The sequence below is a fragment of the Salvelinus fontinalis genome, chromosome 10, assembly GCF_029448725.1.
Source record: "Salvelinus fontinalis isolate EN_2023a chromosome 10, ASM2944872v1, whole genome shotgun sequence".
In the NCBI taxonomy this organism is placed as follows: Eukaryota; Metazoa; Chordata; class Actinopteri; order Salmoniformes; family Salmonidae; genus Salvelinus; species Salvelinus fontinalis.
The window spans coordinates 49,259,487-49,331,575 of record NC_074674.1 but is presented as its reverse complement, the minus strand read 5'-3'; the positions used below and the strand labels follow the sequence as shown (position 1 = coordinate 49,331,575).

Below are 72,089 nucleotides of genomic sequence, written 5' to 3'. Positions count from 1 at the left end.
TGAACCTTTTGATGACATCAGGCCCTGTAAGAATATAGCTGAACAGCCCTGCTGTAGGGAATCATTGAACCATCTGAATTGCTGTGAAATATTTTTTCTAAAACAAAAACTCTATTTTTTAAGGCTTTTTGAAAGTAGGTGAATGAAACTGAAAGTAAAATAGTCTGATGTGACAATGTTAAATCCACTTCAATCCTTGTAGATTAAGGGGAGGAACCAGGTTAATACAGAAGGATTTTTAAGCCTTGAGACAATTGAGACATGGATTGTGTGTGTGTGTGTGTGTGTGTGTGTGTGTGTGTGTGTGTGTGTGTGTGTGTGTGTGTGTGTGTGTGTGTGTGTGTGTGTGTGTGTGTGTGTGTGTGTGTGTGTGTGTGTGTGTGTGTGTGTGTGTGTGTGTGTGTGTGTGTGTGTGCCGTTCAGAGGGTGAACTGGCAACACAACAGATTTAAGTCCCTTTGAACGGGGTATGGTAGTAGGTGCCAGGCACACTAGTTTGTGTCAAGAACTGCAACTCTGGGTTTTTCACACTCTACAATTTATAAATGTACGTTTAGTGTTCGTTTCCTTACATTTTGCATCATTCTATTGCATTGTTAGTTGACCTTTCTTTCCTCTGTCACGTTCGTATGGTTGTTCATGAGGATCACTAGCAGTAGTGGTTCATATTAGGCTAACCTATTACAAGTTGGGCAATAATTTGGGACAGGTAGCCTATTTGAATCACTATGGAACTCAGACCATATGTAGCAGTTTAAACCCGGAGCCCGGAGCCTGGAGCCTGGAGCCTGGTGCCTGGAGCCTGGTGCCTGGTGCCTGGTGCCTGGAGCCTGGAGCCTGGTGCCTGGAGCCTGGTGCCTGGTGCCTGGAGCCTGGAGCCTGGTGCCTGGTGCCTGGTGCCTGGAGCCTGGTGCCTGGTGCCTGGAGCCTGGTGCCTGGAGCCTGGAGCCTGGTGCCTGGTGCCTGGAGCCTGGTGCCTGGAGCCTGGATTGTTGTCATCACAGCTCCATGATTAGGGAGGATTATCAGGGTAGATTCATAGGACTACTGGTCAACCACTATTGAACACTATTCTCACCTTACAATACTTCATGGATTGAACAATTTAATATTTTTTATTTTTTATTTAACCTTTATTTAACTAGGCAAGTCAGTTAAGAACACATTCTTATTTTCAATGACGGCCTGGTAACAGTTGGTTAACTGTCTGGTTCAGGGGCAGAACTAAAGATGTTTACCTTGTCAGCTCTGGGATTTGATCTTGCAACTTCCAGTTACTAGTCCAACTCTAACCACTAGGCTACCTGCTCTAACCACTAGGCTACCTGTCTCTAACCACTAGGCTACCTGTCTCTAACCACTAGGCTACGCTTCTCTAACCACTAGGCTACCTGCTCTAACCACTAGGCTACCTGTCTCTAACCACTAGGCTACCTGCTCTAACCACTAGGCTACCTGTCTCTAACCACTAGGCTACCTGCTCTAACCACTAGGCTACCAGCTCTAACCACTAGGCTACCTGCTCTAACCACTAGGCTACCTGCTCTAACCACTAGGCTACCTGCTCTAACCACTAGGCTACCTGTCTCTAACCACTAGGCTACCTGCTCTAACCACTAGGCTACCTGCTCTAACCACTAGGCTACCTGCTCTAACCACTAGGCTACCTGCTCTAACCACTAGGCTACCTGCTCTAACCACTAGGCTACCTGCTCTAACCACTAGGCTACCTGCTCTAACCACTAGGCTACCTGTCTCTAACCACTAGGCTACCTGCTCTAACCACTAGGCTACCTGCTCTAACCACTAGGCTACCTGCTCTAACCACTAGGCTACCTGCTCTAACCACTAGGCTACCTGCTCTAACCACTAGGCTACCTGCTCTAACCACTAGGCTACCTGTCTCTAACCACTAGGCTACCTGCTCTAACCACTAGGCTACCTGTTCTAACCACTAGGCTACCTGTTCTAACCACTAGGCTACCTGCTCTAACCACTAGGCTACCTGTCTCTAACCACTAGGCTACCTGTCTCTAACCACTAGGCTACGCTGCTCTAACCACTAGGCTACGTGCTCTAACCACTAGGCTACCTGCTCTAACCACTAGGCTACGCTTCTCTAACCACTAGGCTACCTGCTCTAACTACTAGGCTACCTGTCTCTAACCACTAGGCTACCTGCTCTAACCACTAGGCTACCTGTCTCTAACCACTAGGCTACCTGCTCTAACCACTAGGCTACCTGTCTCTAACCACTAGGCTACCTGTCTCTAACCACTAGGCTACCTGTCTCTAACCACTAGGCTACCTGCTCTAACCACTAGGCTACCTGTCTCTAACCACTAGGCTACCTGCTCTAACCACTAGGCTACCTGTCTCTAACCACTAGGCTACCTGCCACCACTAGGCTACCTGCTCTAACCACTAGGCTACCTGTTCTAACCACTAGGCTACCTGCTCTAACCACTAGGCTACCTGTCTCTAACCACTAGGCTACGCTGCTCTAACCACTAGGCTACCTGCTCTAACCACTAGGCTACCTGCTCTAACCACTAGGCTACCTGTCTCTAACCACTAGGCTACGCTGCTCTAACCACTAGGCTACGCTTCTCTAACCACTAGGCTACCTGCTCTAACCACTAGGCTACCTGTCTCTAACCACTAGGCTACCTGCTCTAACCACTAGGCTACCTGCTCTAACCACTAGGCTACCTGTCTCTAACCACTAGGCTACCTGCTCTAACCACTAGGCTACCTGTCTCTAACCACTAGGCTACCTGCTCTAACCACTAGGCTACCTGCTCTAACCACTAGGCTACGCTTCTCTAACCACTAGGCTACCTGTCTCTAACCACTAGGCTACCTGTCTCTAACCACTAGGCTACCTGTCTCTAACCACTAGGCTACCTGTCTCTAACCACTAGGCTACCTGTCTCTAACCACTAGGCTACCTGTCTCTAACCACTAGGCTACCTGCCACCACTAGGCTACCTGTCTCTAACCACTAGGCTACCTGTCTCTAACCACTAGGCTACCTGTCTCTAACCACTAGGCTACCTGTCTCTAACCACTAGGCTACCTGTCTCTAACCACTAGGCTACCTGCCACCACTAGGCTACCTGTCTCTAACCACTAGGCTACCTGTCTCTAACCACTAGGCTACCTGTCTCTAACCACTAGGCTACCTGTCTCTAACCACTAGGCTACCTGCTCTAACCACTAGGCTACCTGTCTCTAACCACTAGGCAACCTGCTCTAACCACTAGGCTACCTGCTCTAACCACTAGGCTACCTGTCTCTAACCACTAGGCTACCTGCTCTAACCACTAGGCTACCTGCTCTAACCACTAGGCTACCTGCTCTAACCACTAGGCTACCTGCTCTAACCACTAGGCTACCTGTCTCTAACCACTAGACTACCTGTCTCTAACCACTAGGCTACCTGCCACCACTAGGCTACCTGCTCTAACCACTTGGCTACCTGCTTTAACCACTAGGCTACCTGCTTTAACCACTAGGCTACCTGTCTCTAACCACTAGGCTACCTGTCTCTAACCACTAGGCTACCTGTCTCTAACCACTAGGCTACCTGCTCTAACCACTAGGCTACCTGTCTCTAACCACTAGGCTACCTGCCACCACTAGGCTACCTGCTCTAACCACTAGGCTACCTGTCTCTAACCACTAGGCTACCTGTCTCTAACCACTAGGCTACCTGTCTCTAACCACTAAGCTACCTGCCTCTAACCACTAGGCTACCTGCTCTAACCACTAGGCTACCTGCTCTAACCACTAGGCTACCTGCTCTAACCACTAGGCTACCTGTCTCTAACCACTAGGCTACCTGTCTCTAACCACTAGGCTACCTGTCTCTAACCACTAGGCTACCTGCTCAAAACCACTAGGCTACCTGCTCTAACCACTAGGCTACCTGCTCTAACCACTAGGCTACCTGCTCTAACCACTAGGCTACCTGTCTCTAACCACTAGGCTACCTGCTCTAACCACTAGGCTACCTGCTCTAACCACTAGGCTACCTGTCTCTAACCACTAGGCTACCTGTCTCTAAACACTAGGCTACCTGCTCTAACCACTAGGCTACCTGTCTCTAACCACTAGGCTACCTGTCTCTAACCACTAGGCTACCTGTCTCTAACCACTAGGCTACCTGTCTCTAACCACTAGGCTACCTGTCTCTAACCACTAGGCTACCTGTCTCTAACCACTAGGCTACCTGCTCTAACCACTAGGCTACCTGCTCTAACCACTAGGCTACCTGTCTCTAACCACTAGGCTACCTGTCTCTAACCACTAGGCTACCTGCCACCACTATGGCAACTTTCACAATAAAATCAAACCATTGCATTTTTTATTCACATATATTTCGTGCATAAAGGCTCTCCAACGCTGTTAATATATTTATTATTTGTAAAAACATTCCTATCCCTAAATAATAAACAAGATCAGAGTATATTTTGCATGTATTTCAGTGATCCCTAATATTCTGAACCGTTCTCTCCATGTATTAGAGTCTGTAGAGAATTAAAGGTACACCAAATTTAAAGGGACAGCTTTAGATAAAAGCACTGAAAACCCCTATTCAATGAAAACTCCACGAGTAAATCTGTTGGCCAGCAAGTGGTAGGGATTTCAAGGGAACCATGCGCACAAAGCTCGTTACGCAACTGCAACAAGGTTAGTCTGAATACCAACTACTGAGAAGTGCGAATTGAAGGGGTGTGTTCTGAATCGAGCCTATCATGCCTAGATTGTTGTTGTCATGTTGTGGTCAGGCAGCAAGGGAAGAACGGGACAAGATCTGAACAGGAGGAGGATGAGACAGGACCAGGCTTTGGTGTCTCAGGCACAGCTGGGGTCAAGGTTCATGACCTGACAGTGACCCCTCAGGGGAGGGCAGCATAACAGGGCCATGCACACACACAGTCAGTAGCTGTTTCAGTCAGTAGGTGTTACAGTCAGTAGCTGTTTCAGTCAGTAGGTGTTACAGTCAGTGGCTGTTACAGTCAGTAGGTGTTACAGTCAGTAGGTGTTTCAGTCAGTAGCTGTTACAGTCAGTGGCTGTTACAGTCAGTAGGTGTTACAGTCAGTAGCTGTTTCAGTCAGTAGGTGTTACAGTCAGTGGCTGTTACAGTCAGTAGGTGTTACAGTCAGTAGCTGTCAATAGATGTCACTGTCCGTAGCTGTTACAGTCCGTAGGAGTTACAGTCAGTGGCTGTTACAGTCAGTAGGAGTTACAGTCAGTGGCTGTTACAGTCAGTAGGTGTTACAGTCAGTGGCTGTTACAGTCAGTAGGTGTTACAGTCAGTGGCTGTTACAGTCAGTAGGTGTTACAGTCAGTAGCTGTCAATAGATGTCACTGTCCGTAGCTGTTACAGTCCGTAGCTGTCAATAGATGTCACTGTCCGTAGCTGTTACAGTCAGTAGCTGTTACAGTCAGTAGGTGTTACAGTCAGTAGCTGTTACAGTCAGTAGGTGTTACAGTCAGTAGCTGTTACAGTCAGTAGCTGTTACAGTCAGTAGGTGTTACAGTCAGTAGGTGTTACAGTCAGTAGCTGTTACAGTCAGTAGCTGTTTCAGTCAGTAGGTGTTACAGTCAGTAGCTGTTACAGTCAGTAGCTGTTACAGTCAGTAGCTGTTACAGTCAGTAGCTGTTACAGTCAGTAGGTGTTACAGTCAGTAGCTGTTTCAGTCAGTAGCTGTTACAGTCAGTAGCTGTTACAGTCAGTAGCTGTTACAGTCAGTAGGTGTTACAGTCAGTAGCTGTTACAGTCAGTAGCTGTTTCAGTCAGTAGGTGTTACAGTCAGTAGCTGTTTCAGTCAGTAGCTGTTACAGTCAGTAGCTGTTACAGTCAGTAGGTGTTACAGTCAGTAGGTGTTACAGTCAGTAGCTGTTACAGTCAGTAGGTGTTACAGTCAGTAGGTGTTACAGTCAGTAGCTGTTACAGTCAGTAGGTGTTACAGCCAGTAGGTGTTACAGTCAGTAGGTGTTACAGTCAGTAGGTGTTACAGTCAGTAGCTGTTACAGTCAGTAGGTGTTACAGTCAGTAGGTGTTACAGTCAGTAGGTGTTACAGTCAGTAGGTGTTACAGTCAGTAGCTGTTACAGTCAGTAGGTGTTACAGTCAGTAGGTGTTACAGTCAGTAGGTGTTACAGTCAGTAGCTGTTACAGTCAGTAGCTGTTACAGTCAGTAGGTGTTACAGTCAGTAGGTGTTACAGTCAGTAGCTGTTTCAGTCAGTAGCTGTTTCAGTCAGTAGGTGTTACAGTCAGTGGCTGTTACAGTCAGTAGGTGTTACAGTCAGTAGCTGTTACAGTCAGTGGCTGTTTCAGTCAGTAGCTGTTACAGTCAGTAGGTGTTACAGTCAGTGGCTGTTACAGTCAGTGGCTGTTACAGTCAGTAGGTGTTACAGTCAGTGGCTGTTACAGTCAGTAGGTGTTACAGTCAGTAGCTGTCAATAGATGTCACTGTCCGTAGCTGTTACAGTCCGTAGGAGTTACAGTCAGTGGCTGTTACAGTCAGTAGGAGTTACAGTCAGTAGCTGTTTCAGTCAGTAGCTGTTTCAGTCAGTAGGTGTTTCAGTCAGTAGGTGTTACAGTCAGTAGGTGTTTCAGTCAGTAGGTGTTACAGTCAGTAGCTGTTACAGTCAGTAGCTGTTTCAGTCAGTAGCTGTTTCAGTCAGTAGGTGTTTCAGTCAGTAGGTGTTACAGTCAGTAGCTGTTTCAGTCAGTAGGTGTTACAGTCAGTAGCTGTTACAGTCAGTAGGTGTTACAGTCAGTAGCTGTTACAGTCAGTAGGTGTTACAGTCAGTAGGTGTTACAGTCAGTAGCTGTTACAGTCAGTAGGTGTTACAGTCAGTAGGTGTTACAGTCAGTAGGTGTTACAGTCAGTAGCTGTTACAGTCAGTAGGTGTTTCAGTCAGTAGGTGTTACAGTCAGTAGGTGTTACAGTCAGTAGCTGTTACAGTCAGTAGCTGTTACAGTCAGTAGCTGTTTCAGTCAGTAGGTGTTACAGTCAGTAGCTGTTTCAGTCAGTAGGTGTTACAGTCAGTAGCTGTTACAGTCAGTAGCTGTTTCAGTCAGTAGGTGTTACAGTCAGTAGGTGTTACAGTCAGTAGCTGTTACAGTCAGTAGGTGTTACAGTCAGTAGGTGTTACAGTCAGTAGGTGTTACAGTCAGTAGGTGTTACAGTCAGTAGGTGTTACAGTCAGTAGGTGTTACAGTCAGTAGGTGTTACAGTCAGTAGGTGTTACAGTCAGTAGGTGTTACAGTCAGTAGGTGTTACAGTCCGTAGGTGTTACAGTCAGTAGGTGTTACAGTCAGTAGCTATTACAGTCAGTAGGTGTTACAGTCAGTAGGTGTTACAGTCAGTAGGTGTTACAGTCAGTAGCTGTTACAGTCAGTAGGTGTTACAGTCAGTAGGTGTTACAGTCAGTAGGTGTTACAGTCAGTAGGTGTTACAGTCAGTAGGTGTTACAGTCAGTAGCTGTTACAGTCAGTAGCTGTTTCAGTCAGTAGCTGTTTCAGTCAGTAGGTGTTACAGTCAGTAGCTGTTTCAGTCAGTAGGTGTTACAGTCAGTAGGTGTTACAGTCAGTAGGTGTTACAGTCAGTAGCTGTTTCAGTCAGTAGGTGTTACAGTCAGTAGGTGTTACAGTCAGTAGGTGTTTCAGTCAGTAGCTGTTTCAGTCAGTAGCTGTTTCAGTCAGTAGGTGTTACAGTCAGTAGCTGTTTCAGTCAGTAGCTGTTTCAGTCAGTAGCTGTTACAGTCAGTAGCTGTTTCAGTCAGTAGGTGTTACAGTCAGTAGCTGTTTCAGTCAGTAGCTGTTTCAGTCAGTAGGTGTTACAGTCAGTAGCTGTTTCAGTCAGTAGGTGTTACAGTCAGTAGCTGTTTCAGTCAGTAGGTGTTACAGTCAGTAGCTGTTACAGTCAGTAGCTGTTTCAGTCAGTAGGTGTTACAGTCAGTAGCTGTTTCAGTCAGTAGGTGTTACAGTCAGTAGCTGTTTCAGTCAGTAGGTGTTACAGTCAGTAGCTGTTTCAGTCAGTAGGTGTTACAGTCAGTAGCTGTTTCAGTCAGTAGGTGTTACAGTCAGTAGCTGTTTCAGTCAGTAGCTGTTTCAGTCAGTAGGTGTTACAGTCAGTAGCTGTTTCAGTCAGTAGGTGTTACAGTCAGTAGCTGTTTCAGTCAGTAGGTGTTACAGTCAGTAGCTGTTACAGTCAGTAGCTGTTTCAGTCAGTAGGTGTTACAGTCAGTAGGTGTTACAGTCAGTAGGTGTTTCAGTCAGTAGCTGTTTCAGTCAGTAGCTGTTTCAGTCAGTAGGTGTTACAGTCAGTAGCTGTTTCAGTCAGTAGCTGTTTCAGTCAGTAGCTGTTACAGTCAGTAGCTGTTTCAGTCAGTAGGTGTTACAGTCAGTAGCTGTTTCAGTCAGTAGCTGTTTCAGTCAGTAGGTGTTACAGTCAGTAGCTGTTTCAGTCAGTAGGTGTTACAGTCAGTAGCTGTTTCAGTCAGTAGGTGTTACAGTCAGTAGCTGTTACAGTCAGTAGCTGTTTCAGTCAGTAGGTGTTACAGTCAGTAGCTGTTTCAGTCAGTAGGTGTTACAGTCAGTAGCTGTTTCAGTCAGTAGGTGTTACAGTCAGTAGCTGTTTCAGTCAGTAGGTGTTACAGTCAGTAGCTGTTTCAGTCAGTAGGTGTTACAGTCAGTAGCTGTTTCAGTCAGTAGCTGTTTCAGTCAGTAGGTGTTACAGTCAGTAGCTGTTTCAGTCAGTAGGTGTTACAGTCAGTAGCTGTTTCAGTCAGTAGGTGTTACAGTCAGTAGCTGTTACAGTCAGTAGCTGTTTCAGTCAGTAGGTGTTACAGTCAGTAGGTGTTACAGTCAGTAGGTGTTACAGTCAGTAGCTGTTTCAGTCAGTAGGTGTTACAGTCAGTAGCTGTTTCAGTCAGTAGCTGTTTCAGTCAGTAGGTGTTACAGTCAGTAGCTGTTACAGTCAGTAGCTGTTACAGTCAGTAGCTGTTTCAGTCAGTAGGTGTTACAGTCAGTAGCTGTTTCAGTCAGTAGCTGTTTCAGTCAGTAGGTGTTACAGTCAGTAGCTGTTTCAGTCAGTAGGTGTTACAGTCAGTAGCTGTTTCAGTCAGTAGCTGTTTCAGTCAGTAGGTGTTACAGTCAGTAGCTGTTTCAGTCAGTAGGTGTTACAGTCAGTAGCTGTTTCAGTCAGTAGGTGTTACAGTCAGTAGGTGTTTCAGTCAGTAGGTGTTACAGTCAGTAGCTGTTTCAGTCAGTAGGTGTTACAGTCAGTAGGTGTTACAGTCAGTAGGTGTTACAGTCAGTAGGTGTTACAGTCAGTAGCTGTTACAGTCAGTAGCTGTTTCAGTCAGTAGGTGTTACAGTCAGTAGCTGTTTCAGTCAGTAGGTGTTACAGTCAGTAGCTGTTACAGTCAGTAGGTGTTACAGTCAGTAGCTGTTACAGTCAGTAGCTGTTTCAGTCAGTAGGTGTTACAGTCAGTAGCTGTTTCAGTCAGTAGGTGTTACAGTCAGTGGCTGTTACAGTCAGTAGGTGTTACAGTCAGTAGCTGTTTCAGTCAGTAGGTGTTACAGTCAGTAGCTGTTTCAGTCAGTAGGTGTTACAGTCAGTAGCTGTTACAGTCAGTAGCTATTACAGTCAGTAGGTGTTACAGTCAGTAGCTGTTACAGTCAGTAGCTATTACAGTCAGTAGCTGTTACAGTCAGTAGCTGTTTCAGTCAGTAGGTGTTACAGTCAGTAGGTGTTACAGTCAGTAGCTATTACAGTCAGTAGCTGTTTCAGTCAGTAGGTGTTACAGTCAGTAGGTGTTACAGTCAGTAGCTGTTACAGTCAGTAGGTGTTACAGTCAGTAGCTGTTACAGTCAGTAGGTGTTACAGTCAGTAGGTGTTACAGTCAGTAGGTGTTACAGTCAGTAGCTGTTTCAGTCAGTAGGTGTTTCAGTCAGTAGGTGTTACAGTCAGTAGCTGTTACAGTCAGTAGGTGTTACAGTCAGTAGCTGTTACAGTCAGTAGGTGTTACAGTCAGTAGGTGTTACAGTCCGTAGCTATTACAGTCAGTAGCTGTTTCAGTCAGTAGGTGTTACAGTCAGTAGGTGTTACAGTCAGTAGCTGTTTCAGTCAGTAGGTGTTTCAGTCAGTAGGTGTTTCAGTCAGTAGGTGTTACAGTCAGTAGGTGTTACAGTCAGTAGCTGTTTCAGTCAGTAGGTGTTACAGTCAGTAGCTGTTACAGTCAGTAGCTGTTTCAGTCAGTAGGTGTTACAGTCAGTAGCTGTTACAGTCAGTAGCTGTTACAGTCAGTAGCTGTTTCAGTCAGTAGGTGTTACAGTCCGTAGGTGTTACAGTCAGTAGCTGTTTCAGTCAGTAGGTGTTTCAGTCAGTAGGTGTTTCAGTCAGTAGGTGTTACAGTCAGTAGGTGTTACAGTCAGTAGCTGTTTCAGTCAGTAGGTGTTACAGTCAGTAGCTGTTACAGTCAGTAGCTGTTTCAGTCAGTAGGTGTTACAGTCAGTAGCTGTTACAGTCAGTAGCTGTTACAGTCAGTAGCTGTTACAGTCAGTAGGTGTTACAGTCAGTAGCTGTTTCAGTCAGTAGGTGTTACAGTCAGTAGCTGTTTCAGTCAGTAGGTGTTACAGTCAGTAGCTGTTACAGTCAGTAGGTGTTACAGTCAGTAGGTGTTACAGTCAGTAGCTGTTACAGTCAGTAGGTGTTACAGTCAGTAGGTGTTACAGTCAGTAGGTGTTACAGTCAGTAGGTGTTACAGTCAGTAGGTGTTACAGTCAGTAGGTGTTACAGTCAGTAGGTGTTACAGTCAGTAGGTGTTACAGTCAGTAGGTGTTACAGTCAGTAGGTGTTACAGTCAGTAGGTGTTACAGTCAGTAGGTGTTACAGTCAGTAGGTGTTACAGTCAGTAGCTATTACAGTCAGTAGGTGTTACAGTCAGTAGGTGTTACAGTCAGTAGGTGTTACAGTCAGTAGCTGTTACAGTCAGTAGGTGTTACAGTCAGTAGGTGTTACAGTCAGTAGGTGTTACAGTCAGTAGGTGTTACAGTCAGTAGGTGTTACAGTCAGTAGCTGTTACAGTCAGTAGCTGTTTCAGTCAGTAGCTGTTTCAGTCAGTAGGTGTTACAGTCAGTAGCTGTTTCAGTCAGTAGGTGTTACAGTCAGTAGGTGTTACAGTCAGTAGGTGTTACAGTCAGTAGCTGTTTCAGTCAGTAGGTGTTACAGTCAGTAGGTGTTACAGTCAGTAGGTGTTTCAGTCAGTAGCTGTTTCAGTCAGTAGCTGTTTCAGTCAGTAGGTGTTACAGTCAGTAGCTGTTTCAGTCAGTAGCTGTTTCAGTCAGTAGCTGTTACAGTCAGTAGCTGTTTCAGTCAGTAGGTGTTACAGTCAGTAGCTGTTTCAGTCAGTAGCTGTTTCAGTCAGTAGGTGTTACAGTCAGTAGCTGTTTCAGTCAGTAGGTGTTACAGTCAGTAGCTGTTTCAGTCAGTAGGTGTTACAGTCAGTAGCTGTTACAGTCAGTAGCTGTTTCAGTCAGTAGGTGTTACAGTCAGTAGCTGTTTCAGTCAGTAGGTGTTACAGTCAGTAGCTGTTTCAGTCAGTAGGTGTTACAGTCAGTAGCTGTTTCAGTCAGTAGGTGTTACAGTCAGTAGCTGTTTCAGTCAGTAGGTGTTACAGTCAGTAGCTGTTTCAGTCAGTAGCTGTTTCAGTCAGTAGGTGTTACAGTCAGTAGCTGTTTCAGTCAGTAGGTGTTACAGTCAGTAGCTGTTTCAGTCAGTAGGTGTTACAGTCAGTAGCTGTTACAGTCAGTAGCTGTTTCAGTCAGTAGGTGTTACAGTCAGTAGGTGTTACAGTCAGTAGGTGTTTCAGTCAGTAGCTGTTTCAGTCAGTAGCTGTTTCAGTCAGTAGGTGTTACAGTCAGTAGCTGTTTCAGTCAGTAGCTGTTTCAGTCAGTAGCTGTTACAGTCAGTAGCTGTTTCAGTCAGTAGGTGTTACAGTCAGTAGCTGTTTCAGTCAGTAGCTGTTTCAGTCAGTAGGTGTTACAGTCAGTAGCTGTTTCAGTCAGTAGGTGTTACAGTCAGTAGCTGTTTCAGTCAGTAGGTGTTACAGTCAGTAGCTGTTACAGTCAGTAGCTGTTTCAGTCAGTAGGTGTTACAGTCAGTAGCTGTTTCAGTCAGTAGGTGTTACAGTCAGTAGCTGTTTCAGTCAGTAGGTGTTACAGTCAGTAGCTGTTTCAGTCAGTAGGTGTTACAGTCAGTAGCTGTTTCAGTCAGTAGGTGTTACAGTCAGTAGCTGTTTCAGTCAGTAGCTGTTTCAGTCAGTAGGTGTTACAGTCAGTAGCTGTTTCAGTCAGTAGGTGTTACAGTCAGTAGCTGTTTCAGTCAGTAGGTGTTACAGTCAGTAGCTGTTACAGTCAGTAGCTGTTTCAGTCAGTAGGTGTTACAGTCAGTAGGTGTTACAGTCAGTAGGTGTTACAGTCAGTAGCTGTTTCAGTCAGTAGGTGTTACAGTCAGTAGCTGTTTCAGTCAGTAGCTGTTTCAGTCAGTAGGTGTTACAGTCAGTAGCTGTTACAGTCAGTAGCTGTTACAGTCAGTAGCTGTTTCAGTCAGTAGGTGTTACAGTCAGTAGCTGTTTCAGTCAGTAGCTGTTTCAGTCAGTAGGTGTTACAGTCAGTAGCTGTTTCAGTCAGTAGGTGTTACAGTCAGTAGCTGTTTCAGTCAGTAGCTGTTTCAGTCAGTAGGTGTTACAGTCAGTAGCTGTTTCAGTCAGTAGGTGTTACAGTCAGTAGCTGTTTCAGTCAGTAGGTGTTACAGTCAGTAGGTGTTTCAGTCAGTAGGTGTTACAGTCAGTAGCTGTTTCAGTCAGTAGGTGTTACAGTCAGTAGGTGTTACAGTCAGTAGGTGTTACAGTCAGTAGGTGTTACAGTCAGTAGCTGTTACAGTCAGTAGCTGTTTCAGTCAGTAGGTGTTACAGTCAGTAGCTGTTTCAGTCAGTAGGTGTTACAGTCAGTAGCTGTTACAGTCAGTAGGTGTTACAGTCAGTAGCTGTTACAGTCAGTAGCTGTTTCAGTCAGTAGGTGTTACAGTCAGTAGCTGTTTCAGTCAGTAGGTGTTACAGTCAGTGGCTGTTACAGTCAGTAGGTGTTACAGTCAGTAGCTGTTTCAGTCAGTAGGTGTTACAGTCAGTAGCTGTTTCAGTCAGTAGGTGTTACAGTCAGTAGCTGTTACAGTCAGTAGCTATTACAGTCAGTAGGTGTTACAGTCAGTAGCTGTTACAGTCAGTAGCTATTACAGTCAGTAGCTGTTACAGTCAGTAGCTGTTTCAGTCAGTAGGTGTTACAGTCAGTAGGTGTTACAGTCAGTAGCTATTACAGTCAGTAGCTGTTTCAGTCAGTAGGTGTTACAGTCAGTAGGTGTTACAGTCAGTAGCTGTTACAGTCAGTAGGTGTTACAGTCAGTAGCTGTTACAGTCAGTAGGTGTTACAGTCAGTAGGTGTTACAGTCAGTAGGTGTTACAGTCAGTAGCTGTTTCAGTCAGTAGGTGTTTCAGTCAGTAGGTGTTACAGTCAGTAGCTGTTACAGTCAGTAGGTGTTACAGTCAGTAGCTGTTACAGTCAGTAGGTGTTACAGTCAGTAGGTGTTACAGTCCGTAGCTATTACAGTCAGTAGCTGTTTCAGTCAGTAGGTGTTACAGTCAGTAGGTGTTACAGTCAGTAGCTGTTTCAGTCAGTAGGTGTTTCAGTCAGTAGGTGTTTCAGTCAGTAGGTGTTACAGTCAGTAGGTGTTACAGTCAGTAGCTGTTTCAGTCAGTAGGTGTTACAGTCAGTAGCTGTTACAGTCAGTAGCTGTTTCAGTCAGTAGGTGTTACAGTCAGTAGCTGTTACAGTCAGTAGCTGTTACAGTCAGTAGCTGTTTCAGTCAGTAGGTGTTACAGTCCGTAGGTGTTACAGTCAGTAGCTGTTTCAGTCAGTAGGTGTTTCAGTCAGTAGGTGTTTCAGTCAGTAGGTGTTACAGTCAGTAGGTGTTACAGTCAGTAGCTGTTTCAGTCAGTAGGTGTTACAGTCAGTAGCTGTTACAGTCAGTAGCTGTTTCAGTCAGTAGGTGTTACAGTCAGTAGCTGTTACAGTCAGTAGCTGTTACAGTCAGTAGCTGTTACAGTCAGTAGGTGTTACAGTCAGTAGCTGTTTCAGTCAGTAGGTGTTACAGTCAGTAGCTGTTTCAGTCAGTAGGTGTTACAGTCAGTAGCTGTTACAGTCAGTAGCTGTTTCAGTCAGTAGGTGTTACAGTCAGTAGCTGTTACAGTCAGTAGCTGTTACAGTCAGTAGGTGTTACAGTCAGTAGGTGTTACAGTCAGTAGCTGTTACAGTCAGTAGGTGTTACAGTCAGTAGGTGTTACAGTCAGTAGCTGTTACAGTCAGTAGGTGTTACAGTCAGTAGGTGTTACAGTCAGTAGCTGTTACAGTCAGTAGCTGTTACAGTCAGTAGGTGTTACAGTCAGTAGCTGTTTCAGTCAGTAGGTGTTACAGTCAGTAGCTGTTTCAGTCAGTAGGTGTTACAGTCAGTGGCTGTTACAGTCAGTAGGTGTTACAGTCAGTAGCTGTCAATAGATGTCACTGTCCGTAGCTGTTACAGTCCGTAGGAGTTACAGTCAGTGGCTGTTACAGTCAGTAGGAGTTACAGTCAGTGGCTGTTACAGTCAGTAGCTGTCAATAGATGTCACTGTCCGTAGCTGTTACAGTCCGTAGGAGTTACAGTCAGTGGCTGTTACAGTCAGTAGCTGTCAATAGATGTCACTGTCCGTAGCTGTTACAGTCCGTAGGAGTTACAGTCAGTGGCTGTTACAGTCAGTAGGTGTTACAGTCAGTAGCTGTTACAGTCAGTAGCTGTTTCAGTCAGTAGGTGTTACAGTCAGTGGCTGTTACAGTCAGTAGGTGTTACAGTCAGTAGCTGTCAATAGATGTCACTGTCCGTAGCTGTTACAGTCCGTAGGAGTTACAGTCAGTGGCTGTTACAGTCAGTAGGAGTTACAGTCAGTGGCTGTTACAGTCAGTAGGTGTTACAGTCAGTGGCTGTTACAGTCAGTAGGTGTTACAGTCAGTGGCTGTTACAGTCAGTAGGTGTTACAGTCAGTAGCTGTCAATAGATGTCACTGTCCGTAGCTGTTACAGTCCGTAGCTGTCAATAGATGTCACTGTCCGTAGCTGTTACAGTCAGTAGCTGTTACAGTCAGTAGGTGTTACAGTCAGTAGCTGTTACAGTCAGTAGGTGTTACAGTCAGTAGCTGTTACAGTCAGTAGCTGTTACAGTCAGTAGGTGTTACAGTCAGTAGGTGTTACAGTCAGTAGCTGTTACAGTCAGTAGCTGTTTCAGTCAGTAGGTGTTACAGTCAGTAGCTGTTACAGTCAGTAGCTGTTACAGTCAGTAGCTGTTACAGTCAGTAGCTGTTACAGTCAGTAGGTGTTACAGTCAGTAGCTGTTTCAGTCAGTAGCTGTTACAGTCAGTAGCTGTTACAGTCAGTAGCTGTTACAGTCAGTAGGTGTTACAGTCAGTAGCTGTTACAGTCAGTAGCTGTTTCAGTCAGTAGGTGTTACAGTCAGTAGCTGTTTCAGTCAGTAGCTGTTACAGTCAGTAGCTGTTACAGTCAGTAGGTGTTACAGTCAGTAGGTGTTACAGTCAGTAGCTGTTACAGTCAGTAGGTGTTACAGTCAGTAGGTGTTACAGTCAGTAGCTGTTACAGTCAGTAGGTGTTACAGCCAGTAGGTGTTACAGTCAGTAGGTGTTACAGTCAGTAGGTGTTACAGTCAGTAGCTGTTACAGTCAGTAGGTGTTACAGTCAGTAGGTGTTACAGTCAGTAGGTGTTACAGTCAGTAGGTGTTACAGTCAGTAGCTGTTACAGTCAGTAGGTGTTACAGTCAGTAGGTGTTACAGTCAGTAGGTGTTACAGTCAGTAGCTGTTACAGTCAGTAGCTGTTACAGTCAGTAGGTGTTACAGTCAGTAGGTGTTACAGTCAGTAGCTGTTACAGTCAGTAGGTGTTACAGTCAGTAGGTGTTACAGTCAGTAGGTGTTACAGTCAGTAGGTGTTACAGTCCGTAGCTGTTACAGTCAGTAGCTGTTACAGTCAGTAGGTGTTACAGTCAGTAGCTGTTACAGTCAGTAGCTGTTTCAGTCAGTAGGTGTTACAGTCAGTAGCTGTCACTGTCAGTAGCTGTTACAGTCAGTAGCTGTTACAGTCAGTAGGTGTTACAGTCAGTAGCTGTTACAGTCAGTAGCTGTTACAGTCAGTAGGTGTTACAGTCAGTAGCTGTTACAGTCAGTAGGTGTTACAGTCAGTAGCTGTTACAGTCAGTAGGTGTTACAGTCAGTAGCTGTCACTGTCAGTAGCTGTTACAGTCAGTAGCTGTTACAGTCAGTAGGTGTTACAGTCAGTAGCTGTTACTGTCAGTAGCTGTTACAGTCAGTAGCTGTTACAGTCAGTAGCTGTCACTGTCAGTAGCTTTTACAGTCAGTAGCTGTCACTGTCAGTAGCTGTCACTGTCAGTAGGTGTCACTGTCAGTAGGTGCCACTGTCAGTAGTTGTCACTGTCAGTAGGTGTCAGTAGGTGTCAGTAGCTGTCACCGTCAGTAGATGTCACTGTCAGTAGCTGTCAGTAGGTGTCAGTAGCTGTCACCGTCAGTAGCTGTCACTGTCAGTAGCTGTCACTGTCAGTAGGTGTCACTGTCAGTAGCTGCCACTTTCAGTAGCTGTCACTGTCAGTAGCTGTCAGTAGCTGCCACTGTCAGTAGCTGTCACTGTCAGTAGGTGTCACTGTCAGTAGCTGTCACTGTCAGTAGCTGTCACTGTCAGTAGCTGTCACTGTCAGTAGCTGTCAGTTGCTGTCACTGTCCAACCACTCTTTGTAGCACTTCCCACCCAGACTGCCCTCGTTTCCATAGTAACCCACAGTGGCTTCCTTCCCGTAGCAATCTACACTGGCATCGTTCCCATGACGACCCAGGCTTCTCTCGTGATGTTCAGGGTTACCATAGCGATCCAGGCTGGTTTGGTAAAGACTGTCTCTATAGTGACTAGTGTTGTACAGCTCACTGCTCTTCACCACGCAGCCATGAACCAGTCTGTTGTTGTACGTCCCTCCATTGCCATGACAACCCAGACCGTTATCGCTCGTCTCTCTGTTGCCATGACGACCCAGACTGTTGTTATAAACCTCTCCGTTGCCTTGCCGATCCAGACTCTTGCGGTAAATGTCTGAGTTGTCTTGGCGTCGCCCCAGACTAAGGTCGTAGAGTTCAGAGGTCAACAGGAAGTTGCTCTCTGTGCTGGCCAGCGTGACGAAACCACTCTCCGTGTCTCGCAGGCCTCCCATGTTGTCATAGTCGCCAGGGGACATGTCGGGGGAGGAGCCTAGGAGAAAGAACACAGGCCGTTACTATGGAGAAACAACAGGATCAGTGTTTCCCTTCCCCTTTGAAAGAGTTTGTCTGAATGTGGGAGGATCAACACCAGTGGGTGTGTCGAAAGCTAGTCTGGCGAAGCTGTTGTCACGCCTCCCTTTGAGGTCTGGGGACTTTTGTTTTAGCAAAATTGGTGTGAATGGACCGCTGGCTCCCAGTAGCTACATGTTGATTGGATGTTACATTTCAAGACCCCTCCCCCACATGCCTGTTGGTGCGTTTTGTTATCGTCACTGTTGTCAGACGAGGTAGGCCACATTTTAAAGAGTTGTTCTGGTATGCTAGTTTGCAAAATAATAACAATTTATTACATTTGAAAAGCGTTTTTCATTATACAATAATTATCTCAAAGTGCATCAAATAAAATAGAAACAAATATATGTAACCATGAGAGCAACAATCAACGTGTAGCAGGAAGGTGGGCCATCCGGTAGAGATGAGTCTTAAGGTTAATAGGGGAGGTCTGACAGGTAGGTGAGTCCGATGCCATTTAGGGATTTGTTGCCAAGGTGGATAATTTCATAGTCAATTCTTTGAGGAACATGTAGTCGATGTAGATCCACCAGGATGGGGGTGATGAGAGCTAACTTTTTGGGTTTGTGTCAGAATCCTTGCAGCACTGTTTTGGATGAGCTGTAGTTTATGAATTGAATTTGCAGGCAGGCCCCCAAGTACTGCGCTCCCATAATCAATTCTGGAGAAAATGTATGCATGGGTTAGATTTTCAGCGTGAGCAGGTGACTGATGGTGAGGAACAAGAGCAGGGGACTGATGGTGGAGAACAAGAGGAGGGGACTGATGGTGGAGAAACAAGAGGAGGTGACTGATGGTGGAGAACAAGAGGAGGGGACTGATGGTGGAGAACAAGAGGAGGTGACTGATGGTAGAGAACAAGAGGAGGGGACTGATGGTGGAGAACAAGAGGAGGTGACTGATGGTAGAGAACAAGAGGAGGGGACTGATGGTGGAGAACAAGAGGAGGTGACTGATGGTGGAGAACAAGAGGAGGTGACTGATGGTGGAGAACAAGAGGAGGTGACTGATGGTGGAGAAACAAGAGGAGGTGACTGAAGGTGGAGAACAAGAGGAGGGGACTGATGGTGGAGAACAAGAGGAGGTGACTGATGGTGGAGAACAAGAGGAGGTGACTGATGGTGGAGAACAAGAGGAGGGGACTGATGGTGGAGAACAAGAGGAGGTGACTGATGGTGGAGAACAAGAGGAGGTGACTGATGGTGGAGAACAAGAGGAGGTGACTGATGGTAGAGAACAAGAGGAGGTGACTGATGGTGAAGAACAAGAGGAGGTGACTGATGGTAGAGAACAAGAGGAGGGGACTGATGGTGGAGAACAAGAGGAGGGGACTGATGGTGGAGAACAAGAGGAGGTGACTGATGGTGGAGAACAAGAGGAGGGGACTGATGGTAGAGAACAAGAGGAGGTGACTGATGGTGAAGAACAAGAGGAGGTGACTGATGGTAGAGAACAAGAGGAGGTGACTGATGGTAGAGAACAAGAGGAGGGGACTGATGGTGAAGAACAAGAGGAGGTGACTGATGGTAGAGAACAAGAGGAGGTGACTGATGGTGAAGAACAAGAGGAGGTGACTGATGGTAGAGAACAAGAGGAGGGGACTGATGGTGGAGAACAAGAGGAGGGGACTGATGGTGAAGAACAAGAGGAGGTGACTGATGGTAGAGAACAAGAGGATGTGACTGATGGTGAAGAACAAGAGGAGGTGACTGATGGTAGAGACCAAGAGGAGGGGACTGATGGTGGAGAACAAGAGGAGGGGACTGATGGTGGAGAACAAGAGGAGGTGACTGATGGTGGAGAACAAGAGGAGGGGACTGATGGTGGAGAACAAGAGGAGGGGACTGATGGTGGAGAACAAGAGGAGGGGACTGATGGTGGAGAACAAGAGGAAGGGACTGATGGTGGAGAACAAGAGGAGGTGACTGATGGTGGAGGACAAGAGGAGGTGACTGATGGTGGAGAACAAGAGGAGGTGACTGATGGTGGAGAACAAGAGGAGGTGACTGATGGTGGAGAACAAGAGGAGGTGACTGGAGGTGGAGAACAAGAGAAGGTGACTGATGGTGGAGAACAAGAGGAGGGGACTGATGGTGGAGAACAAGAGGAGGGGACTGATGGTGGAGGACAAGAGGAGGTGACTGATGGTAGAGAACAAGAGGAGGTGACTGATGGTGGAGAACAAGAGGAGGGGACTGATGGTGGAGAACAAGAGGAGGGGACTGATGGTGGAGGACAAGAGGAGGGGACTGATGGTGGAGGACAAGAGCAGGGGACTGATGGAGGAGAACAAGAGGAGAGAACTGATGGTGGAGAACAAGAGGAGGTGACTGATGGTGGAGAACAAGAGGAGGTGACTGATGGTGGAGAAGAAGAGGAGGGGACTGATGGTGGAGGACAAGAGGAGGTGACTGATGGTGGAGAAGAATAGGAGGGGACTGATGGTGGAGAACAAGAGGAGGTGACTGATGGTGGAGAACAAGAGGAGGTGACTGATGGTGGAGAACAAGAGGAGGGGACTGATGGTGGAGAACAAGAGGAGGTGACTGGAGGTGGAGAACAAGAGGAGGTGACTGATGGTGGAGAACAAGAGGAGGTGACTGATGGTGGAGAAGAAGAGGAGGGGACTGATGGTGGAGGACAAGAGGAGGTGACTGATGGTGGAGAACAAGAGGAGGTGACTGATGGTGGAGAACAAGAGGAGGTGACTGATGGTGGAGAACAAGAGGAGGTGACTGATGGTGAAGAACAAGAGGAGGTGACTGATGGTAGAGACCAAGAGCAGGGGACTGATGGTGGAGAACAAGAGGAGGTGACTGATGGTAGAGAACAAGAGGAGGTGACTGATGGTGGAGAACAAGAGGAGGGGACTGATGGTGGAGAAGAAGAGGAGGGGACTGATGGTGGAGGACAAGAGGAGGTGACTGATGGTGGAGAAGAATAGGAGGGGACTGATGGTGGAGAACAAGAGGAGGTGACTGATGGTGGAGAAGAAGAGGAGGGGACTGATGGTGGAGGACAAGAGGAGGTGACTGATGGTGGAGAACAAGAGGAGGTGACTGATGGTGGAGAACAAGAGGAGGTGACTGATGGTGGAGAAGAAGAGGAGGGGACTGATGGTGGAGGACAAGAGGAGGTGACTGATGGTGGAGAACAAGAGGAGGTGACTGATGGTGAAGAACAAGAGGAGGTGACTGATGGTGGAGAACAAGAGGAGGTGACTGATGGTGGAGAACAAGAGGAGGTGACTGATGGTGGAGAACAAGAGGAGGTGACTGATGGTGGAGAAACAAGAGGAGGTGACTGATGGTGGAGAACAAGAGGAGGTGACTGATGGTGGAGGACAAGAGGAGGTGACTGATGGTGAAGAACAAGAGGAGGTGACTGATGGTGGAGAACAAGAGGAGGTGACTGATGGTGGAGAACAAGAGGAGGTGACTGATGGTGGAGAACAAGAGGAGGTGACTGATGGTGAAGAACAAGAGGAGGTGACTGATGGTGGAGAACAAGAGGAGGTGACTGATGGTGGAGAACAAGAGGAGGTGACTGATGGTGGAGAACAAGAGGAGGTGACTGATGGTGGGGAACAAGAGGAGGGGACTGATGGTGGAGAAGAAGAGGAGGGGACTGATGGTGGAGGACAAGAGGAGGTGACTGATGGTGGGGAACAAGAGGAGGTGACTGATGGTGGAGGACAAGAGGAGGTGACTGATGGTGGAGAACAAGAGGAGGTGACTGATGGTGGAGAACAAGAGGAGGTGACTGATGGTGGAGAACAAGAGGAGGTGACTGATGGTGGAGAACAAGAGGAGGTGACTGATGGTGGGGAACAAGAGGAGGTGACTGATGGTGGAGAACAAGAGGAGGTGACTGATGGTGGAGGACAAGAGCAGGGGACTGATGGTGGAGAACAAGAGGAGGTGACTGATTTTGGAGAAACAAGAGGAGGTGACTGATGGTGGAGAACAAGAGGAGGGGACTGATGGTGGAGGACAAGAGGAGGTGACTGATGGTGGAGAACAAGAGGAGGTGACTGATGGTAGAGAACAAGAGGAGGTGACTGATGGTGGAGAACAAGAGGAGGTGACTGATGGTAGAGAACAAGAGGAGGTGACTGATGGTGGAGGACAAGAGGAGGGGACTGATGGTGGAGAACAAGAGGAGGTGACTGATGGTGGAGGACAAGAGGAGGGGACTGATGGTGGAGAACAAGAGGAGGTGACTGATGGTGGGGAACAGGAGGAGGGGACTGATGGTGGGGAACAGGAGGAGGTGACTGATGGTGGAGAACAAGAGGAGGTGACTGATGGTGGAGAACAAGAGGAGGTGACTGATGGTGGAGAACAAGAGGAGGTGACTGATGGTGGAGAACAAGAGGAGGTGACTGATGGTGGGGAACAAGAGGAGGTGACTGATGGTGGAGAACAAGAGGAGGTGACTGATGGTGGAGGACAAGAGCAGGGGACTGATGGTGGAGAACAAGAGGAGGTGACTGATGGTGGGGAACAAGAGGAGGTGACTGATGGTGGAGAACAAGAGGAGGGGACTGATGGTGGAGGACAAGAGGAGGTGACTGATGGTGGAGAACAAGAGGAGGTGACTGATGGTAGAGAACAAGAGGAGGTGACTGATGGTGGAGAACAAGAGGAGGTGACTGATGGTAGAGAACAAGAGGAGGTGACTGATGGTGGAGGACAAGAGGAGGGGACTGATGGTGGAGAACAAGAGGAGGTGACTGATGGTGGAGGACAAGAGGAGGGGACTGATGGTGGAGAACAAGAGGAGGTGACTGATGGTGGGGAACAGGAGGAGGGGACTGATGGTGGAGAACAAGAGGAGGGGACTGATGGTGGAGGACAAGAGCAGGGGACTGATGGAGGAGCACAAGAGGAGAGAACTGATGGTGGAGAACAAGAGGAGGTGACTGATGGTGGAGAACAAGAGGAGGTGACTGATGGTGGAGAACAAGAGGAGGTGACTGATGGTGGAGAACAAGAGGAGGTGACTGATGGTGGAGAACAAGAGGAGGGGACTGATGGTGGAGAACAAGAGGAGGTGACTGATGGTGAAGAACGAGAGGAGGTGACTGATGGTGAAGAACAAGAGGAGGGGACTGATGGTGGAGAACAAGAGGAGGGGACTGATGGTGGAGGACAAGAGCAGGGGACTGATGGAGGAGCACAAGAGGAGAGAACTGATGGTGGAGAACAAGAGAAGGTGACTGATGGTGGAGAACAAGAGGAGGTGACTGATGGTGGAGAAGAAGAGGAGGGGACTGATGGTGGAGGACAAGAGGAGGTGACTGATGGTGGAGAAGAAGAGGAGGGGACTGATGGTGGAGAACAAGAGGAGGTGACTGATGGTGGAGAACAAGAGGAGGGGACTGATGGTGGAGAACAAGAGGAGGGGACTGATGGTGGAGAACAAGAGGAGGGGACTGATGGTGGAGAACAAGAGGAGGTGACTGATGGTGGAGAACAAGAGGAGGTGACTGATGGTGGAGGACAAGAGCAGGGGACTGATGGTGGAGAACAAGAGGAGGGGACTGATGGTGGAGAACAAGAGGAGGGGACTGATGGTGGAGAACAAGAGGAGGGGACTGATGGTGGAGAACAAGAGGAGGTGACTGATGGTAGAGAACAAGAGGAGGGGACTGATGGTGGAGAACAAGAGCAGGGGACTGATGGTGGAGAACAAGAGGAGGGGACTGATGGTGGAGAACAAGAGGAGGTGACTGATGGTGGAGAACAAGAGGAGGTGACTGATGGTGGAGAACAAGAGGAGGTGACTGATGGTAGAGAACAAGAGGAGGTGACTGATGGTGGAGAACAAGAGGAGGTGACTGATGGTAGAGAACAAGAGGAGGTGACTGATGGTGGAGGACAAGAGGAGGGGACTGATGGTGGAGAACAAGAGGAGGTGACTGATGGTGGAGGACAAGAGGAGGGGACTGATGGTGGAGAACAAGAGGAGGTGACTGATGGTGGAGAACAAGAGGAGGTGACTGATGGTGGGGAACAGGAGGAGGGGACTGATGGTGGAGAACAAGAGGAGGGGACTGATGGTGGAGGACAAGAGCAGGGGACTGATGGAGGAGCACAAGAGGAGAGAACTGATGGTGGAGAACAAGAGGAGGTGACTGATGGTGGAGAACAAGAGGAGGTGACTGATGGTGGAGAACAAGAGGAGGTGACTGATGGTGGAGAACAAGAGGAGGTGACTGATGGTGGAGAACAAGAGGAGGGGACTGATGGTGGAGAACAAGAGGAGGTGACTGATGGTGAAGAACAAGAGGAGGTGACTGATGGTGAAGAACAAGAGGAGGGGACTGATGGTGGAGAACAAGAGGAGGGGACTGATGGTGGAGGACAAGAGCAGGGGACTGATGGAGGAGCACAAGAGGAGAGAACTGATGGTGGAGAACAAGAGGGGGTGACTGATGGTGGAGAACAAGAGGAGGTGACTGATGGTGGAGAAGAAGAGGAGGGGACTGATGGTGGAGGACAAGAGGAGGTGACTGATGGTGGAGAAGAAGAGGAGGGGACTGATGGTGGAGAACAAGAGGAGGTGACTGATGGTGGAGAACAAGAGGAGGGGACTGATGGTGGAGAACAAGAGGAGGGGACTGATGGTGGAGAACAAGAGGAGGGGACTGATGGTGGAGAACAAGAGGAGGTGACTGATGGTGGAGAACAAGAGGAGGTGACTGATGGTGGAGAACAAGAGGAGGGGACTGATGGTGGAGAACAAGAGGAGGGGACTGATGGTGGAGAACAAGAGGAGGGGACTGATGGTGGGGAACAAGAGGAGGTGACTGATGGTGGAGAACAAGAGGAGGGGACTGATGGTGGAGAACAAGAGGAGGGGACTGATGGTGGAGGACAAGAGCAGGGGACTGATGGTGGAGAACAAGAGGAGGTGACTGATGGTAGAGAACAAGAGGAGGTGACTGATGGTGGAGGACAAGAGCAGGGGACTGATGGTGGAGAACAAGAGGAGGGGACTGATGGTGGAGAACAAGAGGAGGGGACTGATGGTGGAGGACAAGAGCAGGGGACTGATGGTGGAGAACAAGAGGAGGTGACTGATGGTAGAGAACAAGAGGAGGTGACTGATGGTGGAGGACAAGATCAGGGGACTGATGGTGGAGGACAAGAGGAGGGGACTGATGGTGGAGGACAAGAGGAGGGGACTGATGGTGGAGAACAAGAGGAGGGGACTGATGGTGGAGGACAAGAGGAGGGGACTGATGGTGGAGAACAAGAGCAGGGGACTGATGGTGGAGGACAAGAGGAGGGGACTGATGGTGGAGGACAAGAGGAGGGGACTGATGGTGGAGAACAAGAGGAGGGGACTGATGGTGGAGAACAAGAGGAGGTGACTGATGGTAGAGAACAAGAGGAGGTGACTGATGGTGGAGGACAAGAGCAGGGGACTGATGGTGGAGGACAAGAGGAGGGGACTGATGGTGAAGAACAAGAGGAGGGGACTGATGGTGGAGAACAAGAGGAGGGGACTGATGGTGGAGAACAAGAGGAGGGGACTGATGGTGGAGAACAAGAGGAGGTGACTGATGGTGGAGAACAAGAGGAGGGGACTGATGGTGGAGGACAAGAGGAGGGGACTGATGGTGAAGAACAAGAGGAGGGGACTGATGGTGGAGAACAAGAGGAGGGGACTGATGGTGGAGAACAAGAGGAGGGGACTGATGGTGGAGAACAAGAGGAGGGGACTGATGGTGGAGAACAAGAGGAGGTGACTGATGGTGGAGAACAAGAGGAGGGGACTGATGGTGGAGGACAAGAGGAGGTGACTGATGGTGGAGAACAAGAGGAGGTGACTGATGGTGGAGAACAAGAGGAGGGGACTGATGGTAGAGAACAAGAGGAGGGGACTGATGGTGGAGAACAAGAGCAGGGGACTGATGGTGGAGGACAAGAGGAGGGGACTGATGGTGGAGAACAAGAGGAGGTGACTGATGGTAGAGAACAAGAGGAGGTGACTGATGGTGGAGAAGAAGAGGAGGGGACTGATGGTGGAGGACAAGAGGAGGTGACTGATGGTGGAGAAGAATAGGAGGGGACTGATGGTGGAGAACAAGAGGAGGTGACTGATGGTGGGGAACAAGAGGAGGGGACTGATGGTGGAGAACAAGAGGAGGTGACTGATGGTGGAGGACAAGAGGAGGGGACTGATGGTGGAGAACAAGAGCAGGGGACTGATGGTGGAGAACAAGAGGAGGTGACTGATGGTGGAGAACAAGAGGAGGTGACTGATGGTGAAGAACAAGAGGAGGTGACTGATGGTGGAGAACAAGAGGAGGTGACTGATGGTGGAGAACAAGAGGAGGTGACTGATGGTGGAGAACAAGAGGAGGTGACTGGTGGTGGAGAACAAGAGGAGGGGACTGATGGTGGAGAACAAGAGGAGGTGACTGATGGTGGAGAACAAGAGGAGGGGACTGATGGTGGAGGACAAGAGGAGGTGACTGATGGTGGAGAAGAATAGGAGGGGACTGATGGTGGAGAACAAGAGGAGGTGACTGATGGTGGGGAACAGGAGAAATGTTGGGCTTACTGAAGAAAGTTCTGTGTCGTTGTACAAATGAATCAAGTCAAGTCTATGCATGGTATAGCCTGGCCGTCACTCCTCGCCTGAGGTTACTCTGCTGAGGTTACTCTGCTGAGGTTACTCTGCTGAGGTTACTCGCCTGAGGTTACTCGCCTGAGGTTACTCGCCTGAGGTTACTCGCCTGAGGTTACTCTGCTGAGTCTTTAGTACAAGGATGATCCACAGTGTACATTAGAAATAGTCTCTCATTATCATCCTGGGAATGAATACACCTTCCCCAATATATCGAGAAGACTCTCCACGTAGTCACACTTTCGGTTTTTGGAATTGCATTTTGGGGCTTCTTTGTGTTAATGTGTAATGATTTGTTTTGGCACCTCTCAACACCCCTCATTATCACAATCTATGCATCCACTCATTTACACTACCGACTATACACACCATTGTTACTTGGATATAGGCAACTTCATTTAATAAATACAGTTTTGTTATTTCCTTATCTCTGCATTATCTCCCTCTTTGTTTTTGGGCGACGAGCCAATTCGTAACACTGTCCATATGTAGCTTGCTTTTGGTAAAAGGTTCAGGAATGGCTGACTCTGCAAATAGCATTGCTGGGTGCTAAAAACAATCATAGTCAATTAATCAATAATATAATAAAACTCTTAGCAAAAATGTTTAATCTTTAATTTACAATCTGTAGAAACAGAATAGAAAGCACAGTTAACCCTTTAATTTTCTCCAGGGGCACCGTACACCTAAGGTTGACCCTGTACAACAACACATTACACTGACCCTGTACAACAACACATTACACTGACCCTGTACAACACATTACACTGACCCTGTTCAACACATTACACTGACCCTGTTCAACAACACATTACACTGACCCTGTTCAACACATTACACTGACCCTGTTCAACAACACATTACACTGACCCTGTTCAACACCCCATTACACTGACCCTGTTCAACAACACATTACACTGACCCTGTACAACACATTACACTGACCCTGTACAACAACACATTACACTGACCCTGTTCAACACATTACACTGACCCTGTACAACAACACATTACACTGACCCTGTTCAACAACACATTACACTGACCCTGTACAACAACACATTACACTGACCCTGTACAACAACACATTACACTGACCCTGTACAACACCACATTACACTGACCCTGTTCAACAACACATTACACTGACCCTGTACAACAACACATTACACTGACCCTGTTCAACACATTACACTGACCCTGTACAACAACACATTACACTGACCCTGTACAACACATTACACTGACCCTGTACAACAACACATTACACTGACCCTGTTCAACACATTACACTGACCCTGTTCAACAACACATTACACTGACCCTGTACAACAACACATTACACTGAGCCTGTACAACAACACATTACACTGACCCTGTTCAACAACACATTACACTGACCCTGTACAACAACACATTACACTGACCCTGTTCAACACATTACACTGACCCTGTACAACAACACATTACACTGACCCTGTTCAACACATTACACTGACCCTGTACAACACATTACACTGACCCTGTACAACACATTACACTGACCCTGTTCAACAACACATTACACTGACCCTGTACAACACATTACACTGACCCTGTACAACAACACATTACACTGACCCTGTACAACACCACATTACACTGACCCTGTTCAACAACACATTACACTGACCCTGTACAACAACACATTACACTGACCCTGTTCAACACATTACACTGACCCTGTTCAACAACACATTACACTGACCCTGTACAACAACACATTACACTGACCCTGTTCAACACATTACACTGACCCTGTTCAACAACACATTACACTGACCCTGTACAACAACACATTACACTGACCCTGTTCAACAACACATTACACTGACCCTGTTCAACACATTACACTGACCCTGTTCAACAACACATTACACTGACTCTGTACAACACATTACACTGACCCTGTACAACACATTACACTAACCCTGTACAACAACACATTACACTGACCCTGTTCAACAACACATTACACTGACCCTGTCCAACAACACATTACACTGACCCTGTTCAACAACACATTACACTGACCCTGTTCAACAACACATTACACTGACCCTGTACAACAACACATTACACTGACCCTGTTCAACAACACATTACACTGACCCTGTACAACAACACATTACACTGACCCTGTACAACAACACATTACACTGACCCTGTACAACAACACTGACCCTGTACAACACATTACACTGACCCTGTTCAACAACACATTACACTGACCCTGTACAACAAATTACACTGACCCTGTACAACAACACATTACACTGACCCTGTTCAACAACACATTACACTGACCCTGTACAACAAATTACACTGACCCTGTACAACAACACATTACACTGACCCTGTTCAACAACACATTACACTGACCCTGTACAACAACACATTACACTGACCCTGTAGAACAACACATTACACTGACCCTGTACAACAACACATTACACTGACCCTGTACAACAACACATTACACTGACCCTGTACAACAACACATTACACTGACCCTGTACAACAACACATTACACTGACCCTGTACAACAACACATTACACTGACCCTGTTCAACAACACATTACACTGACCCTGTTCAACACATTACACTGACCCTGTACAACAACACATTACACTGACCCTGTTCAACAACACATTACACTGACCCTGTTCAACAACACATTACACTGACCCTGTACAACAACACATTACACTGACCCTGTACAACACATTACACTGACCCTGTACAACAACACATTACACTGACCCTGTTCAACACATTACACTGACCCTGTTCAACAACACATTACACTGACCCTGTACAACAACACATTACACTGACCCTGTACAACAACACATTACACTGACCCTGTACAACACATTACACTGACCCTGTTCAACAACACATTACACTGACCCTGTACAACAACACTGACCCTGTTCAACAACACATTACACTGACCCTGTTCAACACATTACACTGACCCTGTACAACACATTACACTGACCCTGTACAACAACACATTACACTGACCCTGTACAACACATTACACTGACCCTGTACAACACATTACACTGACCCTGTACAACACATTACACTGACCCTGTTCAACACATTACACTGACCCTGTTCAACACATTACACTGACCCTGTTCAACAACACATTACACTGACCCTGTTCAACACATTACACTGACCCTGTTCAACAACACATTACACTGACCCTGTTCAACAACACATTACACTGACCCTGTTCAACAACACATTACACTGACCCTGTACAACACATTACACTGACCCTGTACAACACATTACACTGACCCTGTTCAACAACACATTACACTGACCCTGTACAACACATTACACTGACCCTGTTCAACAACACTGACCCTGTACAACAACACATTACACTGACCCTGTTCAACAACACATTACACTGACCCTGTTCAACAACACATTACACTGACCCTGTACAACAACACATTACACTGACCCTGTACAACAACACATTACACTGAACCTGTACAACACATTACACTGAACCTGTACAACACATTACACTGACCCTGTACAACACATTACACTGACCCTGTTCAACACATTACACTGACCCTGTTCAACACATTACACTGACCCTGTACAACAACACATTACACTGACCCTGTACAACAACACATTACACTGACCCTGTACAACAACACATTACACTGACCCTGTTCAACAACACTGACCCTGTACAACACATTACACTGACCCTGTTCAACAACACATTACACTGACCCTGTACAACACATTACACTGACCCTGTACAACAACACATTACACTGACCCTGTACAACAACACATTACACTTACCCTGTACAACAACACATTACACTGACCCTGTTCAACAACACTGACCCTGTACAACACATTACACTGACCCTGTTCAACAACACATTACACTGACCCTGTACAACACATTACGCTGACCCTGTACAACAACACATTACACTGACCCTGTACAACAACACATTACACTGACCCTGTACAACAACACATTACACTGACCCTGTTCAACAACACATTACACTGACCCTGTACAACAACACATTACAATGACCCTGTTCAACAACACATTACACTGACCCTGTACAACAACACATTACACTGACCCTGTTCAACAACACATTACACTGACCCTGTACAACAACACATTACACTGACCCTGTACAACACATTACACTGACCCTGTACAACAACACATTACACTGACCCTGTTCAACACATTACACTGACCCTGTACAACAACACATTACACTGACCCTGTTCAACAACACATTACACTGACCCTGTTCAACAACACATTACACTGACCCTGTACAACAACACATTACACTGACCCTGTTCAACAACACATTACACTGACCCTGTACAACAACACATTACACTGACCCTGTACAACAACACATTACACTGACCCTGTTCAACACATTACACTGACCCTGTTCAACAACACATTACACTGACCCTGTACAACAACACATTACACTGACCCTGTTCAACAACACATTACACTGACCCTGTACAACAACACATTACACTGACCCTGTTCAACACATTACACTGACCCTGTACAACAACACATTACACTGACCCTGTTCAACAACACATTACACTGACCCTGTTCAACACATTACACTGACCCTGTTCAACACATTACACTGACCCTGTTCAACACATTACACTGACCCTGTTCAACAACACATTACACTGACCCTGTTCAACACATTACACTGACCCTGTTCAACAACACATTACACTGACCCTGTTCAACACATTACACTGACCATGTTCAACACATTACACTGACCCTGTTCAACACATTACACTGACCCTGTTCAACACATTACACTGACCCTGTACAACAACACATTACACTGACCCTGTACAACAACACATTACACTGACCCTGTACAACAACACATTACACTGACCCTGTACAACAACACATTACACTGACCCTGTACAACACATTACACTGACCCTGTACAACAACACATTACACTGACCCTGTTCAACAACACATTACACTGACCCTGTACAACAACACATTACACTGACCCTGTACAACAACACATTACACTGACCCTGTTCAACAACACATTACACTGACCCTGTAGAACAACACATTACACTGACCCTGTACAACAACACATTACACTGACCCTGTTCAACAACACATTACACTGACCCTGTACAACAACACATTACACTGACCCTGTTCAACAACACATTACACTGACCCTGTACAACACATTACACTGACCCTGTACAACAACACATTACACTGACCCTGTTCAACACATTACACTGACCCTGTACAACACATTACACTGACCCTGTTCAACACATTACACTGACCCTGTTCAACACATTACACTGACCCTGTACAACACTTTACACTGACCCTGTTCAACACATTACACTGACCCTGTTCAACAACACATTACACTGACCCTGTACAACAACACATTACACTGACCCTGTTCAACAACACATTACACTGACCCTGTACAACAACACATTACACTGACCCTGTACAACAACACATTACACTGACCCTGTACAACAACACATTACACTGACCCTGTACAACAACACATTACACTGACCCTGTACAACAACACATTACACTGACCCTGTACAACAACACATTACACTGACCCTGTACAACAACACATTACACTGACCCTGTTCAACAACACATTACACTGACCCTGTTCAACACATTACACTGACCCTGTACAACAACACATTACACTGACCCTGTTCAACAACACATTACACTGACCCTGTTCAACAACACATTACACTGACCCTGTACAACAACACATTACACTGACCCTGTACAACACATTACACTGACCCTGTACAACAACACATTACACTGACCCTGTTCAACACATTACACTGACCCTGTACAACAACACATTACACTGACCCTGTTCAACAACACATTACACTGACCCTGTTCAACAACACATTACACTGACCCTGTACAACAACACATTACACTGACCCTGTTCAACAACACATTACACTGACCCTGTACAACAACACATTACACTGACCCTGTACAACAACACATTACACTGACCCTGTTCAACACATTACACTGACCCTGTTCAACAACACATTACACTGACCCTGTACAACAACACATTACACTGACCCTGTTCAACAACACATTACACTGACCCTGTACAACAACACATTACACTGACCCTGTTCAACACATTACACTGACCCTGTACAACAACACATTACACTGACCCTGTTCAACAACACATTACACTGACCCTGTTCAACACATTACACTGACCCTGTTCAACACATTACACTGACCCTGTTCAACACATTACACTGACCCTGTTCAACAACACATTACACTGACCCTGTTCAACACATTACACTGACCCTGTTCAACAACACATTACACTGACCCTGTTCAACACATTACACTGACCATGTTCAACACATTACACTGACCCTGTTCAACACATTACACTGACCCTGTTCAACACATTACACTGACCCTGTACAACAACACATTACACTGACCCTGTACAACAACACATTACACTGACCCTGTACAACAACACATTACACTGACCCTGTACAACAACACATTACACTGACCCTGTACAACACATTACACTGACCCTGTACAACAACACATTACACTGACCCTGTTCAACAACACATTACACTGACCCTGTACAACAACACATTACACTGACCCTGTACAACAACACATTACACTGACCCTGTTCAACAACACATTACACTGACCCTGTAGAACAACACATTACACTGACCCTGTACAACAACACATTACACTGACCCTGTTCAACAACACATTACACTGACCCTGTACAACAACACATTACACTGACCCTGTTCAACAACACATTACACTGACCCTGTACAACACATTACACTGACCCTGTACAACAACACATTACACTGACCCTGTTCAACACATTACACTGACCCTGTACAACACATTACACTGACCCTGTTCAACACATTACACTGACCCTGTTCAACACATTACACTGACCCTGTACAACACTTTACACTGACCCTGTTCAACACATTACACTGACCCTGTTCAACAACACATTACACTGACCCTGTACAACAACACATTACACTGACCCTGTTCAACAACACATTACACTGACCCTGTACAACAACACATTACACTGACCCTGTACAACAACACATTACACTGACCCTGTACAACAACACATTACACTGACCCTGTACAACAACACATTACACTGACCCTGTACAACAACACATTACACTGACCCTGTACAACAACACATTACACTGACCCTGTACAACAACACATTACACTGACCCTGTTCAACAACACATTACACTGACCCTGTTCAACACATTACACTGACCCTGTACAACAACACATTACACTGACCCTGTTCAACAACACATTACACTGACCCTGTTCAACAACACATTACACTGACCCTGTACAACAACACATTACACTGACCCTGTACAACACATTACACTGACCCTGTAAAACAACACATTACACTGACCCTGTTCAACACATTACACTGACCCTGTTCAACAACACATTACACTGACCCTGTACAACAACACATTACACTGACCCTGTACAACAACACATTACACTGACCCTGTACAACACATTACACTGACCCTGTTCAACAACACATTACACTGACCCTGTACAACAACACTGACCCTGTTCAACAACACATTACACTGACCCTGTTCAACACATTACACTGACCCTGTACAACACATTACACTGACCCTGTACAACAACACATTACACTGACCCTGTACAACACATTACACTGACCCTGTACAACACATTACACTGACCCTGTACAACACATTACACTGACCCTGTTCAACACATTACACTGACCCTGTTCAACACATTACACTGACCCTGTTCAACAACACATTACACTGACCCTGTTCAACACATTACACTGACCCTGTTCAACAACACATTACACTGACCCTGTTCAACAACACATTACACTGACCCTGTTCAACAACACATTACACTGACCCTGTACAACACATTACACTGACCCTGTACAACACATTACACTGACCCTGTTCAACAACACATTACACTGACCCTGTACAACACATTACACTGACCCTGTTCAACAACACTGACCCTGTACAACAACACATTACACTGACCCTGTTCAACAACACATTACACTGACCCTGTTCAACAACACATTACACTGACCCTGTACAACAACACATTACACTGACCCTGTACAACAACACATTACACTGAACCTGTACAACACATTACACTGAACCTGTACAACACATTACACTGACCCTGTACAACACATTACACTGACCCTGTTCAACACATTACACTGACCCTGTTCAACACATTACACTGACCCTGTACAACAACACATTACACTGACCCTGTACAACAACACATTACACTGACCCTGTACAACAACACATTACACTGACCCTGTTCAACAACACTGACCCTGTACAACACATTACACTGACCCTGTTCAACAACACATTACACTGACCCTGTACAACACATTACACTGACCCTGTACAACAACACATTACACTGACCCTGTACAACAACACATTACACTGACCCTGTACAACAACACATTACACTGACCCTGTTCAACAACACTGACCCTGTACAACACATTACACTGACCCTGTTCAACAACACATTACACTGACCCTGTACAACACATTACACTGACCCTGTACAACAACACATTACACTGACCCTGTACAACAACACATTACACTGACCCTGTACAACAACACATTACACTGACCCTGTTCAACAACACATTACACTGACCCTGTACAACAACACATTACAATGACCCTGTTCAACAACACATTACACTGACCCTGTACAACAACACATTACACTGACCCTGTTCAACAACACATTACACTGACCCTGTACAACAACACATTACACTGACCCTGTACAACACATTACACTGACCCTGTACAACAACACATTACACTGACCCTGTTCAACACATTACACTGACCCTGTACAACAACACATTACACTGACCCTGTTCAACAACACATTACACTGACCCTGTTCAACAACACATTACACTGACCCTGTACAACAACACATTACACTGACCCTGTTCAACAACACATTACACTGACCCTGTACAACAACACATTACACTGACCCTGTACAACAACACATTACACTGACCCTGTTCAACACATTACACTGACCCTGTTCAACAACACATTACACTGACCTTGTACAACAACACATTACACTGACCCTGTTCAACAACACATTACACTGACCCTGTACAACAACACATTACACTGACCCTGTTCAACACATTACACTGACCCTGTACAACAACACATTACACTGACCCTGTTCAACAACACATTACACTGACCCTGTTCAACACATTACACTGACCCTGTTCAACACATTACACTGACCCTGTTCAACACATTACACTGACCCTGTTCAACAACACATTACACTGACCCTGTTCAACACATTACACTGACCCTGTTCAACAACACATTACACTGACCCTGTTCAACACATTACACTGACCATGTTCAACACATTACACTGACCCTGTTCAACACATTACACTGACCCTGTTCAACACATTACACTGACCCTGTACAACAACACATTACACTGACCCTGTACAACAACACATTACACTGACCCTGTACAACAACACATTACACTGACCCTGTACAACAACACATTACACTGACCCTGTACAACACATTACACTGACCCTGTACAACAACACATTACACTGACCCTGTTCAACAACACATTACACTGACCCTGTACAACAACACATTACACTGACCCTGTGCAACAACACATTACACTGACCCTGTTCAACAACACATTACACTGACCCTGTAGAACAACACATTACACTGACCCTGTACAACAACACATTACACTGACCCTGTTCAACAACACATTACACTGACCCTGTACAACAACACATTACACTGACCCTGTTCAACAACACATTACACTGACCCTGTACAACACATTACACTGACCCTGTACAACAACACATTACACTGACCCTGTTCAACACATTACACTGACCCTGTACAACACATTACACTGACCCTGTTCAACACATTACACTGACCCTGTTCAACACATTACACTGACCCTGTACAACACTTTACACTGACCCTGTTCAACACATTACACTGACCCTGTTCAACAACACATTACACTGACCCTGTACAACAACACATTACACTGACCCTGTTCAACAACACATTACACTGACCCTGTACAACAACACATTACACTGACCCTGTACAACAACACATTACACTGACCCTGTACAACAACACATTACACTGACCCTGTACAACAACACATTACACTGACCCTGTTCAACAACACATTACACTGACCCTGTTCAACACATTACACTGACCCTGTACAACAACACATTACACTGACCCTGTTCAACAACACATTACACTGACCCTGTACAACAACACATTACACTGACCCTGTTCAACAACACATTACACTGACCCTGTACAACAACACATTACACTGACCCTGTTCAACAACACATTACACTGACCCTGTACAACAACACATTACACTGACCCTGTACAACAACACATTACACTGACCCTGTTCAACACATTACACTGACCCTGTTCAACAACACATTACACTGACCCTGTACAACAACACATTACACTGACCCTGTTCAACAACACATTACACTGACCCTGTACAACAACACATTACACTGACCCTGTTCAACACATTACACTGACCCTGTACAACAACACATTACACTGACCCTGTTCAACACATTACACTGACCCTGTTCAACACATTACACTGACCCTGTTCAACACATTACACTGACCCTGTTCAACACATTACACTGACCCTGTTCAACAACACATTACACTGACCCTGTTCAACACATTACACTGACCCTGTTCAACAACACATTACACTGACCCTGTTCAACACATTACACTGACCCTGTTCAACACATTACACTGACCCTGTTCAACACATTACACTGACCCTGTTCAACACATTACACTGACCCTGTACAACAACACATTACACTGACCCTGTACAACAACACATTACACTGACCCTGTTCAACAAAACATTACACTGACCCTGTACAACAACACATTACACTGACCCTGTACAACAACACATTACACTGACCCTGTTCAACAACACATTACACTGACCCTGTAGAACAACACATTACACTGACCCTGTACAACAACACATTACACTGACCCTGTTCAACAACACTTTACACTGACCCTGTACAACAACACATTACACTGACCCTGTTCAACAACACATTACACTGACCCTGTACAACACATTACACTGACCCTGTACAACAACACATTACACTGACCCTGTTCAACACATTACGCTGACCCTGTACAACACATTACACTGACCCTGTTCAACACATTACACTGACCCTGTTCAACACATTACACTGACCCTGTACAACACATTACACTGACCCTGTTCAACACATTACACTGACCCTGTACAACAACACATTACACTGACCCTGTACAACACATTACACTTAGCCTGTTCAACACATTACACTTACCCTGTTCAACACATTACACTGACCCTGTACAACAACACATTACACTGACCCTGTTCAACAACACATTACACTGACCATGTTCAACACATTACACTGACCCTGTACAACAACACATTACACTGACCCTGTTCAACAACACATTACACTGACCCTGTTCAACAACACATTACACTGACCCTGTACAACAACACATTACACTGACCCTGTTCAACACATTACACTGACCCTGTTCAACACATTACACTGACCCTGTTCAACAACACATTACACTGACCCTGTTCAACACATTACACTGACCCTGTACAACAACACATTACACTGACCCTGTTCAACACCCCATTACACTGACCCTGTACAACACATTACACTGACCCTGTACAACAACACATTACACTGACCCTGTACAACACATTACACTGACCCTGTTCAACAACACATTACACTGACCCTGTTCAACAACACATTACACTGACCCTGTTCAACAACACATTACACTGACCCTGTACAACAACACATTACACTGACCCTGTTCAACAACACATTACACTGACCCTGTTCAACAACACATTACACTGACCCGGTACAACAACACTGACCCTGTTCAACAACACATTACACTGACCCTGTTCAACAACACATTACACTGACCATGTTCAACAACACATTACACTGACCCTGTTCAACACCACATTACACTGACCCTGTTCAACAACACATTACACTGACCCGGTACAACAACACTGACCCTGGTCAACAACACATTACCCTGACCCTGTACAGCAACACATTACACTGACCCTGTACAACACATTACACTGACCCTGTTCAACACATTACACTGACCCTGTACAACAACACATTACACTGACCCTGTACAACACATTACACTGACCCTGTACAACACATTACACTGACCCTGTACAACAACACATTACACTGACCCTGTACAACACATTACACTGACCCTGTTCAACACATTACACTGACCCTGTACAACAACACATTACACTGACCCTGTTCAACACATTACACTGACCCTGTTCAACACATTACACTGACCCTGTACAACAACACATTACACTGACCCTGTTCAACACATTACACTGACCCTGTTCAACACATTACACTGACCCTGTACAACAACACATTACACTGACCCTGTACAACAACACATTACACTGACCCTGTTCAACACATTACACTGACCCTGTACAACAACACATTACACTGACCCTGTTCAACACATTACACTGACCCTGTTCAACACATTACACTGACCCTGTTCAACACATTACACTGACCCTGTACAACACATTACACTGCAGCTATCGTACTTCTATGGCTGACCCAGTAAAACAACACATTTTCACCTAAGAAGGAAGTGTTCTTGGTGTGGGGGCGTGTCCCAGCCAGGTCGGCCTCCTGCTGGGAGCGAATCACGTTGTAGACGTCAGGCGGCTGGGCTTGGCTTGGACGGGACCCTGGGTCGCTAGGACACACCTCTGTCTGCTGCTCACGGCGCTTCCTTCTACACACAGAGACAAACTATCTGGAATAAACTATATAGACAGTCACTACACACAGAGACAAACTATGAGCATCTGGAATAAACTATATAGACAGTCACTACACACAGAGACAAACTATGAGCATCTGGAATAAACTATATAGTCAGTCACTAAATCAGTCAATGCATTATTCTCAATCTGGTCGTATGAATGCCATCCATACTACCAGTCTATCTCATGCTAGTTAGTACTACTCACCGTCGAGCCAGCAGCTTGAAGCAGAAGACGGCAGTTGCTATTAGTAACACCATCAACAACGGGATGGTGGGCAGAACCATGTAAACCAGAGCTGAAACACACACAGTTCAGAGCTGAAACAGACACAGTTCAGAGCTGAAACACACACAGTTCAGAGCTGAAACACACACAGTTCAGAGCTGAAACACACACAGTTCAGAGCTGAAACACACACAGTTCAGAGCTGAAACACACACAGTTCAGAGCTGAAACACACACAGTTCAGAGCTGAAACAGACACAGTTCAGAGCTGAAACACACACAGTTCAGAGCTGAAACACACACAGTTCAGAGCTGAAACACACACAGTTCAGAGCTGAAACACACACAGTTCAGAGCTGAAACACACACAGTTCAGAGCTGAAACACACACAGTTCAGAGCTGAAACACACACAGTTCAGAGCTGAAACACACACAGTTCAGAGCTGAAACACACAGTTCAGAGCTGAAACACACAGTTCAGAGCTGAAACACACACAGTTCAGAGCTGAAACAGACACAGTTCAGAGCTGAAACACACACAGTTCAGAGCTGAAACAGACACAGTTCAGAGCTGAAACACACACAGTTCAGAGCTGAAACACACAGTTCAGAGCTGAAACACACAGTTCAGAGCTGAAACACACAGTTCAGAGCTGAAACACACACAGTTCAGAGCTGAAACACACACAGTTCAGAGCTGAAACACACACAGTTCAGAGCTGAAACAGACACAGTTCAGAGCTGAAACACACACAGTTCAGAGCTGAAACACACAGTTCAGAGCTGAAACACACACAGTTCAGAGCTGAAACACACACAGTTCAGAGCTGAAACACACACAGTTCAGAGCTGAAACACACAGTTCAGAGCTGAAACAGACACAGTTCAGAGGTTAGAGGTCAAACACACAGTTCAGAGCTGAAACACACAGTTCAGAGCTGAAACACACAGTTCAGAGCTGAAACACACACAGTTCAGAGGTTAGAGGTCAAACACACAGTTCAGAGCTGAAACACACAGTTCAGAGCTGAAACACACAGTTCAGAGCTGAAACACACACAGTTCAGAGGTTAGAGGTCAAACACACAGTTCAGAGCTGAAACACACAGTTCAGAGCTGAAACACACAGTTCAGAGCTGAAACACACAGTTCAGAGCTGAAACACACAGTTCAGAGCTGAAACACACACAGTTCAGAGCTGAAACACACACAGTTCAGAGCTGAAACAGACACAGTTCAGAGCTGAAACAGACACAGTTCAGAGCTGAAACACACACACACACAGTTCAGAGCTGAAACAGACACAGTTCAGAGCTGAAACACACACAGTTCAGAGCTGAAACACACACAGTTCAGAGCTGAAACACACACAGTTCAGAGCTGAAACACACACAGTTCAGAGCTGAAACACACACAGTTCAGAGCTGAAACACACACAGTTCAGAGCTGAAACACACACAGTTCAGAGCTGAAACACACACAGTTCAGAGCTGAAACACACACAGTTCAGAGCTGAAACACACACAGTTCAGAGCTGAAACACACACAGTTCAGAGCTGAAACACACAGTTCAGAGCTGAAACACACAGTTCAGAGCTGAAACACACACAGTTCAGAGCTGAAACACACAGTTCAGAGCTGAAACACACACAGTTCAGAGCTGAAACACACACAGTTCAGAGCTGAAACACACACAGTTCAGAGCTGAAACACACACAGTTCAGAGCTGAAACACACACAGTTCAGAGCTGAAACACACACAGTTCAGAGCTGAAACACACACAGTTCAGAGACAACTAAAACACCCACGGTAAGAAGTTGAGGGTTGAGGTTAGAGGTCAAACACACAGTTCAGAGCTGAAACACACACAGTTCAGAGCTGAAACACACACAGTTCAGAGCTGAAACACACACAGTTCAGAGCTGAAACACACACAGTTCAGAGACAACTAAAACACCCACGGTAAGAAGTTGAGGGTTGAGGTTAGAGGTCAAACACACAGTTCAGAGCTGAAACACACAGTTCAGAGCTGAAACACACACAGTTCAGAGACAACTAAAACACCCACGGTAAGAAGTTGAGGGTTGAGGTTAGAGGTCAAACACACAGTTCAGAGCTGAAACACACACAGTTCAGAGACAACTAAAACACCCACGGTAAGAAGTTGAGGGTTGAGGTTAGAGGTCAAACACACAGTTCAGAGCTGAAACACACACAGTTCAGAGACAACTAAAACACCCACGGTAAGAAGTTGAGGGTTGAGGTTAGAGGTCAAACACACAGTTCAGAGCTGAAACACACAGTTCAGAGCTGAAACAGACACAGTTCAGAGACAACTAAAACACCCACGGTAAGAAGTTGAGGGTTGAGGTTAGAGGTCAAACACACAGTTCAGAGCTGAAACACACAGTTCAGAGCTGAAACAGACACAGTTCAGAGACAACTAAAACACCCACGGTAAGAAGTTGAGGGTAATAATAGGTTAGAGGTCAGGGTACCTGGGGTCTGTCTCTTCTCTTCAGTGTCAAAGGTCGTGGGCAGGGGTGACAGAGACAGGGGAGGAGCCTCTGTAGACAGGAACATTAATGTTCATTAATTTAGCTGAATCTATCTATACATAGTCATTTAGTTATATCTATCTATACTCATAGTCATTTAGTTATATCTCTCTATACTCATAAAGTTGAAGTTGGAAGTTTACATACAACTTAGCCAAATACATTTAAACTCAGTTTTTCACAATACTGGACATTTAGACCTAGTAAAAGTTCCCTGTCTTAGGTCATTTAGGATAAATGTAGTAGAGAGAATTATTAATTTCAGCTTTTATTTCTTTCATCACATTCCCAGTGGGTTAGAAGTTTACATACACTCAATTAGTATTCGGTAGCATTGCCTTTAAATTGTTTAAATTGGTTCAAATGTTTCTCGTAGCCTTCCACAAGCTTCCCACAATAAGTTGGGTGAATTTTGGCCCATTCCTCCTGACAGAGCTGGTGTAACTGAGTCAGGTTTGTAGGCCTTCTTGCTCGCACACGCTTTTTCAGTTCTGCACACACATTTTCTATAGGATTGAGGTCAGGGATTTGTGATGGCCACTCCAATACCTTGACTTTGTTGTCCTTAAGCCATTTTGCCACACCTTTGGAAGTATGCTTGGGGTTGTTGTCCATTTGGAAGACCCATTTGCGACTAAGCTTTAACTTCCTGACTGATGTCTTGAGATGTTGCTTCAATATATCCACATAATTTTCCCACCTCATGATGCCATCTATTTTGTTAAGTGCACCAGTCCCTCCTGCAGCAAAGCACCACCACAACATGATGCTGCCACCCCCGTGCTTCATGGTTGGGATGGTGTTCTTCGGCTTGCAAGCCTACCCCTTTTTCCTCCAAACATAACGATGGTCATTATGGCCAAACAGTTCTATTTTTGTTTCATCTGACCAGGGGACATTTCTCCAAAAAGTACGATCTTTGTCCCCATGTGCAGTTGCAAACCGTAGTCTGGCTTTTTTATGGCGGTTTTGGAGCAGTGGCTTCTTCCTTGCTGAGCGGCCTTTCAGGTTATGTCGATATAGGACTCGTTTTACTGTGGAAATGGATACTTTTGTACCTGTTTCCTCCAGAATCTTCACAAGGTCCTTTGCTGTTGTTCTGGGATTGATTTGCACTTTTCTCACCAAAGTACATTCATCTTTAGGAGACAGAACGCGTCTCCTTCCTGAGCGGTATGACGGCTGCGTGGTCCCATGGTGTTTATACTTGCGTACTATTGTTTGTACAGATGAACGTGGTACCTTCAGGTGTTTGGAAATTGCACCCAAGGATGAACCAGACTTGTGGAGGTCTACATTTTTTTGTAGGTCTTGGCTGATTTCTTTTGATTTTCCCATGATGTCAAGCAAAGAGGCACTGAGTTTGAAGGTCGGCCTTGAAATACATCCACAGGTACACACCTAATTGATTCAAATGATGTCAAGTAGCCTATCAGAAGCTTCTAAAGCCATGACATAATTTTCTGGAATTTTCCAAGCTGTTTAAAGGCACAGTCAACTTAGTGTATGTAAACTTGTACACTTCTGACCATTGTGATACAGTGAATTATAAGTGAAATAATCTGTCTGTAAACAATTGCTGGACAAATTACTTGTGTCATGCACAAAGTAGATGTCCTAACCGACTTGACAAAGCTATAGTTTGTTAACAAGAAATTTGTGGAGTGGTTGAAAAAATTTGTTTTAATGACTCCAATCTAAGTGGATTTAAAGTTTCCGAATTCAACAGTATATACATAGTAATTTAGTTATATCTATCTATACTCATATATACATAGTCATTTAGTTATATCTATCTATACTCATATATACATAGTAATTTAGTTATATCTATCTATACTCATATATACATAGTAATTTAGTTATATCTATCTATACTCATATATACATAGTAATTTAGTTATATCTATCTATACTCATATATACATAGTAATTTAGTTATATCTATCTATACTCATATATACATAGTCATTTAGTTATATCTATCTATACTCATATATACATAGTCATTTAGTTATATCTATCTACACTCATATATACATAGTAATTTAGTTATATCTATCTATACTCATATATACATAGTAATTTAGTTATATCTATCTATACTCATATATACACAGTCATTTAGTTATATATATCTATACTCATAGTCATTTAGTTATGTCTATCTATAGACATAATGGTGTGGAGCTGTTTTTCATGTTTCTGGACCCTTAGTTTCAGTGAAATTGTAATTCTACAGCAATGACATTCTAGACGACTTTGTGGCAACAGTTTCTTGCTTCAGCATGACAATGCCCCCGTGCACAAAGCGAGGTCCATACAGAAATAATTTGTCAAGATCGGTGTGAAAAAACGTGACTGGCCTGCACACAGTCCTGACCTCTACCCCAGCGAACACCTTTGGGATGAATTGGAACGCCGACTGCGAGCCAGGCCTAATCGCCCAACATCAGTGCCTGAACTCACTAATGCTCTTGTGGCTGAATGGAAGCAAGTCCCGACAGCAATGTTCCAACATCTAGTGGAAAGCCTTCCCAGAAGAGTGGAGGCTGTTATAGCAGCAATGTTCCAACATCTAGTAGAAAGCCTTCCCAGAAGAGTGGAGGCTGTTATAGCAGCAATGTTCCAACATCTAGTGGAAAGCCTTCCCAGAAGAGTGGAGGCTGTTACAGCAGCAATGTTCCAACATCTAGTGGAAAGCCTTCCCAGAAGAGTGGAGGCTGTTATAGCAGCAATGTTCCAACATCTAGTGGAAAGCCTTCCCAGAAGAGTGGAGGCTGTTATAGCAGCAATGTTCCAACATCTAGTGGAAAGCCTTCCCAGAAGAGTGGAGGCTGTTATAGCAGCAATGTTCCAGCATCTAGTGGAAAGCCTTCCCAGAAGAGTGGAGGCTGTTATAGCAGCAATGTTCCAACATCTAGTGGAAAGCCTTCCCAGAAGAGTGGAGGCTGTTATAGCAGCAAAGGGGGGACCAGCTCAATATTAATGACTTCCCAGAAGAGTGGAGGCTGTTATAGCAGCAATGATCCAACATCTAGTGGAAAGCCTTCCCAGAAGAGAGGAGGCTGTTATAGCAGCAATGATTCAACATCTAGTGGAAAGCCTTCCCAGAAGAGTGGAGGCTGTTGTAGCAGCAATGATCCAACATCTAGTGGAAAGCCTTCCCAGAAGAGTGGAGGCTGTTATAGCAGCAATGTTCCATCATCTAGTGGAAAGTCTTCCCAGAAGAGTGGAGGCTGTTATAGCAGCAATGTTCCAACATCTAGTGGAAAGCCTTCCCAGAAGAGTGGAGGCTGTTATAGCAGCAATGATCCAACATCTAGTGGTAAGCCTTCCCAGAAGAGTGGAGGCTGTTATAGCAGCAATGTTCCAACATCTAGTGGAAAGCCTTCCCAGAAGAGTGGAGGCTGTTATAGCAGCAATGTTCCAACATCTAGTGGAAAGCCTTCCCAGAAGAGTGGAGGCTGTTATAGCAGCAATGTTCCAACATCTAGTGGAAAGCCTTCCCAGAAGAGTGGAGGCTGTTATAGCAGCAATGTTCCAACATCTAGTGGAAAGCCTTCCCAGAAGAGTGGAGGCTGTTATAGCAGCAAAGGGGGGACCAACTCAATATTAATGACTTCCCAGAAGAGTGGAGGCTGTTATACCAGCAGAAGGGGGACCAACTCCATATTAATGACTTCCCAGAAGAGTGGAGGCTGTTATAGCAGCAATGATCCAACATCTAGTGGAAAGCCTTCCCAGAAGAGAGGAGGCTGTTATAGCAGCAATGATCCAACATCTAGTGGAAAGCCTTCCCAGAAGAGTGGAGGCTGTTGTAGCAGCAATGATCCAACATCTAGTGGAAAGCCTTCCCAGAAGAGTGGAGGCTGTTATAGCAGCAATGTTCCATCATCTAGTGGAAAGTCTTCCCAGAAGAGTGGAGGCTGTTATAGCAGCAATGTTCCAACATCTAGTGGAAAGCCTTCCCAGAAGAGTGGAGGCTGTTATAGCAGCAATGATCCAACATCTAGTGGAATGCCTTCCCAGAAGAGTGGAGGCTGTTATAGCAGCAATGATCCAACATCTAGTGGAAAGCCTTCCCAGAAGAGAGGAGGCTGTTATAGCAGCAATGATCCAACACCTAGTGGAAAGCCTTCCCAGAAGAGAGGAGGCTGTTATAGCAGCAATGATCCAACATCTAGTGGAAAGCCTTCCCAGAAGAGTGGAGGCTGTTATAGCAGCAATGATCCAACATCTAGTGAAAAGTCTTCCCAGAAGAGTGGAGGCTGTTATAGCAGCAAAGGGGGACCAACTCCATATTAATGCCCATGATTTTGCAATGAGATGTTCGACGAGCAGATGTCCACATACTTTTGGTCATGTAGTGTACCTATTAATATTCAGACCTCATTAATACCATGAATATGCAGGCCTCATTAATACCATGAATATTCAGACCTCATTAATACCATGAATATTCAGACACTATAAGTAGTGTTGTTACCTGGGTGTGCAGTGTTGGGGGAGGGTTCAGGAGCCTTCTCTGGAACACAACACAATCAATCAGTTATAAAGCCCTTTTTACATGAGCAGATGTCACAAAGTGCTATACAACAACCCAACCTAAAACCCCAAACAGCAGGCAATACAGATGTAGAAGCACGGTGGCTCTGGAAAAACTCCCTAGAAAGGAAGGAACCTAGGAAGAAACCAAGAGAGGAACCAGGCTCTGAGGGATGGCAAGTCCTCTACTGGCTGTACTGGGTAGACCAGAGGAACCAGGCTCTGAGGGGTGACCAGTCCTCTACTGGCTGTACTGGTAGACCAGAGGAACCAGGCTCTGAGGGGTGACCAGTCCTCTACTGGCTGTACTGCAAAGAGATAACCAGGCTCTGAGGGGTGACCAGTCCTCTACTGGCTGTACTGGGTAGACCAGAGGAACCAGGCTCTGAGGGGTGACCAGTCCTCTACTGGCTGTACTGGGTAGGGAGGAACCAGGCTCTGAGGGGTGACCAGTCCTCTACTGGCTGTACTGGGTAGACCAGAGGAACCAGGCTCTGAGGGGTGACCAGTCCTCTACTGGCTGTACTGGGTAGGGAGGAACCAGGCTCTGAGGGGTGACCAGTCCTCTACTGGCTGTACTGGTAGACCAGAGGAACCAGGCTCTGAGGGGTGACCAGTCCTCTACTGGCTGTACTGCAAAGAGATAACCAGGCTCTGAGGGGTGACCAGTCCTCTACTGGCTGTACTGGGTAGACCAGAGGAACCAGGCTCTGAGGGGTGACCAGTCCTCTACTGGCTGTACTGGGTAGAGAGGAACCAGGCTCTGAGGGGTGACCAGTCTTTTTCTGGCTGTACTGGGTAGAGAGGAACCAGGCTCTGAGGGGTGACCAGTCTTCTACTGGCTGTACTGGGTAGAGAGGAACCAGGCTCTGAGGGGTGACCAGTCTTCTACTGGCTGTACTGGGTAGAGAGGAACCAGGCTCTGAGGGGTGACCAGTCCTCTACTGGCTGTACTGGGTAGAGAGGAACCAGGCTCTGAGGGGTGACCAGTCCTCTACTGGCTGTACTGGGTAGAGAGGAACCAGGCTCTGAGGGGTGACCAGTCCTCTACTGGCTGTACTGGGTAGACCAGAGGAACCAGGCTCTGAGGGGTGACCAGTCCTCTACTGGCTGTACTGGGTAGAGAGGAACCAGGCTCTGAGGGGTGACCAGTCCTCTACTGGCTGTACTGGGTAGAGAGGAACCAGGCTCTGAGGGGTGACCAGTCCTCTACTGGCTGTACTGGGTAGAGAGGAACCAGGCTCTGAGGGGTGACCAGTCCTCTACTGGCTGTACTGGGTAGACCAGAGGAACCAGGCTCTGAGGGGTGACCAGTCCTCTACTGGCTGTACTGGGTAGAGAGGAACCAGGCTCTGAGGGGTAACCAGTCCTCTACTGGCTGTACTGGGTAGAGAGGAACCAGGCTCTGAGGGGTAACTCTGTGTACTATCATCCGTGTGTGTGTGCTTTTACACCTGCATTGCTTGCTGTTTGGGGTTTTAGGCTGGGTTTCTGTGCAGCACTTTGAGACATCAGCTGATGTAAGAAGGGCTATATACAGTAAATACATTTGATTTGAGTGTGTGTGTGTGTGTGTGTGTGTGTGTGTGTGTGTGTGTGTGTGTGTGCGTGCGTGCGTGCGTGCGTGCGTGCGTGCGTGCGTGTGTGTGTGTGTGTGTGTGTGTACCTGCAGTGTACTTGCAGATGAAATTGTTCTTGGTGTCACAGTTATCATCGTTCCATTGGAACATGTAGAGTCCTCCGAGGCCGGGCGGGGCGGACGGTTGGTGGTACATCACCACACACACCTCGTAACCACAGGATGGCTCGTCCCAGTGCCAGTTCCTAACACACACACACACGCAGGAACAAACACACACAGTAACACACAGTAACACACAGTAACAGACAGTAACACACAAACGTAAAGTTACACACCGCTATCTTTTATTATATTAACTATTCCATGTAAGCAGAGGAGGCGTGGCTTAACGCCGACCCAGCCGATGGAGGCGTGGCTAATAGCAGACTCACGTGAAGGAAGTGAAGTTTAATTGTATTTTTAATTTAGCCTTTATTTAACTAGTCAAGTCAGTTAAGAACACATTATTATTTACAATAATGGCCGACCAGAAGGCAAAAGATCTCCTGCGGGGACGGGGCTGGCATTAAAAATCTAAATATAGGACAAAACACACATCACGACAAGAGAGACACCACAACACTACATAATGAGAGACCTAAGACAACACCATAGCAAGGCATCAACACATGACAACACAGCATGGTAGCATCACAACATAACAACAACATGGTAGCAACACAACATGACAACAACATGGTAGCAACACAACATGACAACAACATGGTAGCAACACGACATGATAACAACATGGTAGCAACACAACATGACAACAACATGGTAGCAACACAACATGGTAGCAACACAACATGACAACAACATGGTAGCATCACAACATGACAACAACATGGTAGCATCACAACATGACAACAACATGGTAGCAACACAACATGACAACAACATGGTAGCAACACAACATGACAACAACATGGTAGCAACACAACATGACAACAACATGGTAGCAACACGACATGACAACAACATGGTAGCAACACAACATGACAACAACATGGTAGCAACACAACATGACAACAACATGGTAGCAACACAACATGACAACAACATGGTAGCAACACGACATGACAACAACATGGTAGCAACACAACATGACAACAACATGGTAGCAACACAACATGGTAGCAACACAACATGACAACAACATGGTAGCAACACAACATGACAACAACATGGTAGCAACACAACATGGTAGCAACACAACATGACAACAACATGGTAGCAACACAACATGACAACAACATGGTAGCAACACAACATGACAACAACATGGTAGCAACACAACATGGTAGCAACACAACATGACAACAACATGGTAGCAACACAACATGACAACAACATGGTAGCAACACAACATGACAACAACATGGTAGCAACACAACATGACAACAACATGGTAGCAACACGACATGACAACAACATGGTAGTAACACAACATGGTAGCAACACAACATGACAACAACATGGTAGCAACACAACATGACAACAACATGGTAGCAACACAACATGACAACAACATGGTAGCAACACAACATGACAACAACATGGTAGCAACACGACATGACAACAACATGGTAGCAACACAACATGGTAGCAACACAACATGACAACAACATGGTAGCAACACAACATGACAACAGCATGGTAGCAACACAACATGACAACAACATGGTAGCAACACAACATGACAACAACATGGTAGCAACACAACATGACAACAACATGGTAGCAACACAACATGACAACAACATGGTAGCAACACAACATGACAACAACATGGTAGCAACACAACATGACAACAACATGGTAGCAACACGACATGACAACAACATGGTAGCAGCACAACATGACAACAACATGGTAGCAACACAACATGACAACAACATGGTAGCAACACAACATGGTAGCAACACAGCATGGTAGCAACACAACATGGTACAAATATTATTTTTTATTTATTTCACCTTTATTTAACCAGGTAGGCCAGTTGAGAACAAGGTCTCATTTACAACTGCGACCTGGCCAAGATAAAGCAAAGCAGTTCGACACAAACAACAAAAGAAAAGTTACACATGGAGTAAAACAAACATACAGGCAATCATACAGTATAAAAATAAGTCTATATACAATGTGAGCAATTGAGGTGAGATAAGGGAGGTAAAAGCAAAAAAAAGGCCATGGTGGCGAAGTAAATACAATATAGCAAGTAAAACACCAGAATGGTAGATTTGCAGTGGAAGAATGTGCAAAGTAGAGATAGAAATAATGGGGTGCAAAGGAGCAAAATGAATAAATAGATACAGTAGGGGGAGGTAGTTGTTTGGGCTAAATTATAGATGGGCTATGTACAGGTGCAGTAATCTATGAGCTGCTCTGACAGCTGGTGCTTAAAGCTAGTGAGGGAGATAAGTTTCCAGTTTTAGAGATTTTTGTAGTTAATTCCAGTCATTGGCAGCAGAGAACTGGAAGGAGAGGCGGTCAAAGGAAGAATTGGTTTTGGGGGTGACCAGAGAGATATACCTGCTGGAGCGCGTGCTACAAGTGGGTGCTGCTATGGTGACCAGCGAGCTGAGATAAGGGGGGACTTTACCTAGCAGGGTCTTGTAGATGACCTGGAGCCAGTGGGTTTGGCGACGAGTATGAAGCGAGGGCCAGCCAACGAGAGCGTACAGGTCGCAGTGGTGGGTAGTATATGGGGCTTTGGTGACAAAACGGATGGCACTGTGATAGACTGCATCCAATTTGCTGAGTAAAGTGTTGGAGTCTATTTTGTAAATGACATCGCAGAAGTCAAGGATCGGTAGGATAGTCAGTTTTACGAGGGTATGTTTGGCAGCATGAGTGAATGATGCTTTGTTGATGAAATAGGAAGCCAATTCTAGATTTAACTTTGGATTTGAGATGTTTAATGTGAGTCTGGAAGGAGAGTTTACAGTCTAACCAGACACCTAGGTATTTGTAGTTGTCCACATATTCTAAGTCAGAACCGTCCAGAGTAGTGATGTTGGACGGGCGGGCAGGTGCAGGCAGCGATCGGTTGAAGAGCATGCATTTAGTTTTACTTGTATTTAAGAGCAGTTGGAGGCCACGGAAGGAGTGTTGTGTGGCATTGAAGCTCGTCTGGAGGTTAGTTAACACAGTGTCCAAAGAGGGGCCAGAAGTATACAGAATGGTGTCGTCTGCGTAGAGATGGATCAGAGGATCACCAGCAGCAAGAGCAACATCATTGATGTATACAGAGAAGACAGTCGGCCCGAGGATTGAACCCTGTGGCACCCCCATAGAGACTGCCAGAGGTCCGGACAACAGGCCCTCCGATTTGACACTGAACTCTATCAGACAAGTAGTTGGTGAACCAAGCGAGGCAATCATTTGAGAAACCAAGGCTATCGAGTCTGCCGATGAGGATGTGGTGATTGACAGAGTCGAAAGCCTTGGCCAGGTCAATGAATACGGCTGCACAGTATTGTTTCTTATCGATGGAGGTTAGGATATCGTTTTAGATCTTGAGCGTGCCCAGCTCTGAAACCAGATTGCATAGCGGAGAAGGTATGGTGGGATTCGAAATGGTCGGTAATCTGTTTGTTAACTTGGCTTTCGAATACCTTAGAAAGGCAGGGTAGGATAGATATAGGTCTGTAGCATTTTGGGTCAAGAGTGTCCCCCCCTTTGAAGAGGGGTTGCAACAATTTCGGCAGATAATTTTAGAAAGAAAGGGTCCAGATTGTCTAGCCCGGCTGATTTGTAGGGGTCCAGATTTTGCAGCTCTTCCAGAACATCAGCTGACTGGATTTGGGAGAAGGAGAAATGGGGAAGGCTTGGGCAAGTTGCTGTGGGGGGTGCAGTGCTGTTGACCGGGGTAGGGGTAGCCAGGTGGAAAGCATGACCAGTCGTAGAAAAATGCTTATTGAAATTCTCAATTATATTGGATTTATCGGTGGTGACAGTGTTTCCTATCCTCAGTGCAGTGGGCAGCTGGGAGGAGATGTTCTTATTCTCCATGGACTTTACAGTGTCCCAGAACTTTTTTGAGTTTGTGTTGTAGGAAGCAAATTTCTGCTTGAAAAAGCTAACCTTGGGTTTTCTAACTGCCTGTGTATATTGGTTTCTAGCTTCCCTGAAAAGTTGCATATCACGGGGGGCTGTTCAATGTGTTGGTTAAGGGCAGTCAAGTCTGGAGAGAACCAAGGGCTATATCTGTTCCTGGTTCTAAATTTCTTGAATGGGGCATGCTTATTCAAGATGGTGAGGAAGGCATTTAAAAAAACTAACCAGGCATCCTCTACTGACGGGATGAGATCAATATCCTTCCAGGATACCCCGGCCAGGTCGATTAGAAAGGCCTGCTCGCTGAAGTGTTTCAGAGAGCGTTTGATAGTGATGAGTGGAGGTCGTTTGACCGCTGACCCATTACGGATGCAGGCAATGAGGCATTATTGGGCACAGACAACAGCACAAAGGGCAAGAATGTAGAGACAACAATACATCACACAAAGCAGCCACAACTGTCAGTAAGAGTGTCCATGATTGAGTCTTTGAATGAAGAGATGGAGATAAAACTGTCCAGTTTGAGTGTTTGTTGCAGCTCGTTCCAGTCGCTAGCTGCAGCGAACTGAAAAGAGGAGCGACCCAGGGATGTGTGTGCTTTGAGGGGGCTTAAAGCAGACCCAGCTGAAGGAGGCGGGACTTAGAGCAGCCCCACCTGAAGGAGGCGGGGCTTAAAGCAGACCCACCTGAAGGAGGTGTGGCTTAGAGCAGCCCCACCTGAAAGAGGCGGGGCTTAGAGCAGCCCCACCTGAAGGAGGCATGGTTTAAAGTAAACCCACCTGAAGGAGGCGGGGCTTAAAGTAAACCCACCTGAAGGAGGTGTGGCTTAGAGCAGACCCACCTGAAGGAGGCGTGGCTCCCGTCGGTCCAGTAGTACTGTGAGGGACAGTCGTCGACGTTTTCCGTGTCACCATGGTTACGACGTAGGCCAATCCAGAAGTCTCCGTCGGAAGGACGGAGCTCTGTGACTAGCTGCTCTATGATTCGCTGCTCGGCCGGTGACTCAACGCTCAGCAGCTCCCCTCCGTCACGGCGACACGCTAGCTTTGCCTCCAGGAAGCTGAGCCGCCGTCCAGGGTCAGAAAAATACGCCAGCTTATAGCAGGGCCGGCCCCGATCCACCCTACACACACGCTGGCCTACACACGCACACACACACACTGTTACTAATGCTACGTACATCGATGGGGAAATTTACACTAGTAATAACTAGCTAAACTGGGCCAGCCATTTTTTATTCATACTGGTTAATAAACAAAAGTGCACCTCACCTCTGACTTCAAACAACTCCGCTATGGAGGGACAGACACACGGTAAGGCAGACAGACAGACAGACAGACAGACAGACAGACAGACAGACAGACAGACAGACAGACAGACAGACAGACAGACAGACAGACAGACAGACAGACAGACAGACAGACAGACAGACAGACAGACAGACAGAGAGAGAGAGAGAGAGAGAGAGAGAGAGAGAGAGAGGGGCCAGTTAATGTCATGTTATTTTATGTTATATTTCTGTGTTAAATGAAACCCCATCCACAGTGACATCACTTACACAGCCTTCCAATATAATAACATCAACAACATTCTGATGTAGATGAGAGAGACTGGGCTAGGGCGGTACCCAGATTGTCATATCTTCATACCGACCTTGTGCCATACCGGGATATTCAGTACTACCGGCACTGGACACAAGGGGTGCTGTTTTAAAACCCCACTGATCATCTGTAATCCAAAGGTTAGCAATGCTAACAAGTGCATGTATAATCCCATAGAGAATGCTACCTAAATGCTAATGTGTGTATTGTGAACATTTTATAGTGTCTGACCTAAACTATACAAGTATACAATTAACTCAAAAATGCTACTCACATTTTTGATTTAGGAAGATAGCCAAATAGCTACGACAGTGTAAATTAGCAAACCAAATCCACAACGGCAGAACCTTTTGCACATTTTAGACCGTTATCTTAATAGCTACAAGATATCTAGCTGGCAAACATTTAATTACGAATTCCATACTGTAATTAGATCGCCTAGCGCATGCTGCACAACACTTAAAAAGTAGCAAAAAATATTCTAATTGTTTAAAAAAAATTCAAAGAAATAGTTTCAATGGTATTAAAAAAAACATCCCGTGGATATACCCAGTATATATGGTGTACCTCACAAGCCTAAGAGAGAACCAATCACAGTCTGTATCTGAGGAACAGAGATGATAGAGAACCAATCACAGTCTGTATCTGAGGAACAGAGATCCTAGAGAACCAACCACAGTCTGTATCTGAGGGACTTAGATGATAGAGAACCAACCACTGTCTGTATCTGAGGAACAGAGATCCTAGAGAACCAACCACAGTCTGTATCTGAGGAACAGAGATGATAGAGAACCAACCACAGTCTGTATCTGAGGGACTTAGATGATAGAGAACCAACCACTGTCTGTATCTGAGGAACAGAGATCCTAGAGAACCAACCACAGTCTGTATCTGAAGAACAGAGATGATAGAGAACCAACCACAGTCTGTATCTGAGGAACAGAGATCCTAGAGAACCAACCACTATCTGTATCTGAGGAACAGAGATGCTAGAGAACCAACCACAGTCTGTATCTGAGGAACAGAGATCCTAGAGAACCAACCACAGTCTGTATCTGAAGAACAGAGATGATAGAGAACCAACCACTATCTGTATCTGAGGAACAGAGATCCTAGAGAACCAACCACAGTCTGTATCTGAGGAACAGAGATGATAGAGAACCAACCACTATCTGTATCTGAGGAACAGAGATCCTAGAGAACCAACCACTATCTGTATCTGAGGAACAGAGATGCTAGAGAACCAACCACTATCTGTATCTGAGGAACAGAGATGATAGAGAACCAACCACAGTCTGTATCTGAGGAACAGAGATCCTAGAGAACCAACCACTATCTGTATCTGAGGAACAGAGATGCTAGAGAACCAACCACAGTCTGTATCTGAGGAACAGAGATAATAGAGAACCAACCACAGTCTGTATCTGAGGAACAGAGATCCTAGAGAACCAACCACTATCTGTATCTGAGGAACAGAGATGATAGAGAACCAACCACAGTCTGTATCTGAGGAACAGAGATGATAGAGAACCAACCACTGTCTGTATCTGAGGAACTTAGATAATAGAGAACCAACCACTATCTGTATCTGAGGAACTTAGATAATAGAGAACCAACCACTATCTGTATCTGAGGAACAGAGATCCTAGAGAACCAACCACTGTCTGTATCTGAGGAACTTAGATAATAGAGAACCAACCACTATCTGTATCTGAGGAACAGAGATGATAGAGAACCAACCACTATCTGTATCTGAGGAACAGAGATGATAGAGAACCAACCACTATCTGTATCTGAGGCACAGAGATGCTAGAGAACCAACCACTGTCTGTATCTGAGGCAGAGTTGCTCAGTTGGTTGAGCATGGCACTTGTAACGCCAGGGTTGTGGGTTTGATTCCCACGAGGGCCCAGTATGAAAATGTACTGTATACACTCACTACTGTAAATCACTCTGGATAAGAGTGTCTGCTAAATGACTAAAATTAACAGAAATGATAGAGAACCAACCACTGTCTGTATCTGATTATAGAGAACCAACCATTGTCTATATCTGATTATAGAGAACCAACCATTGTCTATATCTGATTATAGAGAACCAACCACTGTCTATATCTGATTATAGAGAACCAACCACTGTCTATATCTGATTATAGAGAACCAACCATTGTATGTATCTGAGGAAGAGTCTCTAGGATACTGCAGCAGCCTCACTGTCAACCATAGCTGTCTGTGAGGAGCTTAATGCAGCATTTCTGCTCTGGCAAAACGTATAGGATGATGAGGCTACAGCAGAATCACTGTCTGGATTAATTAACAGCGTACTGTAACACCACTGTCTGTATAGTGAGGCTTGTTACGCTTACAAGGCCATATAAAAATGTGTGTGTGTGAGGCAGGGCTTCCGATAGCTGGCTTTTGGCCGATAAAAAAATAAGAAAGCCAATTAAAAAAATTGGCGCAGGCCAGTTGCCCTGGAGAAGACAAAATCCCAGCCTCTTCACTGATGGCAATACCAGTCAATGTACAGTACTGTGCAAAAGTTTTAGGCAGGTGTGAAAAAAATGCTGTAAATTAAGAATGCTTTTCAAAAATAGACATGTTAATAGATTATATTTATCAATGAATTAAATGCAAAGTGAGTGAACAGAAGAGAAATCTAAATCAAATCCATATTTGGTGTGACCACCCTTTGCCTTCAAAACAGCATCAATTCTTGTAGGTACACTTGCACAAAGTCAGAGGTTTTTTAGGCCTATAGTCGGGTGTACGATTAAACAATTATACCAAACAGGTGCTAATGATTATCAATTCAATATGTAGGTTGAAACACAATCATTAACTGAAACAGAAACAGCTGTGTAGGAGGAATAAAACTGGGTGAGGAAACAGCCAAACTCAGCTAACAAGGTGAGGTTGCTGAGGACAGTTTACTGCTAAAAGTCAAGAGCAACAAGACCCAAGGTGGCTATACTGCATCAGCAAGGTTTCTCCCAGGCAGACATTTCAAGGCAGACAGGGGTTTCCAGAGGTGCTGTCCAAGCTCTTTTGAAGAAGCACAAAGAAACGGGTAACGTTGAGGACCGTAGACGCAGTGGTCGGCCAAGGAAACTTACTGCAGCAGATGAAAGATACCATCATGGTTACTTCCCTTTGCAATCGGAAGAAGTCCAGAAGTGCCATCAGCTCAGAATTGGCAGAAAACAGTGGGACCCTGGTAACACCCATCTACTGTCCAGAGAAGTCTGGTCAGAAGTGGCCTTCATGGAAGACCTGCAGCCAAAAGACCATATCTCCGACGTGGAAACAAGCCCATCGACTCAACTATGCACGAAAACACAGGAACTGGGGTTTAGAAAAATGGCAGCAGGTGCTCTGAACTGATAAGTCAAAATTTGAAATATTTGGCTGTAGCAGAAGGCAGGTTGTTCGCCGAAGGGCTGGAGAGCGGTACACAAATGAGTGTTTGGAGGCAACAGTGAAGCATGGTGGAGGTTCCTTGCAAATTTGGGGCTGCATTTCTGCAAATGGAGTTGGGGAGTTTGGTCAGAATTAATAGTCTCCTCAATGCTAAGAAGTACAGGTAGATACTTATCCACCATGCAGGTAGCCTAGTGGGGCGGCAGGTAGCCTAGTGGGGCGGCAGGTAGCCTAGTGGGGCGGCAGGTAGCCTAGTGGGGCGGCAGGTAGCCTAGTGGGGCGGCAGGTAGCCTAATGGTTAGAGTGTTGGGCCAGTAACCGAAAGGTTGCTAGATCGAATCCCCGAGCTGACAAGGTAAAAATCAGTCGTTCTGCTCCTGAACAAGGCAGTTAACCCACTGTTCCTAGGCTGTCATTGTAAATAAAAATTTGTTCTTTACTGACTTGCCTAGTTTTAAAAAAGTTTTAAAAAAAATAATCTTTAAAAAATGCAATTCCATCAGGGAGGAATCTGATTGGCCCCAAATGTATTCTGTAGCATGACAACGACCCCAAACATACAGCAAAGTCATTAAGAACTTCAGCATAAAGAAAAAGAAGGAGTCCTGGAAGTGATGGTATGGCCCCCCCCACAGAGCCCTGATCTCAACATCATCGAGTCTGTCTGGGATTACATGGAGAAAGAGAAGCACCTGAGGCTGCCTAAATCCACAGAGGAACTGTGGTTAGTTAGCCAAGATGTTTGGGCCAACCCACCTGAAGAGTTCCTTCAAAAACTGTGTGCAAATATACCTAGAATAATTTATGCTGTTTTGAAGGCAAAGGGTGGTAATTGATAAATATAATCTATTAACGTGTCTATTTCTGAAAGCATTCTTACTTAACAGCATTTTTTTCACACCCGCCTAAAACTTTTGCACAGTACTGTAAATATATTTGATTGGTCATGCTTATCGGTCTATAGGTGAATTTATATAATTTAGTGGAAATAAATTGGTGCGTGTTTATGGTGTATACAGTGGGGAGAACAAGTATTTGAGACACTGCCGATTTTGTATCAAATACTTATGTCATGCAATAAAATGCTAATTAATTACTTAAAAATCATACAATGTGATTTTCTGGATTTTTGTTTTATATTCTGTCTCTCACAGTTGAAGTGTACCTACGATAAAAATTACAGACCTCTACATGCTTTGTAAGTAGGAAAACCTGCAAAATCGGCAGTGTATCAAATACTTGTTCTCCCCACTGTAGCTCCACAATGATCTGGTACTTCCTGTATATAGCTCCACATTGATCTGGTACTGGTACTTCCTGTATATAGCTCCACATTGATCTGGTACTTCCTGTAGAAAGCTCCACATTGATCTGGTGCTTCCTGTATATAGCTCCATATTGATCTGGTACTTCCTGTATATAGCTCCACATTGATCTGGTACTTCCTGTATATAGCTCCACATTGATCTGGTACTCCCTGTATATAGCTCCACATTGATCTGGTACTGGTACTTCCTGTATATAGCTCCACATTGATCTGGTACTTCCTGTAGAAAGCTCCACATTGATCTGGTACTTCCTGTATATAGCTCCACATTGATCTGGTACTCCCTGTATATAGCTCCACATTGATCTGGTACTCCCTGTATATAGCTCCACATTGATCTGGTGCTTCCTGTATATAGCTCCACATTGATCTGGTACTTCCTGTATATAGCTCCACATTGATCTGGTACTCCCTGTATATAGTTCCACATTGATCTGGTACTGGTACTCCCTGTATATAGCTCCACATTGATCTGGTACTTCCTGTATGTAGCTCTACATTGATCTGGTACTTCCTGTATATAGCTCCACATTGATCTGGTACTGGTACTCCCTGTATATAGCTCCACATTGATCTGGTACTGGTTCTCCCTGTATATAGCTCCACATTGATCTGGTACTTCCTGTATATAGCTTCACATTGATCTGGTACTGGTACTCCCTGTATATAGCTCCACATTGATCTGGTACTTCCTGTATATAGCTCCACATTGATCTGGTACTGGTACTCCCTGTATATAGCTCCACATTGATCTGGTACTTCCTGTATATAGCTCCACATTGATCTGGTACTGGTACTCCCTGTATATAGCTCCACATTGATCTGGTACTGGTACTCCCTGTATATAGCTCCACATTGATCTGGTACTTCCTGTATATAGCTCCACATTGATCTGGTACTCCCTGTATATAGCTCCACATTGATCTGGTACTTCCTGTATATAGCTCCACATTGATCTGGTACTTCCTGTATATAGCTCCACATTGATCTGGTACTTCCTGTATATAGCTCCACATTGATCTGGTACTGGTACTCCCTGTATATAGCTCCACATTGATCTGGTATTCCCTGTATATAGCTCCACATTGATCTGGTACTTCCTGTATATAGCTCCACATTGATCTGGTACTCCCTGTATATAGCTCCACATTGATCTGGTACTTCCTGTATATAGCTCCACATTGATCTGGTACTTCCTGTATATAGCTCCACATTGATCTGGTACTTCCTGTATATAGCTCCACATTGATCTGGTACTGGTACTCCCTGTATATAGCTCCACATTGATCTGGTACTTCCTGTATATAGCTCCACATTGATCTGGTACTGGTACTCCCTGTATATAGCTCGACATTGATCTGGTAATCCCTGTATATAGCTCCACATTGATCTGGTACTCCCTGTATATAGCTCCACATTGATCTGGTACTCCCTGTATATAGCTCCACATTGATCTGGTACTTCCTGTATATAGCTCCACATTGATCTGGTGCTTCCTGTATATAGCTCCACATTGATCTGGTACTGGTACTCCCTGTATATAGCTCCACATTGATCTGGTACTTCCTGTATATAGCTCCACATTGATCTGGTACTCCCTGTATATAGCTCCACATTGATCTGGTATTCCCTGTATATAGCTCCACATTAATCTGGTACTTCCTGTATATAGCTCCACATTGATCTGGTACTTCCTGTATATAGCTCCACCTTGATCTGGTACTTCCTGTATATAGCTCCACATTGATCTGGTACTTCCTGTATATAGCTCCACATTGATCTGGTACTTCCTGTATATAGCTCCATTCTTGTGTATTTTATTCCTCGTGTTAAAATTATTTTTCTTCTCAGTTTTTTAAGTACTATTTTTAATCTCTGCATCGCTTCTGCAATCATTTCACGGTAAAGTCTATACCAGTTGTATTCAACACATGTGACAAATACAATTTGATTTGGTGTGTGTCTCACTTACCGGTGATAAGACTGGCCGCAGCAGACTGGAGCAAACACACAACCACCAGATTCACCATCTGGTCCTTCCTCCTTCTCTTCGTTACCTCTCCCTCCATCAGAGAACTGACCAACTGAAGCCCCGCAAGTCAGATACACAGGCTTTAATAACAGCGCACTACTGTACAGGCTACCAAATACTCAAGATCAAAAGAGACCAGGCTTACTACAGAGAGACCCTACACACACTGAACCACTGGTAGAGAGAGAGTGGACGTGGATGTAATCTTTTAAGAGTAGTTTTAATGATGATGAGGAGGAGGAGGGGGGGAGGAGGAGGAGGAGGGGGATGTTAGTTATTGATCTTGAGAGTCGGGGGAGGAGAAGAAGGAGTGATCTAATCAGCAGAGTGCTATCTGGTTCTAAACGCTGACTAGACTACAGACACACTACTGACAGTAGATTAACTGCTGTTGTAGCGTCTGGTTCTAAACGCTGACTAGACTACAGACACACCACTGACAGTAGATTAACTGCTGTTGTAGCGTCTGGTTCTAAACGCTGACTAGACTACAGACACACTACTGACAGTAGATTAACTGCTGTTGTAGCGTCTGGTTCTAAACGCTGACTAGACTACAGACACACTACTGACAGTAGATTAACTGCTGTTGTAGCGTCTGGTTCTAAACGCTGACTAGACTACAGACACACTACTGACAGTAGATTAACTGCTGTTGTAGCGTCTGGTTCTAAACGCTGACTAGACTACAGACACACCACTGACAGTAGATTAACTGCTGTTGTAGCGTCTGGTTCTAAACGCTGACTAGACTACAGACACACTACTGACAGTAGATTAACTGCTGTTGTAGCGTCTGGTTCTAAACGCTGACTAGACTACAGACACACTACTGACAGTAGATTAACTGCTGTTGTAGCGTCTGGTTCTAAACGCTGACTAGACTACAGACACACCACTGACAGTAGATTAACTGCTGTTGTAGCGTCTGGTTCTAAACGCTGACTAGACTACAGACACACCACTGACAGTAGATTAACTGCTGTTGTAGCGTCTGGTTCTAAACGCTGACTAGACTACAGACACACCACTGACAGTAGATTAACTGCTGTTGTAGCGTCTGGTTCTAAACGCTGACTAGACTACAGACACACCACTGACAGTAGATTAACTGCTGTTGTAGCGTCTGGTTCTAAACGCTGACTAGACTACAGACACACTACTGACAGTAGATTAACTGCTGTTGTAGCGTCTGGTTCTAAACGCTGACTAGACTACAGACACACTACTGACAGTAGATTAACTGCTGTTGTAGCGTCTGGTTCTAAACGCTGACTAGACTACAGACACACTACTGACAGTAGATTAACTGCTGTTGTAGCGTCTGGTTCTAAACGCTGACTAGACTACAGACACACCACTGACAGTAGATTAACTGCTGTTGTAGCGTCTGTCAGCAGACTGGGATGCGACAACTAACGAGGAGGAGATTTTTTTGGTCACTGATCATTTGGACAAAACGAGCATCTGATGTAATATGCTGGTAAAGTTATGACACTATAAGCACTTGAACATGTAAACAAACAAACTATTAGCTAAGCTAACAAGCTAAGCTAACATTCAGTTGGAAGGTTAATCATACTTATGTGATAATATCCGAGAAGCCGGTGTTATCCGAGAAGCCGGTGTTAGAGGATATATTGAAACGGCGACCCAGTCATTCGTTCTAAATGTTCTATTGCCATACTGGCTGGCAACATTCTTATCCCTTGCTTGCTAGCTAGCCAACTACGGCTAACTTTACAGTCACGTCAAACAGTGCATCCAGAATAACAACAGTAGCTGCATTTGTTTAAGCTGTTTTCTAGTGACATTTATTTGGATACATCCATAACAATGAGCTAATGAGGCGTGATTTCACCCTGGCATAGAAAATGTGCTCATTGTCAGAACACTGTTGTTCAGAGCTAGACAACAACACAGCCAACAACACAGCCAACAACACAGCTAACAACACAGCCAACAACACAGCTAACAACACAGCTAACAACACAGCCAACAACACAGCCACCAACACAGCTAACAACACAGCCTACAACACAGCCAACAACACAGTCAACAACACAGCCAACAACACAGCCAACAACACAGCCAACTACACAGCCAACAACACAGCCAACAACACAGCCAACAACACAGCCAACAACACAGCCAACAGCACAGCTAACAACACAGCCAACAACACAGCCAACAACACAGCCAACAGCACAGCCAACAACACAGCCAACAGCGCAGCCAACAACACAGCCAACAACACAGCCAACAGCACAGCCAACAACACAGCCAACAGCACAGCCAACAGCACAGCCGTCAACACAGCCAACAACACAGCCAACAGCACAGCCACCAACACAGCCAACAGCACAGCCAACAGCACAGCCACCAACACAGCCAACAACACAGCCAACAATACAGCCAACAGCACAGCCAACAGCACAGCCGACAACACAGCCGACAACACAGCCGACAACACAGCCAACAACACAGCCAACAACACAGCCGACAACACAGCCAACAACACAGCCAACAGCACAGCTAACAACACAGCCAACAACACAGCCAACAACACAGCCACCAACACAGCTAACAACACAGCCAACAACACAGCCAACAGCACAGCCAACAACACAGCCAACAGCACAGCCAACAGCACAGCCAACAACACAGCCAACAACACAGCCAACAGCACAGCCAACAACACAGCCAGCAACACAGCCAACATCACAGCTAACAACACAGCCAACAGCACAGCCAACAGCACAGCCAACAGCACAGCCAACAACACAGCCAACATCACAGCCGTCAACACAGCCAACAACACAGCCGTCAACACAGCCGTCAACACAGCCAACAACACAGCCAACAGCACAGCCGACAACACAGCCGACAACACAGCCAACAGCAAAGCCGACAACACAGCCGACAACACAGCCGACAACACAGCCGACAACACAGCCAACAGCACAGCCAACAACACAGCTAACAACACAGCCTACAACACAGCCAACAACACAGCTAACAACACAGCCTACAACACAGCCAACAACACAGCCAACAACACAGCCAACAACACAGCTAACAACACAGCTAACAACACAGCCAACAACACAGCCACCAACACAGCTAACAACACAGCTAACAACACAGCCTACAACACAGCCAGCAACACAGCCAACAACACAGCCAACAACACAGCTAACAACACAGCTAACAACACAGCCTACAACACAGCCAGCAACACAGCTAACAACACAGCTAACAACACAGCCTACAACACAGCCAGCAACACAGCTAACAACACAGCCAACAACACAGCCACCAACACAGCTAACAACACAGCTAACAACACAGCCTACAACACAGCCAACAACACAGCCAACAACACAGCCAACAACACAGCTAACAACACAGCTAACAACACAGCCAACAACACAGCCAACAACACAGCCAGCAACACAGCCAACAGCACAGCCGTCAACACAGCCAACAACACAGCTAACAACACAGCCTACAACACAGCCAACAACACAGCCACCAACACAGCTAACAACACAGCCAACAACACAGCCAACAACACAGCCGACAGCACAGCCGACAGCACAGCCGACAACACAGCCGACAACACAGCCGACAGCACAGCCAACAACACAGCCAACAACACAGCCAACAACACAGCCGACAACACAGCCAACAACACAGCCAACAGCACAGCTAACAACACAGCCAACAACACAGCCAACAACACAGCCACCAACACAGCTAACAACACAGCCAACATCACAGCCGACAACACAGCCAACAACACAGCCGACAACACAGCCAACAGCACAGCCAACAGCACAGCCGTCATCACAGCCAACAACACAGCCGTCAACACAGCCAACAACACAGCCAACAACACAGCCAACAACACAGCCAACAACACAGCCAACAACACAGCCAACAGCACAGCCGACAACACAGCCGACAACACAGCCGACAACACAGCCGACAACACAGCCAACAGCACAGCCAACAACACAGCTAACAACACAGCCTACAACACAGCCAACAACACAGCTAACAACACAGCCTACAACACAGCCAACAACACAGCCAACAACACAGCCAACAACACAGCCAACAACACAGCCAACAACACAGCCAACAACACAGCTAACAACACAGCTACCAACACAGCTAACAACACAGCCTACAACACAGCCAACAACACAGCTAACAACACAGCCAACAACACAGCCAACAACACAGCCAACAACACAGCCAACAACACAGCCAACAACACAGCTAACAACACAGCCAACAACACAGCTAACAACACAGCCAACAACACAGCCGGCAGCACAGCCGACAGCACAGCCAACAACACAGCCAACAACACAGCCAACAACACAGCCAACAACACAGCCAACAACACAGCCTACAACACAGCCAACAACACAGCCAACAACACAGCCAACAACACAGCCAACAACACAGCCGACAGCACAGCCGACAGCACAGCCGACAACACAGCCGACAACACAGCCAACAACACAGCCAACAACACAGCCGACAACACAGCCAACAACACAGCCAACAGCACAGCTAACAACACAGCCAACAACACAGCCAACAACACAGCCAACAACACAGCCAACAACACAGCCAACAACACAGCCGACAACACAGCCAACAACACAGCCAACAGCACAGCTAACAACACAGCCAACAACACAGCCACCAACACAGCTAACAACACAGCCAACAACACAGCCACCAACACAGCCAACAACACAGCCAACAGCACAGCCAACAACACAGCCAACAACACAGCCAACAACACAGCCAACAGCACAGCCAACAACACAGCCACCAACACAGCTAACAACACAGCCAACAACACAGCCGACAACACAGCCGACAACACAGCCGACAACACAGCCAACAACACAGCTAACAACACAGCCTGCAACACAGCCAGCAACACAGCCAACACAGCCTACAACACAGCCAACAACACAGCCAACAACACAGCCAACAACACAGCTAACAACACAGCTAACAACACAGCCTACAACACAGCCTGCAACACAGCCAGCAACACAGCCAACACAGCCAACAACACAGCCAACAACACAGCCAACAACACAGCTAACAACACAGCTAACAACACAGCCTACAACACAGCCGACAACACAGCCAACAACACAGCCAACAACACAGCCAACAACACAGCCAACAACACAGCCAACAACACAGCCAACAGCACAGCCAACAACACAGCCACCAACACAGCTAACAACACAGCCAACAACACAGCCAACAACACAGCCGACAACACAGCCGACAACACAGCCAACAACACAGCTAACAACACAGCCTACAACACAGCCAGCAACACAGCCAACACAGCCTACAACACAGCCAACAACACAGCCAACAACACAGCCAACAACACAGCTAACAACACAGCTAACAACACAGCCTACAACACAGCCAGCAACACAGCCAACACAGCCTACAACACAGCCAACAACACAGCCAACAACACAGCCAACAACACAGCTAACAACACAGCTAACAACACAGCCTACAACACAGCCGACAACACAGCCGACAACACAGCCGACAACACAGCCGACAACACAGCCGACAACACAGCCAACAACACAGCCAACAACACAGCCAACAACACAGCCGACAACACAGCCGACAACACAGCCGACAACACAGCTAACAACACAGCCAACAACACAGCTAACAACACAGCCAACACAATCACTTCAAACTGAAGCTGGAAAGACTGCAAACTAGCTGTACCTCTTTTCATTTGACCTTTTCTCACATTTCTTTGTCTATATCCATAAAGATGATGCCAGCTAATGAACGATTTCAACTGGCTGAGATACGCTGCCTGCCTCTCTCTCGTGTCCCGACTCCCGACTCCCGACACGTTCATTACTATGGGGACAGCTGGAGATCCAATTTGAATATTGAAACAATGTTGCAAATGTCAGAGAGACAGACATCCAGGTTTATACAAATCCCCTCTGTTGAACACTAAATGTTAGTCAAAAAGAAATGTGAGAATGGCTAGATGTTTTTTATAGTGGAGATCAAGTTTATAAATTGCCTGGCTGGGCTGATGAGACAGTGGATTGCGCAGTCAGATGGAAGAGAGTAAATAGGCATTTTAACGTCATAGATTTAGCCGGTGGCAACTTGGGGATTAGACACGGCCGGAATGAACTTTTAACCAATCAGCATTAGACCCACCCGTTGTATAAATAGAAATAAACTTGAACCAATGTCTTTGTGTTAGAGACCTCAGAAAAGCTCAGACTTAAACTCACATTCACCAGCTCTGCAAGCGTTATAGTGTCAAAATACGTTAGTTGATCACCAAATATCAAGTTTTGCTGAGCAACTATTTTCATTTACTTACGGTCAAAAAATCAAAATGTACAAGCAACCTTAAAAATTCCTATTTGTCAAATCAATCATTACTGCCACGCACAGGTTGGAAGTCTACAACAGCCCAATACGCTGGGAGGTGCCACAGGTTGGAAGTCTACAATTGCTCCAACCTAAGTGTATGTAAACTTCCGACTTCAACTGTATACACACACACACACATACACACTTAATCCAAAAATATATGGGGGATTGGAAATGATGCAGACAACTATATTGATGAAAGCTACAATCTAACCCCCCCCCCCCCCCCCCCCCCAAAAAAATACACAGTTTAGGGAAAGGCCTTTCCTGTTTCAGCATGACACAAAGCGTGGTCCATGCAGAAATCGTTTGTAGAGATCGGTGTGGAAGTACTTGACTGGCCTGCACAAAGCCCTGACCTTAATCACATCGAACACCTTTGGGATGAATTGGAACGCCGACTTCGAGCCAGGCCTAATCGCCCAACATCAGTGCCCGACCTCACTAATGCTCTTGTGGCTGAATGAAAGCAAGTTTTTGCAGCAATGTTCCAACATCAAGTGGAAAGTCTTCGCAGAAGAGTAGAGGTGTAATTGGTCCTGTGTGTAGCTGGTGTAGAGAGTCAGGCGCAGAACAGCAGATATGAGTAATCAACGTATTTACTCAAGTATTCACAAATACAACACAATATACCGAGCCCACAATAACGGACCGTATACAAGACAAACAATCACTCACAAACAACCATGGGGGAACAGAGGGTTAAATAATGAACAAGTAATTGGGGGATTGAAACCAGGTGTGTAAAACAAAGACAAAACAAATGGAAAATGAAAAGTGGATCGGCGATGGCTAGAAAGCCGGTGACGTCGACCGCCGAACGCCGCCCGAACAAGGAGAGGGACCGACTTCGGCGGAAGTCGTGACAAGAGGCTTTTTTAAAGCAGCAAAGGGTTGACCAATTCCATATTAATGTCCATGATTTTGGAATGAGATGTTCGATGAGCAGGTGACCACATACTATTGTTGACCTCGGTCCTCCTTCTCTTCTTCGCGCTCTCCTTCTCAAACTGAACAGAACATAGGCTAGTCCGCGCGCAAGATAGTGCATTTTATGGACTAGGCCTAATAAAAAGTTACAAAATTGGAAGAAACCTTTGACACTCCTCCTGAACAGCCACTGTAGGCTTTGACAGCACAGCATTGGTTAAGCAGCACAATTATTGTTTTTGATGAGCAAGAGCAGAGCAGGTCAGGGCCCAGGGTTGGAATATCCATTGCAGTGCAACCTACTTTAATTGACACAATCCCCGCAGCTATATCTTAGAGATATAACTTTTCTCTGTGCTTCTCCCAGCATGCACCTCATAGCATATATCCTCTTTCCTGTAGGATATGGATCATTTGATTGAGACCACACTAAATATAAATAGCCTATAGGTGCAGTTAATATTGCCTGCTCAGCGGAGAATCAGAGAGGAGGGGTAGCATCAGGAACACATCCATATATTGTCTAATAAGCAACTAATTCTCAAACACTGAAAAATATATCATGTTATTAATGACCTATTACATGACCCTCCCCTGGGCTAGATTTCAAAAAAAAAAATACTATACCTATCCCTTCAATGAAATTTAAAAGGTATGACCCTCCCCCATTTTCCTCCAGGTAAACGTTCGGTAAATGTCGTTCCTTGGGAGATCAATAACACACGATAGCAAATCAAATGGAAATGATTGTAAGCGTTAGCTAGCAAACAGTGGCGATTTTACAATGCCAATCTTGATAGGGAAAAACAACCCTTTTTTAATGCCAACAACAACAACTCTAAACAATACATTAAATGCAGTTAATGCACTATAACTGTGACAAACGGTGCCCAAAAACGTTTATGGTCGACATAAAGCTGTCCCGAGAGAGGAGCTTATGGCCGACTTGATTAAATAAATAGGGTTTCTACTGACGTCCATGTTGATTTGTGTAACTGGATAAGAACGTCATTCTCCTTCAACAATAATGAACGTCCACATGAGTTTAGACAAACATTATTACATTTATGTTTATATTTATTTACATAGATGTTATCATTTATGTTCAGTCACAATGTTTGTTCTTATACCATTAACACTTCGCTATAAGTATAAGTGAGCTGCGACGAAGTCTATTGGTTCAGATACATTCAGATAGGTGTTAGATCAGATAGGTGTTAGATCAGATAGATGTTAGATCAGATAGATGTTAGATCAGATAGATGTTAGATCAGATACATTCAGATAGGTGTTAGATCAGATAGGTGTTAGATCAGATAGATGTTAGATCAGATAGATGTTAGATCAGATACATTCAGATAGAGTTTAGATCAGATAGGTATTAGATCAGATAGAGTTTAGATCAGATAGGTGTTAGATCAGATAGATGTTAGATCAGATAGATGTTAGATCAGATACATTCAGATAGATGTTAGATCAGATAGATGTCAGATCAGATAGATGTTAGATCAGATACATTCAGATAGGTGTTAGATCAGATAGGTGTTAGATCAGATAGATGTTAGATCGGATAGATGTCAGATCAGATAGGTGTTAGATCAGATACATTCAGACAGATGTTAGATCAGATAGATGTTAGATCAGATAGATGTTAGGTCAGACAGGTGTTAGATCAGATAGGTGTTAGATCAGATACATTCAGATAGATGTTAGATCAGACAGATGTTAGATCAGATAGGTGTTAGATCAGATACATTCAGATAGATGTTAGATAGATGGTAGATCAGATAGATGTTAGATCAGATAGATGTTAGATCAGATAGGTGTTAGATCAGATACATTCAGATAGGTGTTAGATCAGATAGATGTTAGATCAGATAGATGTTAGATCAGATAGGTGTTAGATCAGATAGGTGTTAGATCAGATACATTCAGATAGATGTTAGATCAGATAGATGTTAGATCAGATAGGTGTTAGATCAGATACATTCAGATAGATGTTAGATAGATGTTAGATCAGATAGATGTTAGATCAGATAGATGTTAGATCAGATAGGTGTTAGATCAGATACATTCAGATAGGTGTTAGATCAGATAGATGTTAGATCAGATAGATGTTAGATCAGATAGATGTTAGATCAGATAGGTGTTAGATCAGATACATTCAGATAGATGTTAGATCAGATAGATGTTAGATCAGATACATTCAGATAGATGTTAGATCAGATAGGTGTTAGATCAGATACATTCAGATAGATGTTAGATCAGATACATTCAGATAGATGTTAAATCAGATAGATGTTAGATCAGATAGATGTTAGATCAGATACATTCAGATAGATGTTAGATCAGATAGATGTTAGATCAGATAGATGTTAGATCAGATAGATGTTAGATCAGATACATTCAGATAGATGTTAGATCAGATAGATGTTAGATCAGATAGATGTTAGATCAGATAGATGTTAGATCAGATAGATGTTAGATCAGATAGATTATAGATCAGATAGGTGTTAGATCAGATAGATGTTAGATCTGATACATTCAGATAGATGTTAGATCAGATAGATGTTAGATCAGATAGATGTTAGATCAGATAGATGTTAGATCAGATAGATGTTAGATCAGATAGATGTTAGATCAGATAGATGTTAGATCAGATACATTCAGATAGGTGTTAGATCAGATAGATGTTAGATCAGATAGATGTTAGATCAGATAGATGTTAGATCAGATACATTCAGATAGATGTTAGATCAGATAGATGTTAGATCAGATACATTCAGATAGGTGTTAGATCAGATAGATGTTAGATGAGATAGATGTTAGATCAGATAGATGTTAGATCAGATACATTCAGATAGGTGTTAGATCAGATAGATGTTAGATCAGATAGATGTTAGATCAGATAGATGTTAGATCAGATAGATGTTAGATCAGATACATTCAGATAGATGTTAGATCAGATACATTCAGATAGATGTTAGATCAGATAGATGTTAGATCAGATAGATGTTAGATCAGATAGATGTTAGATCAGATACATTCAGATAGGTGTTAGATCAGATAGATGTTAGATCAGATAGATGTTAGATCAGATAGATGTTAGATCAGATAGATGTTAGATCAGATACATTCAGATAGGTGTTAGATCAGATAGATGTTAGATCAGATAGATGTTAGATCAGATAGATGTTAGATCAGATACATTCAGATAGATGTTAGATCAGATAGATGTTAGATCAGATACATTCAGATAGATGTTAGATCAGATAGATGTTAGATCAGATAGATGTTAGATCAGATAGATGTTAGATCAGATACATTCAGATAGGTGTTAGATCAGATAGGTGTTAGATCAGATAGATGTTAGATCAGATAGATGTTAGATCACATAGATGTCAGATCAGATAGGTGTTAGATCAGATACATTCAGACAGATGTTAGATCAGATAGATGTTAGATCAGATAGATGTCAGATCAGATAGGTGTTAGATCAGATACATTCAGACAGATGTTAGATCAGATAGATGTTAGATCAGATAGATGTTAGATCAGATAGGTGTTAGATCAGATAGGTGTTAGATCAGATACATTCAGATAGATGTTAGATCAGATAGATGTTAGATCAGATAGGTGTTAGATCAGATACATTCAGATAGATGTTAGATAGATGTTAGATCAGATAGATGTTAGATCAGATAGATGTTAGATCAGATAGGTGTTAGATCAGATACATTCAGATAGGTGTTAGATCAGATAGATGTTAGATCAGATAGATGTTAGA

General features: G+C 45.2%; 1 protein-coding gene and 1 long non-coding RNA gene across 3 annotated transcripts; both read right to left on the bottom strand.

Annotated features, from left to right (window-relative positions):
• Positions 1-1,188: 1,188 nt before the first annotated feature.
• LOC129864240 (uncharacterized) lies at positions 1,189-5,066 on the bottom strand. Of its 2 annotated transcripts, none has more exons than XR_008761208.1 (3): positions 2,476-5,066; positions 2,222-2,394; positions 1,189-2,050 (listed from the first exon to the last, which is right to left on the bottom strand). It is a non-coding gene; the product is annotated as an uncharacterized LOC129864240 (long non-coding RNA). The 2 variants fall into 2 exon arrangements; XR_008761209.1 differs by having other exon boundaries at positions 2,222-2,308; positions 2,476-5,060.
• A 10,961-nt stretch (positions 5,067-16,027) lies between these two features.
• Positions 16,028-61,102, bottom strand: layna (layilin a). Its single transcript, XM_055936946.1, has 9 exons — positions 60,833-61,102; positions 53,785-53,805; positions 53,355-53,652; positions 48,497-48,654; positions 46,772-46,810; positions 42,223-42,291; positions 39,702-39,792; positions 39,306-39,463; positions 16,028-17,432 (listed from the first exon to the last, which is right to left on the bottom strand). The coding sequence occupies exons 1-9, from the start codon at positions 60,927-60,929 to the stop codon at positions 16,897-16,899; spliced, it is 1,467 nt and encodes a 488-aa protein (XP_055792921.1). The 5' UTR covers positions 60,930-61,102; the 3' UTR covers positions 16,028-16,896.
• Positions 61,103-72,089: the final 10,987 nt, after the last annotated feature.

What these genes read in the sequence shown, in the direction of transcription:
- layna (XM_055936946.1), bottom strand. Translation starts at nt 60,929, where the DNA reads ATGGAGGGAGAGGTAACGAAGAGAAGGAGGAAGGACCAGATGGTGAAT. An exon ending in GGAGTTGTTTGAAGTCAGAG is followed by an intron (nt 53,653 to 53,784) that starts GTGAGGTGCACT and finishes GTGCGTGTGTAG; the next exon opens with GCCAGCGTGTGTGTAGGGTG. An exon ending in TTCAAGCTGCTGGCTCGACG is followed by an intron (nt 39,464 to 39,701) that starts GTGAGTAGTACT and finishes CTCTGTGTGTAG; the next exon opens with AAGGAAGCGCCGTGAGCAGC.